The sequence below is a fragment of the Neopelma chrysocephalum genome, unplaced genomic scaffold, assembly GCF_003984885.1.
Source record: "Neopelma chrysocephalum unplaced genomic scaffold, ASM398488v2 Primary Assembly neopelma1_43, whole genome shotgun sequence".
In the NCBI taxonomy this organism is placed as follows: Eukaryota; Metazoa; Chordata; class Aves; order Passeriformes; family Pipridae; genus Neopelma; species Neopelma chrysocephalum.
Genome location: NW_020897702.1, coordinates 4,526,028 through 4,598,116, shown reverse-complemented (window position 1 = coordinate 4,598,116; position 72,089 = coordinate 4,526,028). Strand labels below are relative to the sequence as shown.

Here is a 72,089-nt window from a genome sequence, read left to right as displayed (position 1 = left end):
AGAAAGAAAGTCAACCAAATTTAGCAGATGAGAGTAAGCCCTCTTTGAAACCTATCAGGTAAACATTCTTCCTGCAAGGCTGATCATCTGCTCAATCTCAAACACTACAGAAGCTGCAAAAGAGAGAAGAGAAACGGCCTTCATAGTAGAAAACATTTGTTTTTAATGTTCACTTGCAGGCCAGCAGTACCTTGTATTGCTGAATTTTACTCTGCTCTGAAGGAAGATAACTTCTACCAAGGCTTTTGCTTGAACAATCCACACATTTGACACTAAGATCATCAAATTGTAGGCAGCAAAAGCACCAACTCTCCAATACGCCTCCCTTACCCCTCCCTGGCCAACAAGACTCATTGGAACAACACAGAAAAAGAGCAATAGGAAATACGATGAAAAGGCAAGTAATCAAGGCATTCTGATCCTCGGTCTGCCTTGAGCAGCCCACAACCACGCTGCAAAGAAACATAGATACAGCCCTAAGCACACAGGACTTTTCATAGCTGAGCGCTCAACCAGGCCACTGCCTCTTGTCTGCTCTCTGACTCTTGCATGTCTGGCTTCAAGAGTTAGATGGAGTTACAACTCCTTTCAGTCTGGATATGACTTAGTCAAGTCACTGGGACACATCCTGAGGTTGTGGTTTCTATTCCCCAATGGAAATAGAACCCTTGGAACATCTTGAGGTAGGAATCACATGGACAGTTCCTGTGGACCTGGCAAAAATAAAGAGTCCAGAAAATCCCACTTATACCAGCAGCTGAGACCCTCTCAACCTGACCTGACTCTTTCTAGTCATGGAAAAAAATTTTTATTTGCACCAGTGCTCAAAATAGCTCCTTGTGGCACTGGTTCCAATGTTCAGAGCATTACGCAAAAGGCCACCACCAGCACCTGCAACAGCAGGTGCCTGCCCATGAAAGAATGCATGAGTCAGATTTACAGCTGGGGAACCTCTTGTTATCTGTTGATCCCTGTACTCACAGCAGAGAGGTAGACACCTCACAGGATCAGACTAGACTGTCTTTGAGACAGTCCCAAGCTCTAGATGTCAGGAGAGAAGAAAGGTGTCAAGGCACAGCAGACTGGATCTTCGTCTGCAGATCTACAGAATCTGCACCTGCCAAGTGACTTCATTTAAGACAACTGGGTGCTCCCAGGATCAAAAATGTAATCAAAGCAATATTTCAGTTGATCACCTGAAAACATTACAATATTTGCAGAGCCAGTGGGAAAGGTTCCAATGCTCTCTGTCTACCAGTGGAAGCCTTCTCCATCCCCATGGGCCTTTATCAGTTCCACTGGCACAACTATTTCTGGGACTCAAAACTGTTTCTGGAGCTCAGTGTAAAACAGTTTGGTGAAATAATCCAGGATGTAACTTGCCTGCTTTCTATGGAGAATCACTTATAACCTGTATTTTACTGATACAGCTTACAGCACACCCACACAATGGGAGACCCAGTGAACTGTAAGAACTGGAAGACTATTGGAGCTTTCTATACTGATCTAGCTACTGGGGAGACTGCAACCTGGAGCAAGATGCAAGGTGAGATGGAGTGGGTCTCCTCTACCTAAGGCCTTCCTTCAACTCTCTTTTCCTCTCTTCTCTCAATGAGGTGTTTACAATTGCCATTATTTTGACATCCTCTGGATGGAATAGAGTCTAAAGAGCACACTATCAGATAAATCCCATTTACCTTCATCATTATAAGTCTAAATGCTACCGTTATTTAGATTTGCCCATTACACTGAAAGTCACATGTAAACTGAAGTAAAGTTCCCTGGTTTTCCCTACTTTTCTCCAGGAAGAAAAAGACGATCTTTTCTCTGTACTGCAGTATTTACTACTTATACCTGCCCACCAGGTACATACATAGGTAAATGTATGCAGAGACATAAAATACAGCTGTGATTGTGCTTTCCCCCAGCAAGGCTGAGCTTTACCTTGTATTATGTACACTCTTGACTCTGTACCTGGTCACTGTTTGTGGCAATGACACCCAAAAGCCACTGCAAAGAACTAGGTCTTGGAGGACAACCTCACATCACTGTTGCCCATTCTTCACTGAAGGGTATGACAGCTCAGAGCAGTGCTTGTGTCATCTATCACCCAAATTTCCCACCTGCACCAAACCTAAGTCCATTTCTGAGTGGCAAAGCAGGCAGATGTCTAACCATAGCAAGAAAGTAGAGGCAACAGGAGCACCTAATTTGCCGCTGCTTATTTTTTATTATAAATAGTCAACTGGCATAAGCAGTTAATCAGATTACCTGATATTTTATTGGGAAGTTTGGCAGCTAACGAAGAAGAGCTCTTGCAGTACTTGGGCCTGTAAAGTACCCCCTGCCAGGACTTGCAGTGGCTAGGGAGCTCAGATGGCACAGTACAAGGTCACTGCCTTCACTGGTGGCTGATGTGGACAAAGCTAGGGTAGTCCCTTGGGATCCCTCCTGTCCCTTGGGATCTGCTTTTAAACTGAAGCTGTAACACTGGTCCTTGCTTATGCTACATCACAGTTCACAGCCAGTGTATCTGTGCCCAGTCTTGCACCACCCTTATGGCCTTGCTGGGCGATCGCCAGGTAGTGTCTGACCCCAACTACTGTGTCTGGATCTGATCCTGACCCAAACTTGCTGTTTCACATTCTGGCTCCTTGCTGGTGTGGTAACTGCTCTCACCTGCCTTTTTACTGCCCTTGGCTCACTTGGGAATCAGTTGGCCCTCACTGGTCCCTGGCACATCCAACACAATTTTGGCTCTGCCAACATCTCCTCTTCCTGCCAGGACCATACAGTAGAACACCAATGACTTCATCCCCTTTACTAAGACCAAAATCTATTACAATACACATTTTCTTTCAAAGTACTACACAAGTGGTTTTATATGTGCATTCAGCAATGTTTTACTGAACAGAAAATAAAAAAGAGTGGAACAAGAATTTTCTGTCCCTGAAAAACACAAGTACAATAGAAAAATGCTAGTAAGCATTTCCACTGTGTGCTGGACCCCACTCTCATGCACACACACCTGCATCAATATGGGAATGACCTACTTTAAGCATAGCTGGGTTAGTGTAGTGGTGACATAGCACTCTTGGCTTAATCTCCCAGGCATCTCAAATCCAGTTCCCAACCATTTTTGTTCTCTTTATCTGGGAGGATATATATCTTTGTCTTGGAGGATATACTTTCCTGGAGCTATAAGTACATGAATGTACCAGGATAAGTGTTTAGAAAGAGGCAAGACCACATGAAAGGATAGAATACATCTCCTCCCTGTGGAATTGGGCTGAAGTCACTGCATTTCAGTGGGAAAGACAATCAGAAGGTCAGCAAAAGAACCACAAAACCAAACCAAACCATGTCAAAAAGGGAAAACTACCCAAGAAAATACTGGGCCATGAAAAGAAAACGAGCCTTACAATGAAGAGCTCTTTTCCTCTTATGACCCCAAACACTAGCTCCCTGAGGCTTAGTGTTTCCCTCACCATAACACAAACCAGGCCTCCAGGCTGGGAGCCCACACAGCTGCTGCTCATGGAGGAGCTGGTAACTCAGTGATGTGCACTAATGCCCATGTCCTGATTGTTTTGGAACACATCAGATACAAAATGTGAACAAAAGCAAACACTTATCTGACCACAGAAATGATGTTCACAGGAGTGCCTTGGGAGCTGTACTGGGAAATGTGGGAAACATACTGTGCTGCCAAACACTGCAGCACCAGAGTAATGTGTATGGTTACACCACGTGTGCCCCAAATAGAAGGGTTGGTGTAGTTCCTGCCCCATATGCTGGTTCACTTACACAACTGCAAGTAGAGCCACTTCAGGAGAGGATTCAGGGCACAAGTTTGAAGCTCTGGGTTCAGGGCTAAACGGGGCTAAATCAGTATAAATGCAAGTCTACTTGGCAGGTGGAAAGAAAGAAGGCCCACTGCAACGTTTGCTCAGAACCTCACATAGCTGTCTCCAGCCACAGTGTCCCCAAAACCATGTCAGATCTATCTCCAGCTCCATCTGCAAGTAGCAAGGGTGATGTTGTACAGAGGAAAACTAAGGAGAGCTGCACTGGTCCAGGGGCAATGAAAGAGCTTCCTCCAAAATGCACTAGAATTGTCTTTTCTTTCATTCTCCAGCCATGACTGAGATTTTCAAGACAACAGTTTTAAGATAGTTCTTTTACACAGAACATTTCATTGAAAATAAGCAAAAGTGAACTATGAAAGTGTTAAAAAAAATTAAACTAGCAGACAGGAATAAAGGATTGTTTCGCTTTTAGTTCCATGAGATACTCATGGTGGGCGGTCATTACTTCAGTTGATGCAACAGTGTCATTTCCACGCTGTGAAATGAGTATCTTTGCTTCCTTTGGTGCAAGAAAACCGTAACTGGCAGATCAGCACAACGGGGGAGGCAGAAAAGGGTTGCCTGCTGACTTGGTAAGCCTCAGACTTGCCCATCTGGTGCTTACAAATCCTATCTGGGAATGCTCTCTTGTCACTAGGTCCAGCACACAGAATCCAGCACAGGTCTAGGAGGGAGAATGGTCTGTGCATAAACTAACCTCACAACTACCACGAGCTGCTGATACAGTTCAAGTGTGTCCTTGCCTTGCAAAGCTACCAACTCATCTCCTGAAGCTGATGTTTAGGTTGTTTTTGGCAAAAGGGGAAAGACAAGAAGAGCAGACCAGAAGATTTTAGTGACAGGAGTTCTCTTGAGATCCTCAGAGATTTCTCCTCAGTCCCGGTAATGGGCAGAGTGAAGGTGAAGATGAAGAAGCCAAAACTAGGCTGCGGTCACTGAATCCAAACCTACGTTTGCCTGAACACCACAAGGCAATATAGACCAAAGCATCATTTGATGAACAGTTGTGGAATGTATGTTATACTTTTGACACACGCAGTCTTTTTGCAGTAAAATTTGCCACAAGGGTCTATACAGGGCTGTCTTTTTTAACCCTGTAATCTCTCCTGGAGACAGCTTGATAAGAAAGACATTTTTATATTTTATTAACAAGTGTGTGGCTTTCCTGGGACAACCATCGTACAAGGGCTAACATCCTTAGAGGAAACGGGTTAAAAGTTATTTTGTAGAATTGGACTTCACGGGTAGCATGAGCTGTGAAGGGGCAGAGCTCTCCGTTCGGTTTTTTTAACTTTCACAGCTAGAAACAGGCGTTACCACTCGCAGAACAGGAGACGCTGTGGCTCGCCGCGCCGCCTTCAGCCCTCGGCAGACGGAGGGACAGCGGCACGGTCGGGGCAGTCCCCGCCGCGGCGGGCGGAGCGGGGGCGGTGGGGCGGGGCGCGCTCCCACCGCGGGCAGCGGAGCCGCGCTCGGGTCTCTCCCTGCGCAGGGGAGGATGCGGAGAGGAGGCTGCTGCCGCTTCCCTTCCCGAGAGCCAGCGAGCCGAATTTCCCGGGGTGTGTACTGTCAGCAATAAAAAGAGAAACGCACGGTCCAAGTTAATTTTCCACCCCCGAAAGGAAATGCTGCTTCCTGTATTATGCAAGGCTGGTGCCAACGACACTGACACAGGAGTCTATTGTCCTTTACACAAAGCCGTGGTGGTGAAGGACGCCTGAGTAAATAGTCCTTTTGCAATAGCAAGGAGCTTTTGATCTTGGGGGGGCGGGGGGGAGGGCGGCGGGGGATGCAGAGAAAAGCGGGTGTGGGCTGGGGGCTGGGAGGGATGCGGCGGCAGAGAGGAGTACCGAGGTGTTCCTCGCCGTACTCCAGCCCCGCTCAGGAGGCCAGGATGCGCAGAAGTCTCTGCAAATGTCTTTGTCATGAAAAGAGATCACACAGCTTCGGCCTGTCTTCCAGTGTGTGCAAACTAGAACAAAGACAATAGGGATTAGGAGCGTCGTCCTCCTCCCACCGCCCCCCACTCCTCCCTGAGTCTCTGGTCTACTGTAGATGACTTACAAAGCCTCCATCACCGAGAAAGAGCTATGTCTCCCCCGTCGGTGCTGGAGTTGCCCCGGCTCGCCGCTGCCGGCTGGGCCTCGGGGACACGGCTGCCCGGCGGTCCCGGCCCTCCCAGGTGGGAGCCTCCCGTTACCGGCGCCCGCGGAGCCGAGGACTGGCACCCCGCACGGCTCCAGGGCGCCCAGATGTCCTGAATTCCCTCCGCCGACGGGCGGGGCTGCCCAGGAGCTCCCTCTCTGCACGGGCCAGGTACACGGTGCTCGAGCCAGCTGCAAGTCCCCGGAGTTTCTTAGCGAGAAAAGATAAATAACATCTGAAGAAGACCCGCAGAGTTTCCAAAAGCAGTTTGGGAGACATGCTTTCCTGTCACAGGCTTTAAAAATATCATGCTTTTCTTTCCCTTAAATAGGTAATGAAGGCTGAAAACATTTTATTCCTACTTTAGAAGGATTATGTCAGTCTAAAGAAGGGGTACATAGATACTTTTGGATATACAGATTCATTCAATGTTGCTGATATCTTGTTAAATAATTCTTAAAGAGTTAATCATTCCTTAGGAGAGGTTTTAAAGGAACAATTCTTATTCTTAAAATAGTTCTTATAAACTTTCTTATTAGCTCTTGCTAAAGGCGAGTTCCTGCCTTTTTTAATGGGATACAAAACCCATTTCCAAGGGAAGTCTACGTCCAGCAAGAGCAGCAGGGTCAGGTTCTTGCTTTGACTGTTTTCTGGGATCAGACTACCTGCAGGATGGAATCACTTTGGCCGAATAATGACTGACAGTGGCTCATTACGAGAAAATGCAAATCATTTTCTTTAAATGTGCCTACTTGCAATAAAAAAGAAAACCTAATATTCCTCTTCACACATGTAGATAAGTTGACTTACAGGAATTTTGGGGAAAGAGGATATGAGGAACCTTCAAGAATGATTTAGAATCTTTTCTATATAAAAATAGAATGGGATTTTCCCCCATGTCTAAGAGCATGGTTCTTTTAAAAAATCCTAGATTTGGGACATTTTTTATGTCTTCTTTGTTGTGGAAAAAAAACAAACAACAGAACAAAAATCCCAAGTAAAACAGACCATCTGGGTTTCCAGTTACTTGCAAGGTGCTCTCTGCTGAGTACATCTGGTTGTAAAAGGTGCTGAATGTCACCGGTGGCATTGCAACCATATAGCTGTATCCACACAAGCCCTTGCCTCTCTCCACAGAAACACAGGTTTGGGTGGGCAGTTTGAAGTACCGTGCCCGACACCGGACCGTGGTCTTTAGCTCCCTTCTAATCTCAGATAGAATAATTTTTAACGCTGTCAGCATGCTAGGTCTTCAGGCTCCTTCCAGATTTTCTGTAGAGGCCAGATGTGCTGCAGGCAGCAAAAGCTGCGCTCGTTCTGCCGGTGATACTGCCTGCCCTTCCCCCAGCCCTTAGATGTGGGCAATTCAAGTTTATCTCCCACCGACTCTGCCATAGACTTCTGTTATCTGGAAAAAGCCCCAGAGGCAGAAATCCTTAAAGGCATTGAAGTGCCTAGCTCCCATCAGAATGAGGGATGTAGTTGTCTAAATACCGCTGATAATCTACAAAGTTGCTCACGATTTGTATAGCAGAGATCACGTAAGTACCCACAGTCTGACACAGGCAAAGCGCTAAAGTTTCCTTTATTATTGCTACTGCTGTCATTCTCTCTATATATACATCTGTATACTAAGACGTCCGAGTTGGGAGTTAGGAGTCCACTGGGAGAAGGAGCACAAGGAGAAAAAACTTTCTGCTTATGAGATTTCACAGCCAAGAAACAGCTGAGAAACAGTAAGTACGTCTGTCACCGAAGTGGGAACAATGGGGAGGTTGTCATGAGCACAACAGCGTGTTCACTACAGCAGCTGCCTTCTGCTTTCAAGGGTTTCTCAGGCTTGACAACAGTAGTAAATTTGTAATGTTACAAGTATGTTTCTCTTGCCCCTCTGATGACCGCTAGTCTCTGGTTATCAGACGATCCCCACTGGAACATCTATCACTAAGCCACGGAAAAACAAGGTAGCCCAGCTTCTCGGGCCTCTGTTGGGAACCAGTTGGAAATGAGGGGAATCCCTTCCTTGCACCCACCTATGTCCGTGCGTGCAGGACCTCCTCATGACAAAACACAAAGTATGCTTGTGATTTCAGAAGCTTGGGAAATGCTCCTCATCTACTTCACACTGGATTCAGCCAGCAACGAAGTTAAGATGTCCATCATTTTGGTGAGATGGGTGAGACCTATTAAGAGAGGAAATAGGCACAGCCCTAAGGAATAGGATATACCAAATGAACACCTAAAAATAAACACTTTGTTTTTCCTGTTCCATTAAAGCTATTGTTGAAGTTGCCACAGAAATATTTCATAATTGCAAAACAAAAAACCAACCAAGACGTAAACTCCCTTTTACCTGTAGTTTCTCAGAACAGTAAAAACTTAAAACTTGCAGTGTGTTTGAAATAATCAATGCATCCTGATGGAGGCAAATTTGTAGCTGTTCATCATTAATACGACCCAAAAAAAAAAGTCACAGTTAGTCACAGATCTCACTCAAACATCTTAAAATATGATTCAGCTGAAGGTGTCAGTTTAACTACTTTATGAAGGGCAAATGTAAGGAGTTCATGTAAGAATGAAATGATGTGTCCAATTTCATACAGTATGAGTGGCAGGGCCAGAAACTATGCTCCCTTGGTCAAGTCATGAAAACCAGACCCTCTGCAGACAAACACATTACTCAAACCCTTACACTGTGGAACAGGCTCCAGTGTTAGAAATGCACCACATGTGACCAGAGGAATTATGGAAACCTATTTTCCTATGTAGCATGAAGTTCCTATGTTTGAGAAACCGTGGGCTCTGCTCAACGCCTTTCCCATGGCATTTAAATGGCCAAGGCTGCTCAGGGACACACTGGTGATTAATAAGGCCTTGAATTCACACTAAAGCCTTTCCCTTAGTTGCTTCTCATTTGGGTTCTCTCTCCCTAGCCCCTATTTTCATGATGAAAACTGTAGCAATATTTAAAGCCTATTCCCTTGTATCAGTTTTAATTCATATAGGCCAACAGATTCTAAAGGGAGGAGGAACAACTTTGTTGAGGTAAGAACCATGTAGGTATACACATTGCTCATACAACTCTTACTTCTTTAAAAAAGAATTCTAATAACTTGGATTATTTGCTGTCACAGAACCTTACTCCCCTGCTTCAGAGAATTTCTTCCAATTTCCAGCCTAAGATAATTCCTGTTGAGATTACATTTTCCAGTTTTATGCTTACTTTGTCTTTCAAGCTTAAATACTATCTTAAATACTACCTATTCACTATCAATCTTCCTTAATAAATACTTTCGTCAGACACAGAATCAACTTTATTTTTACTATAATTGCCTCTTCTCACAGAACAAAAATGCCTCAATAGACATTCCCTACACCTATCCCAGTCTTAACTCAGTTTTGTTGAGTGTGCAAAACCACCATGCATTTTCATGGCAGTTTCACATTGATGGGTCATGGCCATTCTGAGATTCTGAATATATCTTCCACTTTTTTCCCACCTTGTCACTGCCAGTGTATGGTTGCCAAACTTATAGTGAATATTTTTGAGGCATTTACTCAGAACACAAGTCAATGAACTGTTTTGCTTCCTGTTTCCATGAAGTTATGAGTTTGACTCACAGGTTTTTGTCAGTTATTTTAAGCATTATGTACAAAAAAATTAAATTTTGAAAGTTGGTTTTATTGGGGATTTTCTGCTCTCTCATACATATATATACATAAATTTGTAATGTGAGACTTGCAATTATGGAAAATGAAAATTAATTCTGGTTCATCTTGCCAAGGAAAGAGATGAGTGCTGTCTGCAGAAAAGAAGAGCAGAATAATGTAAGATAAACTAAAGCAAAACACACTGCTATTCCAGGAGATACAGCTCTAAAAATGAAAGTGAAATAGTTTTCAACCACCAAAATTGCCTACTGTTTCAGAAGACAGCTGAATAACCAAAACAATAAGCAAGGTGCTAGCAAAAATCCAATCTATTAAAAAACAAATAGGAGGATCTGAAAGGGAGTGCTTTGTTTTGTGCTTCACAGGAAATGTACCTGTTTCCATTTCTGTCTGTCCTCCAAGGTAAGGATCCTGAAGCTATTTCAAAAAAGCAACAGATGAACATCTGCAATAATTTGGAAATGAGGAACATCCTTCTTTCTTAACCAGACTACTTGGTGACCACATGTACCAAGGGCATGAAAACTCTTTGCCAACTATGATGTGAAATATTTCTTCCTTTAGCCCTGCTGAGGAGATAAATCTTTTAAGCAGACACTTCTTCATGTTCCTTCAGCAACCCCATCATTTTGACCCCCACATAGGGCTTGATCTTATTGACAAACATACGTGTTTAATCCCACCTGTAATAACCTGGGGCATGTGAGCCATTCATCCAGAGACGGCATGGGTGCAACAAGCCCAGGCCTCTCAGGAGCAATAACTAAAGTCCAGAAGGGAGTACCTGGGTTGTGCACAATGATTAGATGGCAGTGTTTGGACAACTGAATTGTTCCTCAGGCTTCCTTCTTAACATGTCTCAGATATTTCTATCTTCTTTTCTAGCTAAGACAGTGCTGAATGCTTTTGAAATGTGTTGTAACTTAATACCACTTAATACCTGGTATTTTCTAAGGAATGTACTTTCAAAGGCATTTAGGCCTAGATTTAGACTGAGTCCTTGTAATTGATGTTTTCTACTGTCTGCACACCTTTGAAGCCCAGGAGTGAGCCAACAGAAATCACAAGCCACATGGACCAAAGTGGGCACCCAACCACAACAGCACCAGAGGATGCAGACAGACCTCAACCCATCCTAGTAGTATTGTTAACCTTTGAACTGTAAATACTGAGGAGATTAATGAGTTGACTCAACTGAATAAAGCCAGCCTGGGTCTAGAAACAGTACAGTCATGTTTCATTGATTATATTTCTGAGCTAAAACACCCTACTGCAAAGCACTCTGTTGACTTGGCCTGGTTTCCAGAAGGAGGATCACCTTCTGGGCTCTTTTGTTTTGTGGAGACATTTTTTTTTTTTTCTATATGTTCTCCTAAGCAAAGTTGGAATAGCAGTGAAGGTGAAAGGCTTTTAAGCTGCCTATATCAGCAACCAAGTTTTTCTGAACGTGGTGAATGCAGTTGCTCCATTGTCAACTAGAAACATACTTCCCAGAAGGCATAAAACTGAAACGCTTCCTGAACACTTTTTCTTTCTGAGAAAGTGAGTTTAAAAGCTCTGGTATGGGTTCTCATGTCTTTTTTTAATGCTGAAAACCTTCTTCTGCCAGTTTATTATGCTGTGTCACCAGCACAATCAAGCTTTTCTAGAAATATCCATTCTGTACACATCTATGCTTTTTCTCAGCGAAGTCAGCAACAATTCAAACCAGAAGTAGTAAGTGATACTAATTTCTACTCCTGCTGAAATCTAAACTGAACAAAACTTCTACTTCCTTGATGAAGTTCCTTGTTATAAGGGCGTACTATAACACCAAAAATATTTCCAAATGTATTGGGGTGCTGGTTGCAAAATGCTGTCTTTACACCAATAAACTGAATGAGGAACATCTTTTTTTTTTTTTAATTTAGCACTCTGTTTTAGGGTTTGTCAATGTTTTCTAATACAAAGAATACCCAACCTTTTAGCTGAAAAGACAGTCACTAGTGGGGTCTTTACAAAGCTTGTCACTTAATTCCATGAAAAGTTGGCTAAACTGTTTTTATGTTATTTTCCCCTGATTCATTTGATGTGTCTGCTTGGGTGAAGAATGTGTGTATTCTTCTGGCTCAGATAGGGAAATTAAAATTACTCTGTGGTTTACTGTTTCCAGGATCAAAATTAACCCACAGGCAGTAGCTTGAGGAATTGTGGATGAAGAACTGATTTTCCTTTTAGAAATCCATTCTGTGCTTCCCTTATTTGTCAGCAATTGTTTCCTTTATTCTGCTTTGGATAGTACTGTAGAAGGTTTGTCCACCTCTGAACTGCGTATCACACACAGATGCCACAGTCGCTTTGGTTACATTTCTTTGTCATTGTGTTTACAACTTCCTCTTATTTCAGAGAACAGAGACTTGATGATGTTTCCTCATCACAACCATCAGGACCTTTAAGTGTTCCCCCATAAGTTAATCCTCACCTGTACCTTTCTGTTTTTATTTTTTTTTTCTTTGGCATCTTTCACTTCTGTTGTGCTGGGAAATGTGACTGTATCATTTTCAGTTGGCACTCTTTTAAGAGTGTTTTGCCTATAGTTTCACTCTGATGGGCTTTTCTTTTAACCATTTCCAAGGTCTCATCTTGTTTGGGGTGAATTTCCAAGTCAGAAGGCCACTGATCTGAAAGACATTTCACTTTTCTCTCCTTCACAAGTGACCACTTTTTGGTGATATTTTCCATATATTTCTTCTTCTCTGTTCTTGTTAGTGCTTTGGGTTTTTATTTAATAGAGATTTTTAACTGCTTCTTTATCAAGAAGGGCTATAGCTTCCTTTTATTTTTTCTCATTCTTTCACGCTGTCCTTATTTATCTAGACTTAAGTTATTCTTGCTGGGAAACTGATAATTATTATTGAAGCAGCTGAAGGGGATCTGATACCTTCCTATTTTTTTTTTGAAAGAAATAGAAGAAAAAGAAAATGGAAATGTTTTTCTGTACAATTAAAAAAAAGTCTGCCATGGAACAGAAAATAGAGTCCATGCCATCTGGTTTAAGTGTCGTAACCACACATTTCTCTTTTTTTCAATCTCTCTTTCTATTTGCTGCAATCACAGAAGAAAAATGTCGAGGTCATAAATCATTTAACTCATTTAAATGTTAACATTTTCAATATTTAACTCTTTAAAAATGTTTTTAATAGCTTTATAGAGTAGATCCTCAAAGTTATGCCTCAAACACTTCTCCAGAACATAGCAATACATCATTTTGTGCTTTTCTACTAGGTGTTTCCAGCTACTAATTAAAGAAAGAAAACATGAAGTATGTTGACAGATAGCAGTAGCCCTGGGCACAATGACATAAAAACAATAGTGACATGATTACTATGGAAATTGAAGTAGCCATTAACTAATCACAGGGAAAGAAAGATAAGACTAGCACTAGAATCAAGAACATGACAGGACCTAATGCTGTAGGGGCAGGAAAAATTTAAAAAATTGTTCCACAAAAATCAACTGATCTGGTGATTTGATGATTAATTGCAAGCAGATGGACCAATCCTTCATCAATATACTTTTCTAAGAAGAAACAGGGAGGATACCGCAAAATCTTTTTCTTATGCTCAGACAACTGGAAGTTGCTAGAAACAACTAAGAAAGGAGTCATATTTTTCAATTCCAAACCCCAACATTTCATTTAGCCCACTGCAGTTAATAACACACCCCTAAGCACTGTGAACAGAACTTGCAGAACACATTACCAGTAAAGGACAAGAGAAATTTAGAAAAATTATCAAAATGTATACCAATATGGTTTATTTCAGTACTTGCTTACCTACCATCATTTATCTTCTCTTTCTTCTTTTTTTTTTTAAGAAAAAGGTCAAGAACAAAATATGTTTAGCCCTTTCCAGCCAAGAAAGACTGGAGACACCCACAGACCCATGTTGCTGTTGAATCACCTTCCCAAACCTCACCTGACATCCTTATTCAACATAGTTTTATTCAACTAGCCAGAATTACAGCCATTCTTGAAAGACAAAACACAACTCCTGTGTCTTGTAACTAAAACAAGTTATGGCAAGTTCAGACTTCAGTAAAACCAAAAATTGATAACAAATTTATCTCACCCCCCTATTCCAATGACTCAAAGGTTGACTGAAGTGCATCATAAAAGAATGGTGAATATTCCTCTGGGTCCATGGACTTTAGTAGAGGAGCTGGGAGAATCTTCACAGAGCACAGGAAGTGGCTGGATAGAGAAGAAAACAATCATTACATGATGGGCTTCAGTATCCTTGCAGGATCTTGGCAATAGCCAAGCTGTTCTATGTCAAATGCTTATTCAGGAAAGAAACAAGTGCACTAGAGCTTTCTGTCAAATACACATAATTTGCAGCAATGTCTCTGAAAACACTTTCTCATGGAGATCAATGCCATTATTAAGCTTCATGTGTTTCAAGAGTAAAGACAGGAAACACGATGGATTCAAATCATCATGGGCTGTCTCTTGCACAGGAGATAGAAAACATCAGTAATGCAGTGATAGTGATCGGTATCACAATCATACTTGGGTGAAAAGAAAAGTTAGATCCCAAACCCAAGCCTCAGTCTGGACACTGTGAGAATGCAAAGAAAAGTGTCATCTTGATTCCCAGTGTTAATGTGGTGAGGGAATGGATACGCCTGTCACAGCCAGAATTGCCACCAGTGAAGTAGTGTTGGACACTCCTAATTTTAAATGCCCAACTAGAAGTATATCAACTTGATCTGATTTTCAGAAAGCAGGAGGATCTAAAATCCAAGACTTTTGGAGACTGGCCTGTAAGCTGCCGACAAAATCAGGCAACAAAATCTTCTCTGATGATCAGTAAATGTATTAGTTACTTCATCACTTCTTGAGTAACAATGATAGAGGAGCCAGAGATTACAGTAATGTCAGAAGATAGGACTGCAATACTGGGAAAGTCTGGAAATCACAGAGACACTGGTGACAGCGGGGAAACTGTTAAACTAATGAGGAAGAAACTTGAGGAGAAATATAAAAAGTCCTCCATTCCAGCCCACACAGTAACTGTAGAATTGCCCTTCCCATTCCTGCTACTGAATGCAGTAATTTCTTGATCTCAGACTTTCAGATCATTAACAAAACAAATCAAAACAAAATAACACAAGAATGAACATGGAGTGTACATGTTTATCAAGGGAGCTTAGAGGATTTTGTTCCCCTGGTCAGCTCTTGGGTACACCCTATGTAGCCTCACTGCAATCAACCTCTAACCCCGCAGTCTCCAGCCCTGTCCACTGTCAGTATGAGATACGATTCAGTCCCCTGAGTGCAGAAGCTCCTTGCACTAAGTTCCATCTGCAGCCATTGCTCAGAACTGGCGAAATGTGATATTTTCTCCTGTAACATGACTGCAAAAGCACGATGTTTCTCTAACCCTCCCGAAACTCTTTTTTCATTTTGATTTTCTTCCTCCTGATCTAAAGGCAGAGCACATGTTTCCATCAGATGTAAAAAGTATGTTTGTGAGAGGAAATTGAGAAAAGTATTCTTAAAAAGTTGTATTATCTCTGACTGACCATTTTTGCAATTGGATTCACTTTTTTACTTACTATTGCATGTAACTTCACACTCTATACCCTTTCACTCTCGATAATGCAACTTACTGTTCAAGGTCTATCTGCTTATGATCATTTTGTCTTTCTGTATGCTCTGTAATACCTGTAAAACTGTGTGGCATCTCTGTGAACACTTTGAGAAACCTTTAGCAAGTTCATCTTTACGTTCCTTTTCCCATTGAAACTCATCCATCTGAAGTCTTCCAAAGCAGCAGTACAATGAGTAGTAATATACCATTGTTTGAAACACAAATTTACTGTTCAAATGTGGGTTTTTTTCTTCTGAACAGAAAGAAGAGGCACTACCTACTTAGTAGCCTGATTGAGTGATTAACGTGGAGTGTATATATAACTCTTTCTGCTTGTGCATTCAGTAGGTCTTGTGACAAAGACTTATAATAGTGACACAGGATAAGAAGTTTGTACTGATCCTCTTGTCTTAGCATGAAATCACATTTCCTTCATTCCATAGGTGCTAAGAATTGACATTGTTAAATTAAGTTAATGGAACGTCCAAATGGAACAATAGGACACAGTTACCCACGGGGTTGTCTGGTTTTAGATATCTATGGTTGAAACAATTTTAAACAGTATATCTTTTGGGGTCAGAATGTAAAGAAGGTAAGCCAAAAGGAAGTGGCAGCTGAAGTAATAAATATCCCCCAGAATAAAAGGGATCAGCACAGCATATTTTTAGATGCTTGGGAATGGGGCCCAAAAAGAATATAACTGTGCAATCAAGGACACTGCTTCCCCTTCCAATCACATACACACTCTCTATATTGTATGTAATCACTCACAGTTATGGAGTCATTTCCTTAGAAGTTCTAAGGGAATCACGTTTGGATTCCAAAATGTGTAAGCAACACATTAATTTGATACTATAGAAACTTCCATCAGAGGTCCCTGACCAAAATATTCAGCACTATGAATATGGTATCTTTCTTTCAGTCCCTTCACAGTTTTCCACCTGGTATGTTTTTCAAGGATGCATATTAGCTTAGAAAAGAAAGAGAACAGATATTATATTAGCCTTAAACTGATAATGAATCTTGGCATGACTTCATTGTCACATTAAGGAATATATTTCAAGATAAGTAAAAGGAATCTTGACTAATTTTATTGTTTCTGAGAAAAGGCCTGTAGAAGGAAGAGTGGGTAGCTGAATAAGATCTCGCAAAACAGAATTTATGACATGAAGGCAAATGCGTTGACAAATGAAATGAAAACTCAGTGTGTTATCACTGAGTCACACATTGACAAGCATATCTGCTGACACAGAACATAGAAAATACTAAAAGAATCAAGTATAATGACAAGTAAGCCCTTACAGAAGCAGCAAAATGCAAAAGGAGTTAAAATCATTACACATAAAGGGGAAAATCACCCACACAGTCTGGCACTGACGCAGTCATTAGGACAGACAGAAACAAAGAAGCCATTTAAAAGCAACCACTTGTGGACTGAAGCATAACAACCAGATATTTAGCATTAGTATTAATATCTGAAACTCCACCTTGTTTGAAAAATCAGTATAGTTTTGAATGGCTGTCCTCTATATGACTGATAATACCAAATGAACATATGTTACTGCAGTATAGGCAGTACAGTAATACATATATATATGGAGACCTAATGATTGTTATTTCACTTTTAAAAGTCACTATGCCCTAGGGCACAATTACCAGGCAATAAATTCCTACATGCTACTGAAGTTTAGAGATTAGTGTTTGCCAGTCAAAGCATGAAAACACATTTACACCTAATAAAATAAGGCTAATTAGCTTTTTAAATAATAGGAAATGTCAGTTGGGGCCACAAAAGGCTATGAACAATAACTAAACCCGGTCCCCAAAAAATTAACACGAGTGTTTAAAGGCATCTAAAAGAGCCTTAATTGTTTGCCAAGCCATCCAAAAGAGAAGGAACTTCCTCTAAATAGTGAAAACAACAGTTAGTGGTAGAAACTCATTGAAGTACAATAGGGTGTGTCATTCCAATCTGCACACTTCTTCACAGATCGATTTAGAAAAATCCCGTACATACCGGACCGAAATTCAGTGAGGGTTTGGAGCACAGTACAGCTCATTAGGACATGTTTTGGCCTTGTCCAGTTATGGGATTGCAGGTGAGTTGAAGAGTATGTCTGAAACCCAAGGCAGATGTTCTCTGCAGTGTGCTCTGCTCTTCCTATCTCCCAACTCTCAACACCTGTTGGAAGATGCACGTCTCCCCACTGCCCACAGCCCTGTCTGTCTTTCCTAGGGAATCAAGGGCACAGCAGGAGGATTAGATGGCTATGAAGTCTTGGTCAAACATAAAGTCAGGTTGCAGCTACGCATATTCCCAGACCTCTAAACTGGAAAAGCTCAAGCCCTTCATTGAAATACAACAATAATAAAACATCCAAATGCTTTGGATTTAGGACTCATATATGCTCACTTGAAAGTTAGGTAACGCAAGGAAGGAGCTGGACAATAGCACCAGTGTAATACGCCACCTGAACAGACAAGTGACTTCTCTGTATTTGTGACTGCAGCCATTGCTTTTTCATGAGGAGACCAGAATGGTCGCCGAGGCAGGACCTCTATATAGACACACCCAGATATCTGATTAATTTTTAAAAAAACACTATAAATATTTTTTCTGCTAATTTTAACTGCTTCTAGTGTTCTCATTCTGTATTCTTTTATTTTTTTCTAGCTTTGAATTTCAGAGAGGTTGAAGTGATCATTATTGAGTACCTATATAACGAGACTAATAGCAGCATTTCTGATTGATGTCATGGTTTAGTCTTCTACTCAGTGCTTATAATCTGACAAAATTAAGCTGTATCATTCAAAATTGAAACTACATGTGAAGACATGCTTTCTGCTGGTATGAGCTGCTAAATATAAAAGAAGTATAAAAGAAGTACAACAAAAGTTGATTTTTTCTGAGATACTTGATTTTGCCAAAATTCCACTGAGCACATCCCTCACCCAAAGCATTCAGCACATTTCACAAATGTTAATGAGAAAAATTCTTTTGGTCAGCTGGACATTTAGAAGACATATAATAAAATAATATGTTGCATTAAGCAGTGATAAACTAATGAAAAAATTATCAAATGCGGTTTTGAAACCAAAAAGGTATTTGACTAAAAGTTCAAAGGCAGTCAGTGTTTGCTGAACTTATGGATTTTTCCCATTCTGGATTTCTTCTTGTTCATGGTAGGAATCAGCCTTCAGGCAACGAACAGAAATGATCTTGCATGGTTATATATGTAAGCAGGACCTGCTTAGTGCTTGTGATGTGTGTCTGGTCTTTTATATTGCTTGCTCTGCATTAGTATTCCCATACAGCAGTGAATGATAACCATGCACTGTATCAATAGGAGCATAGCCAGCAAACTGAGGAGAGTGGTTTCCCCCCCTGTTCAGCATTTATGAGATAAATCCAAGCTACTGTGTCCAGTTTGGGGATCTTCAGTACAAAGAGACAGATTAGAACAAGACCAGTAGAAAGGCTACCAAAATGTTTAAGAGGGATGAGTACATGATTTAGAAAGTGAGGGTGAGATAACTGGGTTCATTCAGCTTGAAGAACAGAAGACAAAGGAGGGATCTGATTGCTGTCTACAACTAATTAATGGATGGTTATAGAAAACAGATTCTTCTCAGAGAGGCATGTTGCAGCTGGGGAGATGTTATTAGATATAAGGAAAGAACCTTTCCAATGAGGTGCTCAGGTGGGAAAAGAGGCTGCTGCAGAATCTAGATCCTTAGAGATAATCAAAGATCAGAGCAATATGGTGTAATTTCAAAGTTGACCCTATTTGGAGTGGGAGAGTGGGTTTAGGCCAGAGGAAGTCCTACGATCCCTTCAACTTAAATTATCATATGATTGTATGATTTACAGGATCATGACAGGAACACAACGTGGCAAGACACATGATGAAATCCAGTTCAGTCTAAGCAGCATTTAAGCATGCATTTGAATTATTGCTGAAACACAATTAAGAAATAAATATAGCAGTGTTACACAGGGAGATAAAGTGCCTATATACAGCTTCCAAATTGTTTGAAAAGGGGAAGGATGATCTGTCTAGCCTTCCAGGTTAGAAACAAGGAGGTGTTTGTCATTTGTCATTTCCAACATTTTTTATAGGCTCTTTTGTGATTTGGGGCAAATACCTGAATCTTACTATAAGTCAGCTGTTGACTTATTAAGTAACGGGATAAATCCATTATTGCTTAGATATTTGTGAATCCTCCAAATAATACTAAAAGAAAGTTCACAAGTGGATGCCAACAGGGCAAAGAAGAGGACACATCTCCTTAAATTCTGAATCATTTGTCTAATTGTAAGACCAACTGTGCCATAAGAGCATCATTGACAGCAAAGCTAGGAGGTTTAGCTCCAGGGTAGGCATCTATCATGTAGACATCTGCATTTGGTTAGAAGAGTCTCTCCCGGGAAGATATGATGCAAAACTGCTTCCTCAAGCCTTCAGATGCAGCATGAATCAGAACAGAATAAAAAGTAGGACGGATGATTCTTTTCCTCAGTGTCTTAATAATTGCACTTGATGAGGGGTTTTTTTTGGCATTTTTGCCAATAATACATTGACAAAAACACACTGTAATCTCTGTATTAAAAAACCTAGATTACTATAATCATAAAGCTGTCCCAATGACTTCCAAGAAATAAACTTCTGAATGAAAAACAAATGGTTCAAATTAAACTTGGGTTAAATATGAATGATGCTTGGGAAAAAGTATCTTTGAAATTATCCTAGGACAAGTACATTGACTGCTTACAAATACAGAGATCTTCACCAGTTCTTTAAACAGCACAAATCCCTTGTACTCTTCCATTTGCACTGCAGTCTTTGAATGCCAAAATCACCAAAAAAGGGAGACATGACTTCTTCCATACGCCATTTAGTAGGCACTATGCCCTCTGTTTCCAAGTGGTGGTCTGTCTGCCTGAGTTTTACACACATCCCAATGTAATTATACTCCAGGTGAGTCCATAGGTGAAGCAATATATAAGAGAATCAAAAGTGAAACTCTACCCACAACCCTGAGTTTAGTAAAAGAAAAAAATCCATCTTAGAATGAAACTCCTCTCCCAACTACTTTATCATTGATATAAATGTAAGAAGTTGTCTCAAAAGTGAATTGATTTACCAGCTTATCTGCTGCCAAGACTATTTTCCTAACCACATTTCTAGAAAAATCCATATCAGCTCTCTCTTCTGATATCTTCCATTTTGACATTCTTTCTGGTATTACAGTTAGCCTGACTTAATTTAGTTAGCATAAAGACGATCATAGAATCATTTAGGCTGGAAAGTACCTTTAAGATCATTGGATCTGCCAAGTCCATCACTAAATCATCCCCCTAAGTGCCACATTTTTTTAATACTTCCAGAGGTAGTGACTCAACCACTTCCCTGGCCAACCTGTTCCTACGCTTGATAGCCCTTTCAGTGAAGTAATTTTTCCTAATATCCAATTTAAACCTCCCCTGGCTAACTCGAGGCCATTTCCTTGGATCCTATTTCTTGTTACCTGAATGAAGAGACCAGTCCTCCACCTTGCTACAATATCCTTTCAGTAGAGAGTGAAAAGGTTTCCCCTGAGCCTCTTTTTCTCCAGACTAAACAACACAGCTCCGTCAGTTTCCAGACTAAACAACACAGCTCCCTCAGTCACTCCTTGTAAGACTTGTGCTCCAGACCCTTTACCAGCTCCATTACCCTTCTCTGGACATACTCCAGCACCTCAATGTCTTTCTTGTAGTGAGGGGCCCAGAACTGAACACAGGAATTGACATATGGCTTCACCAGTGCCGAGTACTGGGAGGATGATCACTGCCCTCGTCCTGCTGGCAACACTATTGCTGATACAGGCCAGGATGCCATAGGCCTTCTTGGCCACCTGGGCACACTGTTGGCTCATGTTCAGCTACTGTTGACCAGCACCTCCAGGTCCTTTTCTGCTGGGCAGCTTTAAAGCCACCCTTCCCCAGGCCTGCAGTGCTGCATGGGTTTGTTGTGACCCAAGTGCAGGACCTGGCATTTGGCCTTATTGAACCTCATACAACTGGCCTTGGCCCATCAATCCAGCTAGTATGGATCCCTCTGTAGAGACTACCTACCCATGATGTACACATCTTCTACCACTGACTTACATTCTTATAAGCATACGTCTGTATTCTCAAAGGCATTTTAAATCCACATCACTTGGCTAAGACAAAAAATTTAAAGGTTATAGGGCTGGTCTATAGTCTTTATCTCTTGACTTTTCTTAAGCTTGGACTATCAGTAAAAATGATCTTTTCATTCTCTCTATGTATGTCACCTAGCAGAATCTGACCCTCGTCCTATATAGCAATGATTGCATATTTTATGCTAACAGAAATATCTAATATTGATTAGCTTTTTTTTTTAATAACAGAAAACCTGTATGGAAAGAAAATTACTTGTAGTTTAAGAAACCAGTAAAATCTGTGTATTCAAGGAAAAGTAGAATCCAGGACACAAAACGATCACAATCCACTTGTCACTGCTGTCAGGTCTTAATGACCAGATGTAATTCAAAGAGCTTAAACCCCATACTGATCAACTTTCAGGAAAATCATGGGGTAGATCCAAGCAAGTAAGAACAGCAAATATATCATTGTAGCTTTCCACCAGATTCTGGGCTGCTAAAAGTTCTTGGGCAACCCCACTGAATCAGTGTATGTGAAGCATGTGGGCTTCCTTATTCCACCGTCTGGTTTCCTCCTCCTTGAGAACAATGTCATGAATGGGACTGGGAGAGCAGGAGAGTGTCCAGCCCTGCAGGACAGCTATTCACCCTGCTCCAGCCAGAAACCTCTCAGCATTTCCACTCTTTCACACGAGTACCAACTTCAGACAGGGATGACATCATTTTAACCACTTTTCTCACATTTAAAAAAGTCAGAATTAGTCAAAACAAAAACAGCAACCATGTGTGCTCAGGGATGTGAGCGGAGAAATAAAGATAAACAAATCTGCTGTCTTGCATATCCTACCAGCAGTTTGTCTCAGCATGATCCTTAAAAACAGCAGGGTGCCTAGCCTCAGCTTTTATCAAATAACATTTATAGGACACCCAACATTCCCTACCAGTGGACCACAAAGAATCAACAGGGAACTAATAGGCTGTCCTTTATATTTGAAATGTTAGGATCCAGCTTACTCAAAAAAAACTATGATGTATTTTATTTTGTTTTGTTGTGTTTCACAGCATGGGAAAGAATGGATGAGCAGTGACCCATACATGCTTACTTATGAAAAATTGTGGTTCATCTTACATGCATACTTATGAAAACAACTTTGTGTAATGACAAATACCCTTCAAAATCACAGTTCTGTATCTGCACGGACACAAGAAGTTTGCTGTGAAGTCTGTTTTAAGGGAATGTCAGTTTTTCAGCATAGGAAGAGGGAAGGCATGCTCTAGTATGTCTAGACAGATATGTTCAGGGGTGTTGGCCCTAGACAGCAGAGGATATATGGCCTTTAAAGAGGACAAAGATTGGCTTTGCTATAAAAGAACAAGCCACTTCCTGAAGAGGAAGATACACTGATTTTTTAGGAAAATGCAGACACATTGTGAGCTCCAAGGAACACTGATCTAGAGAGGAAGGAAGAGACTACGGTGTGAGGACTAAACATTATCTACCTATAAACTTTGTAATTAAGGCTCATAGCCTGTTATAAATGACTCCTTATACAATCTTCACCTAGATGACAAGAAGCAAATACTTTATTTTATGTCTTTATTGTTTTCCTCTTCTGCTTCTCTCCTGCTTTAGAAGAACAATCAACTTGTAAAGTACACCTGTAATATGGATTTCATTGCTAGTAAAGAGAAAAGCCAAAGTGGAATACGCATTGCAAGAGAAGAAAAAGGCTCTGTGCTCAGGAAAAGGCAAAGAAAGTAAGAGACTACAGAGATAACCTGATAACGTAGAGTGATTTCCCGATGAGGTGCTATGACTCCATGCTTAGACTCTGACACCCTGGACTCTCAAGGCTTCAAGGAAAAGCTGGTACTGTTATGTTCACAGAATTAATACAAAAAATAGGAAATGTTTTCCAAAATTTGATGACATATTTTGTACAGTCAGCAAGTTATATTTCACTACAGGAAAATTCAGAAAAGCAAGAAAAATATGTGAGAGGCAGACAATGGAAAACTGTTTTTTGGCTTTCTTATTTCAGTAAGTAAGCACATAACATCCTTCCTCTGGCTACAAGACAGCTATGTTTTCTCAATATTTTATTGTGAATAAGCACAGATGGCTGTTCAAGGAATTCTCTTCCATATTTCTCACCGTGGCTTTTAACTTCTCAATAAATGCATTGAGTTGAGTTTCTTTCTCCATAATTTTCCAAATGATGGAATTATTTTAGCAGTATTACCAAGACTAATGTATTATCATAACTCAGGAGCTTGTGGTTTTAAAATGCTAGGAAAGGAAGTGGGGGGGTAGGACAGATGTCAAAGCCTTTGAACAGAGAAATAATCCTGAAATCTACCCTTCTCTTTCTAATCGCCTAACATTCACCTCTTATTATGTTCAAATATGCCAGACAGTGGTTAATAATAGATAAGCGTATTTAGAATGAGGGCCAAACACATAATTTCATGCTCCTTATCTCTGTAATCTTGCTTCAGAGGAATTCTCTTCTTCTTCTGGAATCTGGGGCAACTTTTTGGGAAACCACAGTGATGCCACATGCAGTTAGTTATCAGTCCCCACAACATGTGTGAGTTGTTGCTGGAAGCAGAGCAGATGAAGATATCAACTAACAGCAGATTTTTTCCATAATATCTGTCGTTAGACTAAAGAAGGTATGAGCTTACGGTACATTGGGTATGAAATGACGGATGAATAACTTCACAAGGCTCTAAGGAAAAGTGCCAGAAAAACATGGGAAAATGTGGCATTGAAACAGAATACTAGATTAATGCACTAGCCTCTCATTCTCAAACTAGTAAGAAAATAGCCGAGATCATTAATGAATGAATTGGTGGTCTCCAGTTACTAGACCTTCTGGAACATATCTCAAAGAATGAATGTAATTTTAAGTCTGTCTTTGAAAACCTTCCAGGAAAGTGTGGAAGCACATGTTTTCTGCCGGATCTGAGTACTGCCTCAAGGAATAAACAAAATGTGTTGGCAGGCTGAGCTAAATAAGAGTAATGTAAAATTCTAGGTACACCTGATGTCTACAACCTTTTCTTTAATTAAAGAGTGGAAAAATGCTGATCTAGAGAGCTTTGGAAACACACTGGATATATTTTGTTTTAAGAATTTTTGGGACAACACTGGCATAATGTAGTATCGTGTCTGTATGATGAAATCTAGTGCTTTAGTCCTGCATTCATAAAAATGTGTGTAAAATAAGACAGTATAGAAACATATTTTAAAAATATCTTCCATTCTAAGGAGAGAACAGTTGAAACACCTCACCAACCAATCCCAGTGCTACTTCTCAGCATATATAGAAAAGTAGGTTGCTTCTCTTTGACACGGTGCAGATCCACATGTCCCCCCTCAACTATAAAAAGAAAAATCTGGTTGCCTTTAGACAAATCTTGTGCACTGAGAACCTACAATACAGCATATCATTTACAGTATGATCCTTATTTATGCTCTTTAGACAGAAATATCCCAGAGGAGAAGTCTCCAGACACTCTTCCTTCCTCTCTTTTTCAAAGGATTTTTTTTTCATCTTTTCAGGATGGTCAGCGTGCTATTCCCAAACAGAAGAAAAAAGCTTTAGCTTTTACTTCAATCAGATTTAGTAGCAATCTAGAGGGAAAATCAAATTTGAAAAAAAAAAAAATCATAATTTTAATGCAGATATTGCTTGTGTAGATTCAATTTCTAACCAGGACAAACCCCCCAAAATGAGTATTCTTCCTCAGTTTTCAAGCAGAATGAGAAAGAACAATTGAATGGTCATTTTGAAGAAATCTATAGAATTGGAAATGTCTATTTCCAAGGTGGCAGAAAATTTTTAAGAGATGAATAGCCTAAATTTCATAATTTATGTAAATTTCATCCTCCAATTCTCATAGAATCAGTACAGCAATCACAAATCACTAAGGATTTTCAATAAATCTTACAAATATTGATTTTATCTGTTGGCTGGTGGTATACCTAGGAACTATATTTAGGAAAGAGAGGGAAAGAGTATTTTAGATAACAGTAGAGTCAAGAATCTGCTTATAACAATATGCCTAATTTTATAATAAGCTTTGTAGGACAGTGTAGTTAGGCACTGGCTAATTAAAAAATAACATAGACTGGAAAAAAAACCAATTTGCTAAGAGAAGGCTATCAAAGCATTAAAATATCCTTCCTTGACTATAAAAAGGAGATTTTGAAAACAGTAAAGTACAGCTCTTATCTAGCATAATTTTAGTTTAGTATTTGTTACAACATCACAAGGAAAAACACTGTTTAAGATAGGGAAGAAGGGTGTAAACGGTAGAATTGAAATTTGAATAAAGTATTTTTCAGACAGAAGACTACAATGAAGTGCCTCGAAATGGGAAGATTCAGCCTAAATTAGAATTCCTTTGGAACTGCTTTTAGGATCAGTCTTTTTTAATATTTCCATAACTGATGGTCCCTCAAGAAATAGAAATTTGTTAATTAAAGTTAATGGTGGCCCAGAAAGTCATGAGGTCTCAAACTAGAGGAACATCAGATTAATCACACACAAATTACCTGAGAATAATAGAAATGTAACAAAATAAAACAAGGTCTTTGACTAGAGATTACGATTAAGACTTTCCACAGCAAACTAAGTGCTTGCGAGTTAAAGATCTGCAGTGAAGACAAAGCCTGAGAGTATCCTATGAAGCACTAGCGTGAAGCAACTATGAAAAAAAGAAAATGTGATCCTACACTCTATGAGAAAAATTGTATTACTGTAGCTGTGGAGGCACTGATGCAACCTCATCTGAAGCACTCTATAAATTTTTTAAGACTACTCATGTGAAATGTAAAATTGGAGCATGTTCTGGGAAGGCTTGCTGGGATTATCAAAGGAACAGATGACCTGGAATCTTCATGTCCTCTTCATGGAAGAAGAACCACGTGAGCTAAAAGCAACCAGAAAAAAATAAGATTCCTCTGAATTATTTCTGTCCAGACACAAAGTTTTCATGACCAGAACAATGAGGTTCGAGAACAACTTCCCAGAATAAGAACAGTCAGAGAAGAAGGAAGAAGAATGGGATCAAGTTAACTTAATATTCAAGTCTATTAAGACGTTATGAAAATAATTATGTAGCACAGCTTTTTGTAACAGCAGTGGACAGGACACAGTGAGCCAAGAGGAGCCCTCGAATCCAAATGTGATCCTATGTCAACCTCCCTCCCCCTCCATATCTCCCTTGAGCCCGTATGTTACTTTGATCTGCCCACTCTGATCCTTCACCACAAAGGTATCCACACAAATTTACTCTCAGAGGAGGATATGACAGTCTGTCTTGAAATGTCCACTGTATATATTTCCCAAACCCTTTCAGCACTGTTTGCTTCTTTGAATAAATGGCTTGGGGTTTGTTTTTCCGGTAATATTTAACAACTTTAAAAAGTCCTTCAGAAGAAGAAACCACACAAGTTTTCACAGTTAATTTGCATCTTCTTGGTTCCAACCTAAATCAAATTATTTAAATTTTTCTTCTTTTTTTTTTCTTTTTTTTTTCTTTTTCTTTTTTAAACATGGTTTGTCATGCTGAAGCTAATCCACAATCTTCCTTTGCAAAAATAGAGCTAAAAATAGAGAATTTGCCTGGCATAATGATCTTAATTTGTTTCCTTTCTCTTTAGTTTCAGTTCAATACATTAAATACAAAACTTTCTACAATACTGTAATGGTATGTACTTCAGTAACTTTGTGTAAAAAAACTTGCATTGGCTCTCTGCTGCAACATTCTTGACTTAATAAGTATAGAGCTGCCACTCTGAATTCACTGACAGCTTCTGTCACAAGCATGATGCTATATAAACTGTACAGGAAATCTCATTGTAACAAAGTTCCAGCAACAGACATTCATCATCTTTCAGCAATCAACTGGAGCATAGGAACATGATCTAAGCTGTTAGTATGACATACATAGCAAAAAAGTATTTAATGTCATAAAACAGGTAGCGATAAAGACTCAGAATTAAGAGATGCAATACAAAGAGCAAAAGAAGTTAAGCCCGTTGTGTGGAAAACCTGCAGTAAGGAAGTACTAATAAAATCATCCATGGAAAATGTACAACCACAGTTTAAAAAAAAAAAAAAAAGAACAAAAATAAAAATCTCAATACATGATTTTCTCTGTAAAAACAATTAACCGCCAACATCCTTTACAATATAATAACATTGAAAGTAATAAGAACTTTTCCTGAAAAAACACTGTAGCAGTTGTCCAGTACAGAAACAATGTTGCTCTTTCGCTCCAGCCTTGACTCAGTGAGTTCCGCTGTATGGGATCATCCCACCAATGTGGAGCTCCCTGAAAAGTCAGGCAAGCTCCCTACAAGTGTCAGAGCTTGCACACAAGCTTACTGTAAGCTACAACCTCTGTTTACCTACAAGCTAGCAAACTGCAGTTTTCTATCAGAAATGAGTCATCAGATTTAAACCCAAGCCCAAACCTGGCCAACGATAGGGAGGCTCTAGACCTTCTTCTGATTTTTCTGTCTAAATCTAGGCATAACTGGCTCACATCCTGAGGAGTTCAACACATAATTGCCTTCAGAGTTTTGAGTCTTAACTATTTCTAAGCCAGCCTCCATCATGCCCTCTGGATGCCTAATTCTTAATTAGCACATTGTGGTTGGATCAGAAACTTTGTCACAATTTCTTTTTTAAAATCACAGAAAATGCACATGGAAAAATTTTTCTGTTGACAGTGTCTTAAAGGGAAAAGAAAAATTGTTTTTAGTGATGCATATATTTTTGCTGTAAATGCCTATTTTCTGTGCAAAATGCCAACTTTTCAGTTTGGTGATTGTGGGCTCATTTATTGTATTCAGCTGTAAGAAGAAATTAATGTGACTTCTGATTATCTTGCTGCTTAATGGATATGGTTATGAGTCAGAGCAGTCTTGGACTCCCCTTTTGCTGCTAGGCATTTTGGCAAACTCTTGGGTGATTTTTTTTTCCCCTGCACAGTAGCAGGAATGGGAAGTAATGTTCCATTCAACTCTTTCAGCTGTGACTACTATTAATTATATTCAAGGTTTCCCTTAGGAAGACACTCTTACAGGAAATGTGCTCTTAGTCTCACCTATATGTGCAGAGTAGTTATGCCTCTGGGAGGCAAATCGCTTCAGGCTAAGGTGAAAGACAAAAATGTTTTCCTGTGAATTCTCGTGAGGCACCTGGTTTCAGATCTCAACTGTCAGGTCCTGACTACATGAACACTGGCTAGGTTAAACACTGGACTCAGGCTGAAGGATTAGTTTAAGATTAATATTGTCCAAAGGAGGCAATAGAGTTTACTGATTCTTCCATTAATATGGAAATATGCCTACCAGCATTTCACCAAGTACTGCCCAGGTAGCTTCAGCTGTTGTATATACCTTACTTTTTATCTTTCGACCTTGTATTTTTCATAATTCTCAGCATTACGAGTGAAGAGAAAAAGTACTCACAACCAGCCACGAGCATCAGAGCGAGGACGAGCAGAGGCGGCTGGCGAGCGCCGAGGAAGGCAGGCGCGGGGTGTTTGGATACTGAGCACCCCCTAGTGACCGGCTCTCCCAGTGCAGCCTCCTGCTTTTCTGAGTCTGCACAAAGACCGCAGACAAATCCGGATCCGCAGAATATAAACAACGGATTAGTACAAATAAAGTAGTCCTAGACTACTAGCACTGACAAGCTAAAAAATAAGTCATCACTTCAAGATAACAAGGACTCTTTTTTAATCCAACCACTTTATTTGGCTTACCAAAAGAGGAACTGAAGACACTTCTACGGATATACCAGCTTTTTACTTAAAATTTGCTAATGACTTATTAATCAAATAATGGATTGTTAGTATTATTTCCCCACTAGATGCTACAGCACGTTAAAAAAGTTTACATTTCGTAGAGATATACCAATGTACTCTTTTTAGTCATCTGTTGGACTGCTTGCTACTTTTGAATCATGGGGATGGGGAAGTTTTGATCCAAGAAAATCCTGTGAACTGTAGAGTTTGCTGGTAAACAAACAGAAAAAAAAAATCTACTTCGACAATATGTGGGATTCTTTTTTTTTTTTTAATCCCTGCAACAGTGACTTTTTTTCTAAATACTTTCACCAGCTTCAGGAAAGGGTGGGTTAGAGTCAGGGGTTTCCTGAGGCTTTTCAGAACATGGTTTTAATGTAGCCCTGTGTTCAGAAGAGCCCCTAGAGAGTCTTGTTTTGGAACACTCTGACGCCTACACGTTATTATCTTTGCTACATTTTGCAGTTTTGTGTGAAATTTATTTTTAATCTTTAACAAAACATGTCCCTGTTTATCTTAAATTCAGAAAAGGTTTAATAATGTAAAACAAAATAACTTTTTAAATAATTAAATTTACAATGAATGCCAAAACATAAAAGTATAAAGCAAGTTAACAAGAAAGGACTTCTTAAAGATCAAAGGAAATGTGTTTATTTGATTTGATTAAAAACAAATAAAAAGTACTTTCACTTTAACAAGTTATAACTGGCTGTTGACAGAAACCAGTGAAAGAGTTTCCCAGTCCCACAAGATAAAGGTTTTTTTCTGATAAAGGTTCACGTACTCAGAACAGATTGCCCACCGATATGTTAAAGGAATTGGATTTTGAAAAGTGACAAGGCTGCATCAATATTAAAAAACATGGATACAAAGGCAAGTTTCCTTCGAGAACATACTCCTTTTGCTACTATTAAATAGGACTGGTGGTGTAAATCAATAGGTATTTCTATATTTCATTCCTCTATACACAACAGAGCTCTGGGGATGGTAGAGGTAAAATGTACCACTTAATTTAGTAGAAAGGCAGGATATATTAGCTCAAAACCTATTTTATCATAGCAGTAGAGTTCCCAGAAGAAAGCTGGCTTCTGTAAATCTCCTCTTCCATAGGCAGAAGAGGCAGGTATGGGGCGGCCTTTGCCCCACTTGCCTCTGTCAGGACAAGTTTTGAATCCATTGAGTAAGTCACTTCCAGACGCTTCAATGGTAAATGTACAGACCTCATATGAAATAATGCCATGCTGGGATCCAGGCAAGAGAGAGCTAAGTAACTGGATCAGGAATATACTTTAAGTCAGGCTGTCTAAAACTTTGTCTAATGAGGTTTTTTGTTCGTTAATACCAATGAAACTACTGAAAGAGCACTTGAAAGAGTATGTTTTTTAAAAAAAGAGTAAACACTTTCCTCATTGCTATAAGATAAAAGAATCCATAGTCTAAGGATTGTTTGAAACCTCAGTAAAGTCTCCCCAACTAAACCAAAACAACCAGATCTGACATTCCAAAATGCTGTAGTAAAAAAAATCCAGAAAATATTTGAAACTGTCATATATTTCAGATCTTCTCTACATAAAATGATGAAAAGAAATTCTTAAAAAAATAATAATTTGGAGGTTGTCTTTCAAGGCAACACATGACATTCTTCATCCTAAATGTACAGAAGTAACCATTTTAGAGGAGCTAAGTAGTTATTTTCACACTAAAATCAGAGTGTCCACATACTCTTTTAAGAATGTTCACAGAAAAGAATGGCCTCTTTAGCAATTGCAGTCACTACATCTCACTTTCTACCCTGTTACCATCGGCCTGGAAGATGCCTTCAGGCAGACTATCCAGACCTCCAGCCAGCAGCAGTCCTGGTGGGGTGCTGTGTGCTGGGGCCGCTGTGCCTGGTGCAATGCCTGCAGGCTCCTGTTTGCACTCCGGTCAGCCCGGTGCTGGTAGCAGCCTTGAAATCACCTTGCACCACTGAGGGCAGCCATGCCCTCTGCTTTGGAGCAGTTGAAGAGCTCATCGCTCACCATGGGCTCTCATTTCTGATTAAAGGTTTGGTCATCCCAACAATTGCTCATATAACTCATATTAACTTGCAGTGGGGCTGCAGAGAGGAATCCAATCACTCACTGCTGAGATGTTCATTGTAAGGTCATTAAAACAAAGTTGCTTGTGAAAGAAATCAAGCCTTGCTCCAATTCAAAATACTCGGTAATCTGATGAGAAAAATATGTGTGTGATTTGTGTTTATGTCTGGAAGTTTTCCCTAGTGTGAAAGCCTTTAAAGGAAAACCCGTTCTTTCTTGCAATGTATGTTCTTTTATGTTATGCAGCCTAGACTGTGGATTGCAGTGATGTCAAAAATGTACATGGACTGATTGCATCCTGTCTGTGTCCTGCAAGAATGACTTTGAAAGTTAAATGTTTCATCTCTACAGTCATATCCTGATCAACAAACTCAGTCAATAAATAAATACATTTAGTGACAAACCTAGCTTTTTCTGTAAGCTGCAGTTAAACAGGAACTTGATTTGTTTTTTGTATTCACATCTATTCTATAATAATGAATCCAGCATCACAATAACCAAATACCCATTATAATTACAAGATCAGAGAAACCTTTGTGGTACTCATTTTCTTAAAAATGATTTAAAAAGACCCAGTCCTCCATTCTCATTCTTTTGAAGTCTTTGCTTTAAATCTAAGACCTAAATACAAAGGGCCAGAACTGTGGTTGAGAATGTGGGGTTTTTTTAAGAGGTGGATGGATTTTGCCCAAGAAAGAGGAAAACAAAGTCTAAAGTGTATACATTTTTCAGCTGTTTTTTTTTCCAAATCTGAGTGACATATACAAAATTCATATTTAGATATTGTGTTTCTGTGCAAGATGTGGTGCTTAAATGCCTCATACAAAATTTGTAGCACCAGGGTAATTTGGTGCAAAGTCTTAAAGGGTTTTATGAACTACAGGTCTCAGAGGAAATATGTAAAATAGATATCCCAGACACGCATCTGGAGCTATGCATTGAAATATGTGGAAAACTCTCTCTTGATTGTCAGAAAATCTTTCAAAGTTCTTCAAGTGCAAGCTAATACTAATTCTGTTACCGTACAGTCACTGTGGATATTAATACTTGCCTACTAACACAGCAGCATATATGCATCATTCTCAAAACTCATTTCCAGAGATTAACCTGCTTCAGGCCCATTCCTGTTGGCCACTGACAGAAGACCAGGGTCCCAAGGGCTGCCTCAGGTCTCTGCCAGAGCAGTGCACCCCGACACCTCATATTCACCCAGCGCTGCCCGGGAAGGCTGCATGGCTGGTCAAGCAACTAGGCTGTGTTTACCTCTGGAAGCATCACCGCCTGGTTTTACTGCCTCAGGCTGTCAGCACTGTGATGCTGTTGGTGTCAGCTAAGCAGCTTCTGCTGCCTGTGGTCTAGCGGGAGGGGATGGGTTTGACCAAGAAAAGCTCTCCACACCAGACACAACACCACGGCCACCCTGGTCTACCATGGGAAGGTGTTAGTCAGCTCCAGCTCCTGCCTGGGGCCAGGGCAGTACCGAGACAGTTGAGTTTTGCTGGCATGTGGGAACAGCCTGGAGTTTTAGCCTGGAGACGAGGAAACTCAGAGATGACCTTATCACTCTCTACAACTACCTTAAAGGAGACTGTAGTGAGGTGGGGGTTGGTCTCTTCTCTCAGGCAACTAGGACAAGAGGAAATTGCCTCAAGTTGTGCCGGGGGAGGTTGAGGTTGGACGTTAGGAGGAATCTTTTCACAGAAAGAGTGATTAAACATTGGAATGGTCTGCCCAGGGAGGTAGTGGAGTCACCGTCCCTGGAGGTGTTAAAGGAAAGACTGGACGTGGCATGTAGTGCCATGGTCTAGTTGACAGGGTGGTGTTCGGTCATAGGTTGGAGTCGATGACCTCGGAGGTCTTTTCCAACCTAAACTGATTCTGTGATTCTGTGAACAATGCGCTCGGTCGACGACCAACAGCCCCGGGAGAAGGAAGGCCATTGCCAAGGAGGACACGGGACCGGGAACGCGCCCCCGCGAGCAGCGCAGGGCGGGCGGGCACCCGCTCTCAGCCCCGCCCCTCGGCCGCGCTCGGCCCCGCCCGCCCCGCGCCGTGACGCCGCGCCGTGGGCGGGGCGGAAGTGAGCGGGCGGCGGCGGCGGAAGTGGTGGCGCGCGTTCGGGGCTCAAGATGGTGAGTGCGAGCAGGGGCCGCGGGGCTGGGCGCGCGAACGGGGGGCCTGCGCTGGAGCGGAGTGGACCGGACCGCCCTGCCCTGCCCTGCCCTGCCCTGCCTTGCCTTGCCTTGCCCTGCCCTGCCCTGCCCTGCCCTGCCCTGCCCTGCACCCCCCCCTCCTCCTTCCTCTCCCCTTTCGGTGTCCTCGGTGGCGGCGGGGCCGTGCTGAGTCACGGGGGTCCGGCGCGGCCATGGCCGGCTCCCTCATGGGCGTGAAGGGCGCTTGGCAGCTGTGGATAAAGCCCTTCTTCTGGGAGCGGGGCGAGATGAGGAGCCCCAGTAGTCCCCGGCCTCCCGCAGTCTGGGGGAGGGATGTCACGGCTCGGCTCTCCGCGGTGGGCAGCGGTGGTGGGACCACTTAAGACAGGCTGGGCACTGGTGGGACTCTACAGTATTGCTTTTGAGGAGTATTTAGTGATTTTTTTTTCCTTGCCTTTAACTTTGGTTTTTCCCTCGTCACGTCCCTTAGGTACTGTATCTCTTTAACGCTTTCACTTAATAGCAGTCTCAGAAAGGTCTGGTCAGTGTTGAGTGTGCCAGTTGCAGATGCTTTATATACACGTAAAACAGATATTTTAGGACTGTCTTATAGCTCCGATGTCAATGGAAGCTCATGCGTTAGTACAAAAGACCTTAACTGTAAGCATGATTTTTCTGTTGGATCTGACAGTGCTGCCGGAGGAAACTCCTGCACTGAAGAGCTCATTACTGTCACCTTCCACAATTTAATCTGCATTGACACATTGGTGCAGCAATTTGTGTGAACAATCCTAAAATCACTTCAGTAAAATCGTGTAGGTTAGCTTGAAATTAGTGGTCTGGGTTAATATGGCTTTACTTAGTAAGTGTGTGGACTTCTGGTGTTCTGCTACAAATTGCTATTTTTCCTTTTTTCTTTCAGCTAACTGGCATATTGGATTGCTTAAGTACACCTTGTTCTCTTTATGACAGCCTCAAACCATGGCTAAAATCAATTTGATCTTACTTGACTACATCAGTATTGCAGTACATGAAGGAATGCTCAGACATGTTCCTTTCTGTCCTGTCAGCTCTCAGGACCTGCCATCTTCCTTTCCATCCCTGCAGCCCGGGGTGGGAACGAACAAGGGGTAATTGCAGTTTCAACTGTTTCAACCGGATCCAAAGAATATGTTATTGGGATCTTTAACTCTTACCAGACTCTCTGAAAGAATTCTAATTTAGTGTAGGGTTTGTGTTATGGGTTGGTTTGTTCTTTTTTTGCCTTTTTTTTTTTTTTTTTTAAGAGACTCAAAAGTCTGAGGCTTCCAGGACTACTTTAAGAAGTCTTTGAGCACTTTATTTCATTTGCCTGGCCTAATGACCCATACAAAAGGGGTCTGGTTTTGTTAAAGTAATCCTCACTTTTTTCTTGTTCCAGAATTCCAGAGGCACTGCTTCTCTGTTGAAGGATAGTATCCCACTTACTGAGTTTTCAGCTTCAGGGCCATTTGAAGGTCCTGATCTTCTGCGCAGAGGGTACGCTCTACTTTTACTTGTTGAATTGTGTCACAGACAATGGTGAACTTCAGATATAGGAAGAAAGTATGTGTTAATGTTGGCTTTTTAAAGAAGTTTCTTGGAACGTGTGTCACAAAAGCTATAGCCTAAAGTCCACATATTTAATCAAATTCTCTTTCAAGCATGGATTTTCTGTGAAATCTCATTTCAAGAAGTAGGTAACATTAACAGACTTTTACCTTTGTGATGCTGTTCTTTACAAAAGAGACAAATTATTAATAATTGTGAAATATCTGCTAGTTTTAGTATACGTGGATGTAAGTCTGCCTTAGCACTGTGGGAAATGGTTTAGTTTCAGCATTGGTACAAAAAGTAGAAGTAATATAGTCAAAAGAGTGGGTTTGGGGTTTGCCATTTTACGTAAGTGCAAAACTATTTAGATTGGTTATTTGTGTCTTGGATAATGAATCTGAAATAAGCTCATGGAGTTTAAAATGCCGGTAATACAGCTGAGTGGTGGGGGAGGTATGTACAATATTGCATTGCAAAAGCTTGGAAAGTTTAAAATAAGATACAATGTAGCTTGGACATAAGTAGATCCATTATGTTTTAATTTTTTAATATTTTTTCTATTTCTTAATGGAATCAAGGAAGAAATACTATCATTGTGTTTTGTCAAGCATAAAGGAACAAGAGTGCCTGAAATCAAAATTCTTTTTCTTCAGATAGTGCTCTAGTTACAGGTCTTATTTGCTGCTTCACTATTAAGCTTTTTTTTTTTTTTGTAGTTCAAACTGTGCTAATTGCTAATTGTGTATCTCTGTGGGGTGGTGTTTGTATCTGAGATTAGTTTGGGAATGCAATTTAAAAAAATATCCCAATTAATTTGCAGTTAATTTTTTTACTTTTTTTTTTAGTTTTACAAGTGTGAAAAGTGAATTGTTGCCCAGTCACCCACTGGAGCTGACAGAAAAGAATGTAAGTATGACATCAAATGTAGCCATCTTTGCTGTTGGCTAATTATGAAGTTTAAATTAAAAATGTGGTAACCTGGACTGCTAGTGCAGTAACAAGTAATGAATAGTCTTGTCTTTTAACAGAATAAAGATATTCAAAACAGTAACATATTTTTTATACAAATAATGTTTTGGGCAAATTTATTTAATGTTAACCTCGTACTTATGACTCTCTCCAAGTATATAAACAGGCTTCCAAGTAGGGATTTGTGTGCTAAGATTTAGTCATCTAAAAGTTATTGAGTTAGTAGTGTATGCAGTTTCTGTAGGTAGGTGAGAGACCCACCTGACACCTCTGGAAGGCTGATCCTCCCGTTTTATCTGTAGGTTTACCATGTATCTTTATTTTCAGACTTTCAATCTCTGAACACATATGTATTTTTCAATAAATTACTTGGTCCCAATCTAGACATTTTACACATACAGTCTGTCATAAGTGTGCGTGGTCTTGTCTGGCTTAGTCATCACTTGTGGACCATTAGGAGTGGTCTGTAGAAGGTAAAACCAGATAACTTGACAGCCTTGACAGCTGATTGAGCTGAATGTCCTCTCTAGTGCCTCTTTTGTCAGCAGAGAAGATACGATGTATCCAATCTATCAAAATATCCTGAAGACGGATCTATTGTTCCAAACTGCTAAGTTAAGCAGCGTGACAAGGTCTGACTGTAATGTCTAATATATTCTAATTTTAACCAGTGTTAGTGTTGCCTTGTGTTACAAGGATGATGTTATTGTGACTCCAATTTTATGAGCTTATTTATAAATACTATAAATGTTTCAGAGCTATTTGTCAGTTGATTTTTTTTTTTAAACTTCTATAACCTAGTTTTTAACTCTGTTCTTGCTATATAAAACCTGCATAATTAAAAGATGGCAGGCTAGAGAGACAAAAATGCATAGAAATAATTAAAACAGGCAGTGTGATCCCCTAAGAAGTATGCAAATTTTCTAAATTATTTCTCCCACATTTTCTTTGGTTAGTTTTTCTGTAAGCTTATGGCCAATTTATCTAAGAATTATTTTCATGAATGGGAAAAGACTTACCTTAGCCTGAGATAGCCATGGTTGTTTTTACTGCCATAAATGTTACAAAGGTTATTCAGGTAGCACTAGTAGAAACCCATAGTTCCTGCTATCCAGAGATCCTTACCCTTATAAAATAGAAGAAATGGAAAAATAATGTGACCAGAATTATAAGTTTGGGCTGAGGAATATAATCAGTATTTTCTGCTGACTTTTGAAAAGCACTCAATATATGCTGTTATGAAGAAAATGCTTGTTGCACCTTTGGCTTGCATTTTCCTGTTGGTTTTTGACATCTCATATATTGCTCGATGTTCTCTACTAGTAGGCTTTTGTCATGGTAATTGAGTACAGGTTTCAGAATAAGAGATTTGTATTTTTTGGGTTATTCAAGCTTAAGCTTAACATTAAGTATAACTTACTTTTGTGAACTTCAGTATTCATGAGCCAGCACTTTTTCTTTAAAAGACCCTCTACTAAATAGATTTTCTTTGTCTTACTGATCAGTCTTAGAGCAGTTGGTAAAATTATGAGCTTTCATTTGCTTTTCAGGGTCATACAGAGTATAAGTGGTGCTCTGTCTTCCTACTTGATCAGAAAAGAAGTATATCAAGTATTTTCAAGTAGTCTTTGATGGCTGACAATGACATCAATTGTGGATTTTAAGTTTGTGATCTTTAAACCAGACTTAGCTTCCTATTCATGCGGATAATATGGTAGTAAAGTAGTGCAAAACTATACCACTTGGTGGTGTTACATGTCCTGATTATCAAAAATAACATAATAAGATTGGTAGTATTAATTTGGAATAAAATCCAGCAAAAAGCAATTTTAGTTTCATAAAACAAATCTTACTTCATCACTGTCTTTCCCATACATTTGAGATATGATGGTATCACTGAATTTTTACGTAGAAATTTAGTAAGCAGGTCACAAATCTCTTCTATGGCTGTACTTGAAAATAACTTTCTAAAATAAAAATCAATGTTGTTTGTGACAGTTCCAGTTAAATCAAGATAAAACAAACTTTGCCACGCTGAGAAATATTCAAGGAATCCATGCACCTTTAAAGCTGCAGATGGAATTCAGAGCAGTGAAACAGGTAAGCATTTTTATCCAACAGGTATAACTTAAACCTCTTGAAAAATGTTTCTTTCGGAATATGCTTTCATAGAGACATCTTTCTTTGAGATACGTTATGTTTCCAAAAGAAATTAATTCACTGGACTGCTTTTATTAAAACCAACTAACCAAACACTGCAATTAAGAGTTTTCAGAAGAGTCAATATGCTAAAGCCTTTCAGCTGCTCTTCTTTTATTGGTTATTTGGTGAAGTGGTAACTTTTCTAGCTTTTCAGTGGACTAGCTTCCTGTCAGCCTTCAGAGGAAAGCAGGAGGAATTGAGTAATAATTTCTAAAATTAATACTCTCTTCTGTGGAAATGTATGGCCTTTATGGGAAGGAATCTCTGCAGCTATAAGGAAAAGAGACTTGGAGGTCTGAAGTGGATAGTGATTTGGGAGGGGATATAGAGGTAATGTGAAACCTGAAACAGAGAATTTGCTATGTGCTTATTGTTCCGCAGCCTTTGTTGTAAGATCAAGGGAGGTCTACAGGGAGTTAAGTTCAAAGGTTTTAATTCTGAATTGAGAAGCTCAGTCTGTCTCCTTTTCCTTCTTTTCTCCTAGGATGGAGAGTAGCTGGAGAGAGGCTGACTTTGTCCCTTAGGAAACACAGAAAGCTCATTGGTCTTAGTAAACTTTTTTGGCTTGTTGAAGGTTGTCAAGCTATTAAGAGTTGGTTTTCCAAGTGTATTAGAGCAATTTTGTACTCCCAGTGATCAGGTGCTACTGAACCACAGTGAGCTGATTAAACTTGGCAGAAGTTACTAGTCCCAAAGATCTGAAAGTCAGATGGGACATAGGAAAACATCTCTGAATCTCAGCTGTGCTGTCTTGTGAGGAAAAGTCTTTTCCCTAACTTAGGTTAGCACATTGTAGAGAATGAGGGAGGTGAGGATATCTTGCTAGTGTGTCTCCACAGATATTTTGGGGGATGGGTGGGGGAAATATGGTGATTAGAAGGCTTTCCACTTCCAGATTCATGTTGGGTATACAAGTACTCTTGTGGTTTAATTTCACTTCAAGATATTTACTGGAATAGTGTATTTGTACTTCTGACGGTCGTGATTATGGAAATCTTGGACTTATTTTGTGTGTAGAGATACGATAATTTTATGGTTGAAAAGTATGTTCATGGTATAACTGAAGTATCTCTAGTAGCATTGAATGCAATTTTAAGTACAGATACGCCCTTCTCAGAATATTTAGGTTCTAAATGCTGTGTGTGCCACTTGAAAATTTTTTTGGTAATTCTGTGCATGGAGGGTACAGAAGACCGTTGAAAGTAACTGGGAGTGGACTTGAAGCTTAAGAATTGGTGGGGATCAGAGAAATAATTATGATTTAGATTAATTGCAAAGAGGATTATGTTTAAATGTGAAAATCAGTATAGCTCTTTCACTTGCATTCCTGACTTGTGTCAGAGATGTAGTTTCCAAATTCTGCAGCTGTAAAACTCCAGCCCCAGGAGCTGCCAGCTCATGGGATTGGCTATGAGTTTTACTTTAATATATAGATACAGAGTTCTTTAATACCTCGAGATAGTGTCAAGATAATAAGCCACGGGCTTGTTCCCAAGGAATTTCTTTATTAATTTAGGGGAGTAAATAAGGGGACTTGGTCAAAGTTCAAAAGGACACCACACAAGCTAGACAAAATGTTTTACACAATACTGACTCAGCATATACTATTAATCCACAACACTTAAATCAAAATGCAGTAAATCAAGATCCAATCCCTCTATTTTCCTAAGCATCAAGAAAGAAGCAAAGAAAGAGAAGCAGAGGGATCAAGAAGAGAGAAGGAGAAAGAGGGAGAGACAGATTATATAGCTACCTCCGAAGCCTCGTAGAAGACCAGTTCTCGCATGTCCAATGGCAGGGCCACGACACAAGGCAAACACATGCCCTTGGTTTTATCTGCTCTGGTCCCTATGGCCAGTACCTCCAGCTGGGATCTCTGACCCACCAGCCACTCTGGGGGTTTCAGGTCAGGGTGAGGGATGGTGTCCTCACTGTCCTTGCCAATCTGAGCTGGCCTAGGGGCTCCAGGATGTGTGGTGTTAGAGTTTTCCCAGGCTGTTTGTGACTGGCAGCTACTCCGAGGCTTCCCCATGTAGGCTCCAGGGGCTGCCATGAGGGATATGACACGACGCCACCCTTCCTCCCAAGAGGTTTGACCCATGACATCCCCCTCCACGCACACGCACACACACACACTCCACAAGTTAGTTCTGACCTAATAACTGATCTGGTGTCCAACAGCAGTATACATCAATTGCCCAATACTGACCGCAGGGTGTGAATGTGTTTGTTGCAGTGAGCCTCCCCAGTTTAATGTGACAGGAGTTTTACAGAAGAGAAAGAAAGTACATCTTTTTTTTTAAAGCACAGTATTTGCTCTAGTAGCTTTTTTTTCACTGCAGTGAAAGCTAAAAATCTTCTGAAAGGCAGCTCTTTTCCAACAGAGAGAGAAACAACAGAAGATGGTGGTGTTTAGATAGGTTTTGCTGTCTACGTGTGCCAGTAGTTCTCTTATTTCAGCATTGTTTTTAAAGAAAGTTACTGCCTCTTGATTTTCCTCAGTTGCTTCAGACTGAGAAGTCCAAATATGAACCCTTTCTATTTCAGACTTGCAGAAACTTGAACTTTTGCTTGAACTCTTCTTACAGGTCCAGCGTCTCCCATTTCTTCACAGTTCAAACGTGGCATTGGATACTCTGAGGGGAAATGATGAATGCATTGGTTTTGAGGATATCCTTAATGGTAAATACATTCTGGTTTTAGTGTTATGGAAACATTTAAAGTATGGGAGCTGTGAAGTTCTTTGCCTCTATGGAACAAGAGAATTAAACTTATAAAATACAAAGAACAGAATTAATTCCTAAAAGCAAAGAAGCACTGGGGAAGGAGAAATAAATGTGCTTCAGCTGCTAATTGTGTTACTTCAAACTACTGTGTAAGCCAGTATTTGCTTGTAGGCTGGGTTTCTAAAGGAGTAGAAGATTATGCACTTACGTTGTATGCCTGTTTCCTCAGAAACTTTCAACTACTTGTGCAGATTTCGAGGAGCAGAGGTTACAAATATACAAAGTTCTTGTAAATTTTGTAATTAAAAAGAAAGAAAGGCCAGAGGGGAGATATGGAACTAATGAACCAGAGACTTCCACAAATTAACTCAATCGGTTGCAGTTGTGTGGTGATCTGCTGTCAGTATGTGTGGAAGAGAATAAACCTGGAAAAATGGGTTTTAAACAAATTATTTTTTTCTAGCTGGTACTTAAGGACACGGAAGAAGGGAGAGAGTATTTTGACATGCGATTGGAGAATGAAAATAGTTGGGGACATATGAAACTGGAAATAATAAAGAATAAATAGGAATCTAGAGGCATGAAGTAAAATTCTGAGATGGATATACAGGGATCGAGGGAAGGAATCTCAGGCTACTGTGGTTCAGCAGGGGAAGAGCAATGTTGAACATAATTTATAGGAAGTTGGTTATTTACCATTGCTCACAACAAGCTGTTAGATGCTTATAGAATGCTGACAAGTGGGTTACGAGTGTTTTTGGCAAGACTCTACTTATTAGCTGAGACTGGATTAGGTATTTTTGTCTCTGGAGGAATTAGAGGCATTAATATGTCTTATTTATGGAAGGAAAACACTCTGATACACCTATAAAGAAAGTGGTATTTCTTCCGAAGTGCAGTCATAACCTGTCTTCTGGTCTTGATTTTTTTTTTTTTTTAATAGGGAAATGAAGTTCATACTATCAGTATTGGTCTCTCTTGTGTTCTCTGTACAGTCCTTGATAACCTTTGAGTACAGTGGCTAATGTCAACCATACTCTACAGAATGGAGGGAATATTTAAGGTTATAGAATTTCTGTGAAACTAAGCAGTTGGGTGGAGAAAAGAAACCATGAGTATATCCCAGTTAACAGAAGGGAGGACTGTGAGCTATTGCACAGAGAAGTTGTATTGGAAACAGGTATAGGGCAACTATGGAGAAAAGCTTCAATCAGACTTGTTTTCTTAAACACAAAACTTGATCAGCCTTGAGATTCAGGCTACAGGAGTCTGTGCTTATGTAGAAATGGTTGGTTTTGCTTGAAGAATATATGTGTCTTTATGACGATATATATATTTGTTATCTGATCAAGGTTTTGGACAGACTTATGAGTTACAGAGCTACATTGCGCAACACTGTCAAAAATCAGTCAAGCAACTGTTGCACTAAACGTTATAATGAAAAAATGGTTTTTTTCATAGTTATTGATGGTCTTTGTACCTTAGTAAAAGCCTCATGCTGTCAACTTTTCTTTTTCCAGATCCTTCACAGAGTGAGGTTATGGGAGAACCACACATGATGATGGAGTACAAGCTTGGTTTATTGTAACAAAATATACTCCACAAAAATGTTTTGTGTGTGTCTTTCTACTGCAGATCTAAATACATGATACTAAATTAACACTAACAGTGTTAAACAGTCCTACAGTTATCATTTGCCTTCCTTGATGAAAAGGCATATTAAATGTTTAAAGTCTATAAATTGTTCTGTGCTTGTCAATCAGGTAAATGTCCTGTAACTAGGTAGTTTAAATGTCTTTTCATACACTGCTCAGGACAATAGCTTCTTAAATATGGAAATGCTATATATGTACACAAGAAATCCAAAAATACCCATGCATTTGAAAACTGACTGCTGTAGGTTAATGCATTTAAAGGCTGTTCTCGTGGAAGAACTTAAGAGGGAAAGGAAGGTATTTTCCATTGAGTAACTCTTTGTTCATGAAAATGTCCATACACCTTTTAAACTATTGAATAAAAGTTTGCTATAAATGCTCTTGTGTTACAAAATACATTTAATCATAAATCAAGCATCTCTTAGCCATGACACAAACAATGTTGTTCCTTTTTATTGCAATATCTTTAAAGACCTTTAAAATCTGCACTGCCAATATAATCCTGCTACATACGTTTTATCCCACTCGTGACAGTTGTTTATGAGGGAGCTATTAAGCCTTTGTATAGAATTGGAAGTATTGCTGTAAGAACAGAGTTAAAAGTATAGATTTTTTTAATGTGTGTCCCTAGGAGGATATTCTGGTTTCTGAAAGTAGAAGCAAATTCCACTTGGAGTTTAAAGAGATATTTTAAAATCTTATTTGTGAACATAGTCCAAAAGAGCACTCCTAGGTCTAGGTATTTTAGTAATAAGAAAGAATGCAGTGCCTAATTATGAAAGTACCTAATAAAGCTGCTGCAGTAAGAACATGAAGATATGGTGGTACAAAAAAATAATTTTTTGTATGTTTACAAAAATCAAGTCTTAATTAAGGGAGAATGAGAGATCTATACTTAAATACACCTTTTAAAGGAGCAGACCACTGAAAGGGTTTTTGTGTGCTGAAGTTTTCTTTATTTATTAAATTCAGGTTGTAACAATTATTTCTAATGTCATACACGTGCATATGTCATATATAAATCCTGCAAGGCAGCTAGTATGGGGCATATTAGAAAAAAAGTCTGCAGTTCAAAAAATGTTATCTTTTGGCATATGTGGGGAGCTTGAAACAATATTTCCAAGACAGGAACTCTTTATTCAGCAAGCTTTATTGACTTAGTTAAATTTCTAAGTGCACTTGGTGTTCTGTTTTAGATTATTTTAGCAGAAATGTTGCTATAAACCTCTTTTTCACAATTGCAAATATCTCTTGTGCTTTTCAGTGGGCTTATAGCTGCGACAATTTCCCTATCTATGTGGGCCAAAGCTTCTAGCTTTTGTCCTGTAAAGTTTATAGTGCTTTTATGTGCAAAACATTGCAGCAAATTAGAAACGTTAAGATGACAGTAGGAGACACTTCACTGGTGGTTTTATTTGGTTTTGTATTTAAACTTGTTTCATTGAAGAAGTGAAGCTTCTAAAATTGTCTTTCACTTGAGTCTTGCAGAGATTAGAGGCTTCTGCTATGCAGTACAAGCAATTTCGTTTGGAGTTTATTTTGCCTTAGGGAGGTTAAATGTAGGACCAATGAATTGAACGTGCAAGCGTAGATCTACTCCCATTTTTGTTGTCCATAGCTGTCCTGGTCCCTTGTGGGCTGATAAAACTGTATTGTTCAAGGTTTAGGCCAGAAAGTCTGAGGGATTACCTTGCCAGGTCTGTGACAATTCAAGGTGTGGGCATGGATTTTCAGGAGGATTTTAAGGTCTGCCCTCCTACCAGCACTGTCCCAGAAAACAGCGAGCCATCCAATAGTTGTACAGTTACTGGTACCTTATAGCTCCCTACTTCAGTGTATTGAGCTGATTGGCCTTTCCTAGTGTTGGTTGGAAGATGGATGCTATTGCATCTGAGCAAAACCTACATTAAGACGAGTAATTCAGTAGAGTTTCTCATTAGTGCAGTGAAGAACCAGATGCAATTTCTAGGTGGTTTTGTTCAACAATTAGTATACTTTGTAATAATCCTGGGTGAGATCAAGCCACGTTCAGAGGCAGGAAGGTGCATGGTGCATTGTTAATTATGTCTGTAAGGAAGCTAATCTTAGGGGTTTAGCCAGGCTGGAAAGCAAATAGGACATGTAAGAGGCCTGTGCAAGAATTTATGCTGTTAATAAAAGTACTGGGAGTCAAACAGGACTGAGGCAAAGAGCTTTTAAGATAAATAGGAAGGGTTATGCTCAGACAGTGCTGCAGGGGGTTGGGCTGGGGACTGGATTTTCTGCCCCAGTCCATTCTCCCCCATTTCATATAAACCTCATTCTGTAAAGCGGGTACTGCATGTAGCAACCCACAGAGGCATGCCACGCCTGGGCAGTGGAGCTGGGACAGACCCTGACAGAGCACGGGGAGGAAAACACTTCCAGATCCACTGCTCTGGCAGGTACAACAGAAGCCCCCACCCCGACTTCTTCCACATGGCATGCTGTCCCTGCTCTGCAGTTCCTTGCCTTCTCTTGGTACTGATGTTCTCGGCAGCATTTTTTCCTCTCCCCGGCACAAGAGGGAGGCAAAAGCCCATCTTCCTGCTCTGCTGTTTGTTTGTTATGATCACAAAAAATAGATGATACCATAGTGCTGCTGCTTCTGTTTACACAAACATTCTTCTACCAGTCATGCCATTGGCCATTTGTCAAAATTTTAAAAAGTGCAAGAACTACAAATGCAACAGAGTTAAAAAAACCAAACTTCATTATTAATTTATATCAAAATCATTTGCATTATACACAAAACAATTATTATAAACTGATATTTTGATTTATTAATCTGAAGCATATTAGTACTGGGTCCTCAGCTTGCACCATGCTGGGCATTTTAACACAGTTCATATCCTTGGTGTTTTGACCCAAATTTACAGCCAGTTCTAAATGCTGCATCTCCAAGAAATACTTTGCAAACAGCACATACTTTGTACAGTAAAAGCAAACCATAACAAAGCCGTTCCTGAAGCGTACGTGCTTGTTCTCAGTTGGACTAATGCACCCCACCATGAACTGGCTTGCTTTGTTGCTACTGTCTCAGTGCTACCAGAGGTGTGAAGAGGAAGTGAAGGCACACGCCCCTTCTTCATTTGCCTTTTTTTTCCCTGGCAGTTTTCTGTGAAATAGTTAATTTCATAAAGCCTTACATAACTGCATAATGAAGAGGCAAGGAAGACAATGTAATCTTTGTGCTGAAATCCTTTACATCAGTGTTTTCTTAATCTCTCTACAAGTACTCATTATGTTCTGGACCCACTTGTAGAACTCTGCCCACAAGTTGGCAGCAACTTGGGCACCTCAAAGGAGGAGAGTTAAGCAGTTTTATTTTCTGGCTAGTGTCTAAACTACCAAGGAAAAGCTAATGATCTTTACTTGCTAACATGAGCCTCCATAGTTCAGGACAGAAGTGTAAGAGCTGGCTATAGCTGTTAGCTGTGTAAATGTTCCCCCTGCCCTGGATAAATGGTACTGTTTTCACCTGTGATGAGCAGGCAGTGGTCTCCTGCATAGTGTAAGCTCTCCTTTACCTTATTTGAACCCTCTTTCAAACCTCAGTGAGCACAATATATACCTTGTGATGCAATTGTTCAATTGTGAAGGATCTACAATAGTATCATAATGATGCAGTACTACTATTTCTTGGTGGAGTACCACTGAAAAGTTCTGCAGGAGTTCTCTGTTCATGTGATGGGTATCAATGGCTGTAAGCAGGTCATCAGTTATACAGCACATGCTATGTCTGTGCATTTTTATCCTATGCTGTGTGCAAGTCAGTTCCCACATCATAGTTGCTTTCCTAGAGGTCTCCTTCTCTAAATGTCAGCCACTTTCCATGATTTTGACTTCTCTGTCTAATCTGTTTGGGGGGACAAGTCACACACAACTTTCAGAGATCAGAACAGTATTGGCTGTCAAACTCTTAAAAAAATCAACATATGGGAGTGGTCTGTAACATGGTGTTATGTTTTCACTTCCACTGTGCACTCCAGAAGCTAGTACTCAGAATAATTTCTACTTAAAGATCTCAAGGGAAAAGGTGAGGAGTCAAAGCTGAAACTGATTCCTAGGTTTGGCAGTCTCACCAGTTTGCACTGTGGCCTTGGGCATGTCACTTGTCCTCTCCGTTAATTTCTCTCTCTATGCAAGAGGGAAGAGAGCATCTATTATGGAAGAATGTTCTTAATAGCATTTGTAAAGTGCTTTGAAGATGAGAAATGCTCTTCAAGTGCTCATATAATTATGCTGCATTTGTTACAAGACAATTAGATTCATGATTCAGATTTGGTCACCTCATTTCAGGGTTGTGAAAAAAATAAAGATCCACTGATAAGAAATGCTATTACAGCCTTTCACTAAAAGAAACATTTAAACCAAGTACCAACTTAACTAGAAAATAAGAAATATCTCTGGGACAAAAAATAGAGATGTCTGTATGCGGTCCCTAATATACGGAAAATTATAAATGTGCAATATTGCCTCTGCAAAATGTAGGCACAGGCTGAACTTCACACTCTGCAAGCTGGAAATTTCCTGAAAGTTCTGTGTAAAAATCCGTTTTAAGAACTAAATCACAGGCAAGGTCCACACATCATACATTATACTTACACAAACACACTCTGCTAGCTGCAGAGCAGTAAGTCTGCTTACAGCAGATGTTAAGTACTGCCTCCAGTACCTTTTTAGTAATTTTAGAAAGGTTTGGGGGCTTCATCATTAAGATAGGACTTTAAAGATGTACACAGTGGACCACATCCTCATCTGGCATAAGCTCCAATGGCTTCAGCAGAATTGCCAGCACCCTCTGAGTTGATAACTTATCTCTGTCACCCCATTTAGAATGATACAAGATGTATCACAATCTATACCTGACACTCTCAAACTTGAGAAAGGGTAAGTGGAAGGAGTATCACCCTACCTAATTTTTTTCCTCATGCTGAAAGCAGCATTATAATCTCAATTGCCTGCCTATTTGCATAGTTAAGAGCTAGCTTTAGTCAAGTGCTGAAAGACTGAGTATAGAGTGCTACCAATTTAGTGCTTATTGCTGCAGGGCCACTTGGAGATTGTGTTGTGTTATCTCTATGGTCTCTGTATGACAGAATGGTCTGTGCCACTGCATGTGAGATTAGAAATGCCAGGTATGTGGATCCTTTGTTCAACTATCAGCACTCTCTATGCTGGATACTTCTTCAGGTACCAGCAGAGCCAAGTCCTCCCCATTCCAGCTTGTGCACAGAAGCCAGCTGTAAGACAAAGATAAGACAGATATCTTTGGTTGAGATAGTAACAGCATTCTGATTCAGCACCAACAAACACACTGGATAGCTCTGTACAGCCATCTTCTGTGGCACAAAGCTCTTGATGTATCTTAGTAAACAAAAGCAATGACACTACTTGTACTCATTACAGAAGACAGACAATATCATTACTCTGTCTTTGATCAAAGTACTCAACTACCATGTCCATTACAGACTGGAACAACTACCCTTTTCGCTCTCAAACAGCAACATTTCATGACACTCTCAAAAGAAAGGTTCAGAGAAAGGTTATTCAAAGGGTCTGATACCTGAAACACTAATGATAGAAGATAAAGAAAAATAACTTCAAAAATCTATGGTGATGATGGACTACAGTCCTGATGGCGGGATGGACTGATTGATGGTAAATATCTGTAGTGAAGCAGGTACAGACTTGAAATTATGTGAAATGTTCTAAAGCTACAGCATTATCACTGCCTATTTAAATCTTAAAGTGTAGCTGATATAGAGATAAAAGGTGACTGAGGTGAAGTCTAAGTATTAGGAAAAACTATACAAGTTTCTAGCAAGCGTGCCACCCTCTTAAGGAATACATCTTTCCCCCCCTCCCACTGAATATAAATCTATCTAATGAAAAATGACCCTTCTGTCACTTAAAGTTTTGTTTCAGCATCCTAAAAAGAAGTAATTTATATTGGAAATAACATAAAGTGACCTTTGCTTTTATGAGTACTCAAGAATAATGGTATTTCACTGTCAGTATTACTAGGTGGTCACCAGATACAATTAGACACAACTGCTATAGAGGTCTATTTTTTAAACACATCTACAGGTTTATTCTTTTGGGCCTTAAAGTCTTTTACAGATTTTACTGGCACTGGGTCACAAGGTATGACCAAAGACCAGGACAGAGAGCTTTCCATTAAATTCACAGCGTGATTGGTCATGTTTGTAACCCTAATTAACATCTAGAAAAGCTCAGATTGCAAAATTAAGCTCATGCATTTCAAGAGATCTGTTACTTTTGTTCTTTGTGAAAGGCTTTCCTTTAAAAAAGACCATGTAAAGGTCTCAAACCAAGGGAAGGCACACACATGTGGGCAAGGCTATGGTGTGTCCCACAAGCGGTACATTCATGGTAGACTTCGCTTTGGGGGAAGTTCACAGCATAAGGCTGAGGGAATGTAGCTGGATCAGAGAAAAAGTGTGAAACTGGAGCTTCTACAACACACTAGAAAATAGGGAAGTCTGAGAATTACCACACTAAACCATTCAGCTTCAACTCATGTCAGAACAGAAATTACTGGCAAAAGTAGTCAGAAGCACCCTCCTGATCTGTACTTACCACAGGACAGTCAGTGGAATTAGACAAAGACCTGCCGATAGGAGGAAGCTAAAGCCTGAAAACCATGCAACAGTAGTTGCATACAGAATATTAAAAACTGAAACTGAAACACTGCCGGTCACAACTTCTAAACAGGCAACACAAGCAAACACAGCACCTGCCAAAAATAAATGGGTGAATTACAAACAAAACAAAATAAAACCTTTTCAAAATACTGACATTTTTAAACATGTTTTGAAAGATCTATCGACAGTATTTTTGCAAGTATACAAGTAAAAAGCATCAGAGTATCATACTTTGCTATGGAAATGTCTTCTGTGGAAACTCCTACAAAATACTTTTTCTTTTTAATGAATAAAAGCAAAATAAAACATTTTGCTGATGGAAACTTTTTCTTTGCTACTATTCTGTCACTATTCCTACTTTCTTGAATCTGCTTATCATATGAAATTCAACCTGTTCATCCTCATTAGTCATGTTCTACACATTTCCATCCTTTATCCCTTCCAATTTTCTTTATTCTCACTCTTCCCTTTATTGTTTCTTCCTTCTCTAATCTTCACTCCTGTATGCCGAAAAGACTGATCCAATGAAGACTGCTGGTTCAGCATCTAACCACATCCCCCTCATTTTTGAAAAGAAAGAAAGAACATTTTTTGGACTGAACCACCCTTTGGAGTGGCAGTCTATCCCATCAGTGTCTTGTTGAACACATTTTCCCAAGCTGTATTCAAAATCACAGGACCACAAACATGATCACTGTACGTAAGCAGAAAAGGATGACGAGGCAACCTGATTCCTGCATCAAACTACTCAAGTACCCAAAGCTCTGAAAAATGCCAAGAAACTGCAAAACCAGAGGTCTATGTTAGCACAGCTAGTACAAAGAGATCTTTGATTTAGTATACAAAGATTAGTCTTCTAGAAAATAAAACCAAACAACTTGGGAGAATGTTTCTAGAAAGCATATGTTTCCCAAAATCTAGAAGATATATGCTCCCCAAAAGCAAAATATGGGATACTAGAACCACATTTTGAGGCCTGATACGCGTTTTTTCCTGTGTTCCATAAGGACAGGACTTTGAGAAGTAATGTGTTACATTTTTTGGGATATGTTTAAGAAGCCACAGGCACCCATGAAGATGGGTTCCTCCACAGCTGAAGATCCAAGTCTAATTGTTTTCAAGTGCTTTGAAGGTTGACCACCTACTGCTTACCTTTCTAAATTTGTAAGTGTGACATTGACTAAATAACAAAATCTATCTTTCTCTGCATGTCAAAATCTTGTGAATGTAGAAGCCCTTGTGAAATCACATTTGTATAAATCTTGAGCATTCTTCTGCTTCAAGTTCCCCATGGTCTTTATTTTAAGAACAGTATCTCCTTTGAGGGTGGAAACTTACAGTGGTTTTTAACACAATGTTGTTTATATTAAATTCAGAATCAAAAGCCATTAATATCAAGACAAAGGGTCATATTATATGGAACTTGAAAGAAATGCAGTCTTAAAATACCAATACAGATCTGTTAGTTTAAAGGTAATCTTGGTGCATCTCTGTTCTGAAACACCATATTATTTCACTGTTTAAAACCAAATGCTACTCACCCTGTTCACCAGTGAGAACCACTTTTGACAGCATGGATCGGAGAACAGGAATAGGCATAAAGGAGAACAAAGATGGCACTCTCACTGTAAAGCAGTCATGAGATATTGAAGTAATTAAAATCCAGGATTTTACAAATACATTGCAAATGAATTAGTCATGCACTTTTGAGTGCTTAGTTCCTCAGATAATAAAAGGCAACAGGAAAGAACTAGAAGTGCACTGAGACACAATTATCCATGCACAGAGATATTAATAAATCAAATATATTTGTATGGCGCTGAAACCAAATCATAAGCAATTCATTCTGTTCTCTCCACACACTTCATCTTTTAATCAAATCAGTCTGATCAGTCTGACCAACCATGTATATTTTACCTGTCTATGACCCTTTCAAGACAGTACGTCCAATATTCAACAACTGTATTCATTACAGATAACACAGCAGTATTGTCATATATATTGTTGACCATGGAAAAACTGATTCTAAACTTACCTAAAAACATGAGTAGGGTAGTTTTGGCAAAGGCAGCCATGATCATTCCTCCAATGTAAGAAAATATCCCAATAAAGACAATATAAATGTCTTTGAGACATTTAGAAAATAAGTAAACTCCTAAAAAACTGGTCAGAGAGACAGAAGTGAATGCAGCTGCTCCATATCCAATGTATACTTCATTCCAGCAGAGTGGCTCATCCAGTTCATACAGTGTAAAAAGCGAACTTCCACCAATCATAGTAAACATATAAGTCATAAATGCAAAAAGTAACACAATTATTAAAATTCTCTTTTTATAAGGGGCAGTTTTAAAAAGCATGTACACCCCAGAAAATGTCTCCCTAAGAAGTTCTTTATAGGATACTGGTACCTCATGCTGGAATTCAGATACACCTATGGTATCTTCCAGAAAAAATATAATATAGATGATATTAATGACATGAAGCAGAGATGCTGTCACAAATGTCCATGTAAAGCCTATTCCTCTTAGAAAATAGCCAGATGAGAGTCCTGCCAATCCAGATACAACTCCAAAAATCAAATCCACTACAGCTATTCGTGTTGTTTTCTGGTTCTCATCATGACAACCATCTGCTATAAAAGCAAAGCCTCCTCCAAGGAAAGTTGCTATACTCCCAAACAGTCCAGTAACAAATGCAACTGCAAATAGGACAGAGAGTGACAAGGAAAAATATGATATTGCAGTGAGGCTAATACCAGCAATCAAAGCTCCCATTGATGGTAAAACTAAAGACCTTTTGTGTCCCTGGCGATCCCCATTAGCTACAATGACAAAGGCAACTAGAAGGCTGGGAATGGCCCCAGTTAAGTCCAACTGCATATTAAAAACAGAGGCTTTTTCTTGAACTTCCTGCAAAGAGAAAATAAAAATAATTGTAAATACTGTAATACATTGGGGGGGGGCAATCCATAACAATATTATTTACATAATTATTAGTGTGCAATATGATGAATAGCACAGTATGTGTTTATAGATTATAAATTATACTATTATTAAACCAAATACAATGTAATTTTATAAGATTATATGACATATTATGGTATAATAAAATACAGCGCATTACTATATAAGAAGCATTATATTACAGTAATCACTAATACAAAGGAATTGCATATTCATACTCCTGCTTTTGTAATTTGATCTTCAATATTCCTCAAATATTCCTTGTTACATTTTAAACCAGAAATTAGTTCTTCAGACACAGTCTTACTAGTACTGTTAACAGAGAAGTTTCAATGGAGATGAGAGAATAATTCTTTTAAATATGCATTTACAAGAGCTGGTACTCCTTCAATACAGGGTATGGCAAAAGGACACTGGGCTATTTTAATACTACTCAGAAACAAGTAGTAAACCAGTCTTTGATTGAGGAACACACATGCTCCCTATTCACATTTTTCTTCACAAATAATTCTACTGAGGGGGTTACAAGAAACTAGTCACGGAGTAGAGCAAATAATGCAAATAAACAGATCAGGATTTGCTCCGACATCCCAATGTACCATGTTACTACTACTACTACTAACAGTAATAACAACTACAAATGTGAAATACAGCATTAAATATTATACTGACTCATAGATATGTGAATTAACTAATTTTGCAAACACTGTAAAGCTCTGGGTTCAGAAACTGTCCAAGACAGTGATGTCTCTATACATATGCTACAGCAGGTGTCACATAAGGAACAGCAGCTAACACTGTAACAATAAACTTTAAACACCCATTATGGGGAAAATTTCATAATTCTTTTTAACAGAAGTATAAAAATCAAATGTAGCTGAAAACCAACCATTTAACAGAACATGAATGGCTGCAGAAAATAAAAAAACTAAAGGAAGGTTAATAAAAAAAAGAGATCTTGTTATGAATGCAGCTGCTAAAAGATACTCAGCAAGCTAATTGAGATCTTGCTTTTAACGCATAGATGCAGACTTGACAGACAGCAGCCACAACAGCCCTTTCAAAGAAAACCATCTCATCAGACAGAAGAGCAGCGGGAGAAAAGGAAGTAACTTTATTTGCACAAAACCTTTATACTCTCTAAGATAAACTTTAAGGTGTAGAGAATAAAGTCACACTGAAAGTTTTCATGAAGTTTTCTGAGGCATAACACTGACTTGGGCAGGGGCTGCACTCTTAAATCAGTAGCAGGTACACCTGTGTAAGTTGGCCCACACCATTCTCAGCCTATATTGATCTATATTCCACGTATTCGTCCGTAGCTAACATAATCCTGACTGAGTAGCATCCATAACATTGAAAAAACCCTAGAACTTACAGGAATGTATTCTGGGCAATTTTAAAAGCTGCTGAATGCTTTATAAATTCATGTTTATATTTACAGGCAAAGACAATGACTTTCTAGTTCAATCTCTTCCTTTGTTTACAAGATATCAGGTTTTACTGCAAGAGGAAAATTCAACTGATCCTGAGGTCCTCAAGGAAAGCCTTCAAGATTCCCAGCACTACAAAGTCTTTTACTCTCTTCCCTTATGGTGTCTGACTGCCATAGGATTCACGGTGTCCTACTGTCCAGCACTGTTATCATTCTAGAAGGATCAAAACCACGAAGACCGAACAAACTGAGACAGAAAATGTTATTCTGATCTTTAACTCCTCCACTGCTGACAAAGAGAACTCTATGTAGTTGCAGACATCATTTCTTTACTAGAACCATCATGTTCAAAGACATGAGCATCAAACAAATGATACTGCCTTAAAAATAAAATTAAATATTATTATATATCATCTCAACCCACATTAAGCATATAATACGAATATTATTGCCAAACCATACTGAAGGAATAAACCAGCAAATATTAGCGAGTCTTTCTTTTGGAAGAAGTTGTGCAACATAAAGAACATGGCTACACATCCAGATACCACAAATGACCATAAACTTGCTGACATAAAAGACTTGATGTCTTCTAACAAGACGACTAAAAGACAGAAGTACAGGAAAACTCCATGTAGAGTGAAAGGCATGCAACTATCTACTTTATGGTTTTATAAAGCCAATAAAAACAAATACAGAAAACGACAGGTCAAACCCTCAGCTGCTTTAAAATCATGTAACTCCAATAATCAATACAACTACATACATTTGAAGAGAAAGGTCTAGTTTTTTAATCTGCAAATTCACTCTACTCTGAAAAATTACTCACAATGGACAGAAATAGATCTTAAAATCACTGATTTCAAAATTAAAAGAATGAAAATGAAGAAGCAATAATTTACATAAAGATTAAATTAAGAGAGAAGCGCAGTGCCTGAGATTGAACAATGTACAGGACATGATAAACTGACAGACTCATAATATAAAAAATATTACTTAGTAACAAAGGAATGGATTGGATAATAAGTAAATGGGATGATAAATCACGTTTAATGATTAATAATATAGCTCTTTCTGAGATAATAAAAAAGTATTATCCAAGCCAGTGATCAGATTGCTTCAGCTTGTATTCAAATTACCTTTGAAGTCACTTTATTATAAAATGACTAATTTTCTTCAAATTGTAAGAAATAATTAATCTAGCTGCTGCAAAGACTATACATTTTGAATTATATTCTACCTTTTTGCAGGCTACAAGTGATTTTTGTCTTCAATTTTTCTTTACATTTTTCTTTGAAATAGGTGAGATTAGTATAAAGTTTCTTCATTCTCAGAATATAAGGACTTGCACTAAATTAACTATTAAGGGAGATGTGCTTCTAAAAGTTAATCTCAAACTGGGCCTCTTTGGAACACTCCTAAGAGCAACATCTATAAACATATGTCAATTAGGATGGTCTTGCAAAATCCAGAACACCTACTTCACACTTCCTTGGGAAAGGGCTTGGATTTAAGTTTCTTGATGGGCTCTGCAATTAGAACTGTATGCACAACTTATGGTTTCCTTAGAGCTGCTTGTTCTGTATGAGAAAACGCCCAGACATAGCACCAAACGGGGAGCTAATACTAAATAAAATACAAGAATTACTCAGATAATAACTGGTTATTATCTCTGGCCCATACACAGGATTATTACTCAGCACAGAAACCAGTTTCCACTTAAATTAATGGGTGTTTTGAGCATTTAAACTCTTACGCTATGGTAACAAGTGTGGTATAAAAATATAGGCAAGATACCCAGACAAGAACGTAATTGTTCAAAAGCTCATGCCCTACTGGCAATCACTGAAATGGAGCAAATGGAAATTTTGCAGGAAACGGAAACAAAGAAGTTCTGTTGGCCATTACTCAACTGCTGTCTCAAATATCAAGTTAATTATACTTTGTAACCAAAAGACCTGTAATGTGTGTCAATTCACCATCACCTCAATCAGAGATGCTATCTAAACTTCAGCTGAAAATAAGACTCTGCTTTAGTGTTTTGCAAAAAGAAATATGAAGTCTTATATCCAGAACCATAGGTGATGGCAATTTGAAAGTCAGGTTGAATTTGGGGGGGTTGCAAAATGCAAAAATGTTTGTGAAATGTAAGTTTCTTGATGGGCTCTGCAATTAGAACTGTATGCACAACTTATGGTTTCCTTAGAGCTGCTTGTTCTGTATGAGAAAACGCCCAGACATAGCACCAAACGGGGAGCTAATACTAAATAAAATACAAGAATTACTCAGATAATAACTGGTTATTATCTCCATGGGTCAGCCAAGAAGTCATGCTGGACTACAATTCTATTGACCCTTTTACTTTCACATTCTTTCTACTAAGACCAGCTTCTGTCACATGACAAAGAACCTACACCACACTAAACATCCTGAATTATTTCTTTGATCACCTTCAGTGAAAACACGTACCATTACAAATCTTCTTTTATATATGACAAATGAGGCAGATAAGCTCAGGTGCTCAGCCTTGCATATACGCAGCACATCAGAAATTCAAATATGGGATGTGAGCAAAAACTTTCAAGTGCCACCTTTACAGCAGCATAAGGGAATGCCAGCTGACTGTTTCCATAACTCCACCTTCTGTGTAATTAATACTCCAAGTCATCTACTTTTCTGACCTTACAGTGGTTTAATCTTCCACTTAATACAACCCAACTGCCAGTTGTTGTTGACAAGGATGGTTCTGCTGTATTTCTTCCAGAAATATGTTCCCTCTGCTATTCCCGTGCTAGGCACAGCAATCATGTGGCCACAGTGTGTCAGAGCAATGTACTGCTTAACAGTCAAAAAGCAACCACTTCAAACCAAGAGATGAGCTTTCTGTTGAATCAGTGCCCCACTCAAATCCAAACCATAACCTGTAACTGCAGAATTGCAAGATACAATACATGGTGGGAGAAGGGAATGGAAAATGGAGTATGACCATCTCTCCTGCTGGCAGCTCAGCTCATAGTTAGCAGAACAGAAGCATTAAAACTGCATTAGAAGTGCAATGGAAGAGGTACTAACCAACAATTCACTATCTAGCATGCTGAATTATGAAAATATGCTACAAATGTAATTGACTGTGAGATGCTGCTATTTTGATGTCTTTGTATTTCAACAAGGCAGACTAGTACTCTGAATGGTAAATCATCAATTATATTTGATTGTCCAAAGATTAGCTAATTTTTTTTTCACATTTTAAAAATACAACCCTTTTTATTTTCACCTCCCCTGTTCCTCATTCTTGTAATTCCTCTGAAATAAATGTTTTCTAAACTAGATCCTATTCCTCAAAATTACAGGACATTTTTTAAACTTCACATGGTTGCAAAGAACACTAGGAGCCCCAAAGGCAACTGGTGGCTCACAAACACATGCATGAGTTGCTGCAAGGAGCCTCCAGTTGTACCCGCCCTAATGTCAGCCCAATGCCAATTCGGGCCAAATCCTCTCAGATGATTTTCAACTCCTGCAACAATACGAATTTATCTCAGCATCTTCTTGGAGACAAATCTTTGTCTTTTAAAGCACTACCACTACCTACAGTGAAAAACACGAGCAATGAGACAGTAAAGTGAGAGCAGGTTGCAAAGCTACAGCTTTTCTGTCTATAAAAGGTTAAGTAAGGTTATAAAACAGGAGATTACGCGGAGGCAGCACCTCCTGGCTGCAAGTTTATTTACAATTGTTACTTCTTCCCCCGTCTTACCTTCTGTTTAATATAAGTCGGGCTGCTCTTATTCTGCTCGCAGTGACTGACATTGCTATCGCTCACGAAAGTGGAGTTGTACTCCTGCTCCCACAGCCGCCGGTAGATAAACTGCTGCACCAGCGGGGTGGTCAGGGAAGTCGCAAAAAGGTATATGAAAATGACGGGCTCCACGCACAAAACCTTCCTCATTTCTGGGTGTGGGGTTCAAACCCTGTGTCAGAAAAGAAACCGCAAATCCTCACGAGGTGAAAGGGAAACACACGTCCGAGCAGCCGCCGGCACGCTGGCAGCGCCTACCTTACACGGGACGCTCCCTCCAGCAGCCCCCGTCCCCCAGCGCACCGCTGTGCCCCCGCACGGCGTCCCCGCCGGCCGCCTGCCCTCCCCCGCCCCGCAGCGCCGGCGGTGCGTGACAGCGGGAGGCGGGACGCGGAGGGCGGCCGCGTCCCTCAGCGGGGGAGTGTCCCCCGCCGGCCGGTGGCCGCCCCCCGGCCGAGGCCGCCGAGAGAACGACGCCAGCACCGCCATCTCAGCCCGCTGTGGCTCCGCCGGCGGGCGGGGTGTCGCGGCAGGCGGGGCGTCGCGGCAGGCGGGGCCGCGGCCGAGCGGAGCAGCAGCGTCCGTGTGCTGAGCGTGTCACTCCTCGCGCTGTTTGTCCCCCTGCCGGGGACGTGCGGGGTTGTTGCGGCAGATCGGGACACATCAGCAGTTTGGCGATTTCAGCATCGTGCCAAACGCCGCCGCTCAGTGCGCTCTGGGCCAGCTGGCTTGTTTGGGCTGGTTACACAACGAGAATCTGCCTTGTCAGCGGCGCCTTTGGCCTCGTTTTAACACTGTGACCCCGGCCTGGAGCTCAGCCTGGCCCAGGGCATCAACGCGCCCAGGGCCAAAGTGGCCGAGCACCGGCTAAGGAAGAACCTGCGTTCTCCTCCGTGCTGCCGCATGTGCTCCACTCTCAGCTGACTTGGTTTAGAGGTTTTATTGTAGCTGCTTCCATTCCAAACGCTCTTGGGTTGTCAGGATGTGTAAAAGCAACATGTGTTAGCCACCAGCTGGTCTCCAGTTAATAGAATCATATAATCTTTTAGGTTGGAAAAGAAGTGTAAATGCCATCAAGCCTAACCATTAACTCCTCACTGCCAGGAAGACATACATCCCATTCTCTTTGAGTCTGACATAGCTGATGCCATGTGTCAGGGGAAAGGCGTTGTGGTGTATGTCCCTTTTGGAACAGCTGCTGTGGCACATGCTGCAGCTCTACATGAAAGGTTGTGCAGGTGTGCATCTGCAGTTGTGCGGTTTAGATATGGCCTCTAACTCACCCTGATGTACACAAAAGAGGGAGCGCACCCTGTCATCTGATACACTATCCTCCTCAGACCTTGGTACACCAAGGAGAGGTGAGTCCCACCCGAGGAGTCCCAAAGGACCTCCTTTCAGTCTTAAATACTGTTTTTAAATTACAAATGTTGCAAAAAGTCCTATTTGCTAAAAGCAAGAGCAGTTTAGGAACTTCATGAAAATTCAGTTCCTTGATAAAGTGAAGACAGATAATCTGTAACATGGGTCATATGATCTTGAATAATGCTTTAACTTGTTCACTGCCACGTGACATGTCATTCAGTCCCAATATTGGGGACAACCCTGGCTTGTCACATGTCTCTCAGTATAGGATGAACCCAATGTACAAGCTCAGTGGCCTTGATCGTTTACTTGTGCTTTTTTGGTCTGGCATATAGGCTTGCTCACAGAGACACACAGACAGACTGACTGAAAAAAAGTGCTACTCTGGCCTGAGATCAACTTGTAGATAGTATTGTCCTTCTCATCGACCTGTCCAGGTCCAAAGTCTGAGTCATCCTGTGACAGTATTTTGTGTATCACAAGGTAAAGCAAAACCAATCATGTGAGGGTTACATGCGAATGGGCTGCTAGGTGAGAGGGGCTGTTCAGGTCACTCATCCAGCTGCTAACATTTATTCGAGCATAGTGAAGAAGGGATTTTTAAACCTGTGGGAACTTTCTGTTGTTCCACAGAGAGATATTGGCCAGACCCCCATTAAGTTTCTTGCCAGATCCAGCTGTTCTGAAGAGCATGTCACTTACAATCACGAGTGTCTTACGGCCCAGGTTGCTGGCCAAACTTGTTTTAGCTCACAGTTCCTTCAGGACAGCCTTCCCACTGCCGAAGAATGGCGCTCTGGATCTGTGTTCTGTAGACGTCCTCTGCTTCTGTCCTTCCTACTGCCAATAACTGTGTCTTAATTTGGCTTGGGTTTGCAGAGCCAAGTGGCCCCAGCAAAGTTGTGGCCTCACCAGTGCTGAAGGCAAGGCTGCAGTGTAAGCTGGTCACCTTAAAGCACTTGATTATCTTTGTGCAACAGCAACTGCTCATGAGTATCTTCTAGCGCTGACAGGTAACATATGCCCCTCAAGCAGGTGCACTGGAACAGACTTGGCTCTCTTTGATTCCCAGTCCCCCCCTGCAAGGGGAACTAAAAACAATAGATATGATTGGATTTTTTAGGTCAGACTTGATTGTGTGATGCTTATCCTTTGAAGCTGAGCATTTCCAAATAACACAATACATGGCAAGCTAGCTTCTTCTCTCCCCTGTCACCAATATTCACATTGGCCCAAATTTGAGTGAGATGCCCATGAACAGACTTTGCAAAGGTCACAGGCATGTGGCTGCAGCTCTGCACTGGTTTGTATTTTGTTTACTGACATCCTCAATGTGTGAAGAATCGAAGGAGCACATGTATTTATTGTAGAGGTCATGCTTTTGGGGAGCATTTGCTAAGTTTCTAATAAAAAAAAATTTAAAACCCAAACAAATTACTGATCTTTGGAGGTGTGTGTGTTGCTTGTGTGTCAGGGCATGGAAAAAGGGCAACATGCAATGAAGTTTCTAAAGGACTTTTGAGAGATCCCACCAGCACTAGTCAAAGACATCACCTTCAGTGATATAAATGTTCAAATAAAGCCTCCTGCACTTCAAGGACTTATGTTCACACAAATCACTGCTACTATAAAAATTTTTTTTTCTAGCAAATTCTTTTGATGCAGATAAAGTTGAAGACATTTTGGAGAAATGCTTTGTTGAAATCTTTTGCTCAAAAAATTAGTAGGGTTTTAATAAATAGTATTGCCATGTAAAACGTGATTTTAATTGCCTTCTAACAAGTTCAGTATTTTTAAAATTGAGGTGACTTTAATTTTCCACATTAACAATCTACTGCAAACCTTAGCCCACATATCATTTGTGGATTACAGAGTGACATTAAGAAGTACTGTCTCTACTTACATTCAACTCATGTTTTCAAGGCTATCTTGATAACAATGGTTAACACAAATTTAAAAAAACCCAAAAACTAAAAAGGGAAGAGAGAAGGACACTTTTGGCAGAGAGTCAGTTTTATACAAAATGCAGTTCTGCAGAAACCCTTCTCATCCTGTATCATGCCCATGAGCAGGGTAAACAAAGATACATAAAGGAAGTTCTCCAAATATTGCCACTGGGAGAAAGGAGAAGAGAATAATTCTGCGGAGGCATACCTAGGTTTAGATGTAACTGTTTGTTTTGTTTTCATTGTAACTGTGTTGATTTCTGAAGCTTGAATGTAAGCCTTGACAATAGAGAGTAGTAATGAAGATTTAAATATGAGGCTGAAAGAAAACATGACAAGGGAAATTTGTTCAACAAATCCAACCACATGGTTTTGAAGCAACTCTGTTTTTACCAAAGAGACAGATCATCACTGATTTTCAAGGCTTAAAATGGCATCTCTGATCTTTGACTGCTTAGCTAAAAGCATCTACCCCAGCAAGAGGCCTCTGAGCTAAAGCCCAAGTAGCACAAGAGAGGCTCACACCTTCACCACTCTCTCCTCTGACTGACCCTATCCACACTGAGTAGCATTTGGTCTGAGTCTCCTCTGGCCCCACGGGGTAGCAGAACATCACAGATAATCAAAAATAATCACATTTTTGTCTTTTTGCATTCCAGAATATTTGAAATCATATGACTGAGTTCATCTGGTGTGGAAGAAGGTGCTTGAAAGGTATGGGCAAAGACATCCCACTGACTTGGCATTGCTGAAAATGGGGTGATGTTCTCAACACCTCTGTCACAGCATGAGTGCTAACATTGACTTTAGTCTCTGTGCCATATGGCACTTATTACTCTTCTTAAGTGTTGTGTAGAAAATTTGTGCTTGTTTGAATCCTCAGAAGTGTAAGGCATCAGGATATATTTATTTTCTCTGAATAAGATAATCTTAACAGAACTGACGTTCTTACTGGCCTCTCATCACACACACCACATAACAGCAGCCATTTCCAAATGGTGTGGTTTATTCAGTATTTTTGCTTTTCAGTTATTTACCTCTCATGTATTTGCAAGTCTTCTGTGCTCATCTCTGGCTATTTCATATGTCAGGTTTGGATATCTCCATTGAAAGCCCTTACCCTTGTGGCTTTTCTGTTCTAAACAGCTCCCTTCATCTTGGGTTCAGGTGCAGCTTGCAGACAGCGTCTTGTGGTTTCATCTAGTAAAAAACAAAGCTACAGGAAACTATTAGATCTGCCATGACTGACTTTCAGGCTACTTGAGGATTTTAAATTTATTTTATGCAGCTGCTTGGTTCTGTTTGAGGTGGATTTTTTGTTTCCTTCCTGTTTTGCTTTCAATCACATTTGTGTACTAGACATATGATAGCCCTTCACTGTAGATAGGTGATGTAAGTTGTGTTTGTCTGACTATATTGCTTAATACAGAATTTCTGATGAGCTGTTTTACAACTCCAGTTTAGCAACTCAGTCTTACGTTGCAAATCTGCTTTTAAAAATAAGTAGTGGTATTGGTAATGCTCTCCTGCCTGCTACTCTCTGTCCCCTCCCTTCGGAGCTGTGTGTTGGGTGGGATAATCATCAGCAGCACGCTGGAGATATTCCTGGTTATCATGAATCAGCAAAGTGCTTGTCTTTTTGGTCTGTATTTCACTTCAACCATTTGCAGAAGTGGACAAAGGCATCCTTCTGCCTAGAAGAATCTTTTAATTTGAAACAGAAGGTTTCTTTCTTTTTTTTTTTCATTTTTATTTATTTAATGTAAACAATTCCTTAGAATGAGGAACTGAAAGTAAGCAGCTGAGGCAGGGCTGGAGTTGCTGCAGCTGAGGCAGAGCTAGCGTGGCTGCATCTGAGTCATGGGCTTTTCTATTGCAGGAGGCTGTTACATTTTAGCTGTTCTTAATTTAATGGCCAGTCTTCGTGAACGAAGATTTGGGGAAAGGTCTTTTTACCTTTCCAGCCTGCGCAATGGATTTTTTAGGTGAGACACAGCCTGCGCTGAACTGAGCCCACCCTTTAATCCTAAGGTTCATCTGCCGGGGCCAAGCAAGCTTGGACAATGGCAGTGAAGTCCTCAGGACGTAGGTTTGTTTAGAGTGACCTTCTCATAGATGGATGGCCTTACAGGGCTAACGGGCTCCATCTGCCCGGGGGACTGGCTGGGATTCGAACCTGGGTCGCAGAGGTGAGAGTCCTGCATGCTAACCACTAGGCCACCAGGGGTCCCCAATTAGCTGTTCTTAAAAGTTTGCTAAAGCAACATGTTTTTCCAGTTTGATAAATAAAAGTGCTTTTCATTCCTAGTAAGTTGTTGAGACTGGCCAGCTGCATCCCCTTTTACAGAGATAAAGGCTTATCATCTACCCTAACCCTCAAGAGAAGCAGTAGTGTTTTTGGGGAGCTTACCCCAGACCAGTAAGCAGAATGCATTGAGTTTAGGATACAAAGCAGAATGCAGTGTGTTTAGGATACAAGTATTTAAGCTGAGTACCATCAGAAAGGTGGTGACAGATGACAAGCTGTTCTCAACTTTCAATGCCAGTAAGAGATTTGCTGCTATTCTGCCAGGGGATTGTGTGTCAGGCTTGAGCCTGAGCAGCCCATCACAAACTCTGAGATCAAAGACAAAGACTTTGTCACTTGAAGGAGTTTGAACTGCGGTGAGTGAGACTGTGCCTGTACCCCAGACAGGGGTTTTGTGTGCTCTTTCCTGTTTTAGATTCTCAGGGGTAAAAATCCCTGTTCTCACAGGGGGAACCTGTGAAAGGCTTCAGAGGAAGCAGGACTCCACTCTGCCTTGCTGTGGTTTAGGTGGTAATGTCATTTTTCCTTCACCAGTTGATCACTGAAATGGTTCTTGACATTCAAAGCAGCAGGGGACATAATTATTAGTCCTTATTCCTATCCATCAGAAAATACCCAAATACACCATTTCCCTAATTTTCCAAACGTCTGCCCAGGTCTGTTCAGAAAGATCTGCAAAGTGATGTTCAATGTGTCCTGTTACTTTAACTGAAATAATTCCTTCCCTGGAACAATTCTGCTGTGAATTTATGTACAAAGACATCACTGGGTATCTATCCCCATTACACTCTTTTTGTTGTAAAATAGTTGTGGGGACAGTAGGTTTCCTGATGCCCTCTAGGTATCATAGAACAGCAGCAGGAAATTCCCTGGGTTCTTTAAGATTATCACAATGCTTGAAGCAGATATGTCATGTACTGTTTTCAGACAAGTTCCTTGCAAGACTTCTTATACAGGAAGATGGAGTAATATTGCTGAAGATAATATGGCACTTGAATCCAGCTTTAGGCATCATAATAAGTGAATTTCTTCTAGAATAGTACTGAATGCTATTTACTGCTCCCACAGGGAAAATAAATAATAAAGCAGCTCCACTCCTTTGGAAATTGGGTCACTCATGAAGGGGAGGTATTCAGTTTAGCCAAATGAATAATAAGTGTGAAGACTCAGTTTAAGCACCTTAAACAGGTCCTTCATGAACCTATTAAACCCAGTAACCTAACCATAACTGATGAATTTCCTGGTTCAAGAAGTTGCTGAACTCATGATTCCTGGAAGCAGGGAAGGTATCCTGAGAACAGTCAACATAATGTGCTTGTTCTTTAATCAGTTTCCTGACCATCTGTTATTTATCACTGTCAGAGAAGGGAATTGAACTAGGTGGATTTTTGTCTACTTGATATGGTCATACTTATTTTAGGAGAACTTCAGTGCTGATAGAAGAATACAAAACCTGGATCATAACATGGTATGTGCAAGACAAAGGCTGTATGAATTAATGACAAGGAGGAGCTGCTCAAATAAGGTTGCATGAAGATGCGCACTTTGGGCCATAACACGTAGAGTTACTAACAGGCTGTCTTGGCCTGAATTGTTCAGCTGTATAAATGCATGATTTTGCATAAAACCCTGCAGAAACTTTGATTTTTCTGCATGGGCCTGGGGGTGTTTGTTTTTTTTCTATAAGAAGGTACAGGTATTTTTCAGATAGCTTTACAAGTGACTTTCTGAACCTGATCAAAACTTGCTGAGCCTCACTGCCACTGTGGGCAGCAAGTTTTGCCTTCTGTCTACTTCAGAAATGAGGTTTGTGGTGGGGAAACTGAAAACCAGCTATCTAGTGTTTTTGCATAACAGAGTTGATGGTAACAGTGTGCCTTACAGGCAGTGAACCTGTTGTTCATGACTATGCTGTCTACTCTCCCTGCCTGTATTTGTATGGCATGCCCATGGCTGCTAAAACTGCTTAATGTGAAAAAGAACTATTAATAAAGCACTTAGGGACTTAATGCAAAATTAATTTGGCAAACAGAAAAAGTACTGTCTGACTCCTCTAGGTCTTTTTTCTTTCCTTCAGAGTTGGCGGTTCTCATTGATAATGTGATGGTTTTTCTCTTTGCCACTCTGAGCTCCCTGCTACTCCATGCACTACTTTGATGCATCTTCTGCCCAACTTTCTACATCCAATCTACTTTGACCGCTTCTTTTTGGCTGAGGCCATGTGATGGCCTTGGAAGCTCTTGTCTCCCTGGCATGCCTGAGGCCTGGGAATACCTGGTGTTTTTCCCATGTCTTATTCCCCAGCAGTGACACCTCAGAGAAGCAGCTGGAATCCCTTTCATAATTGTTTCCACCTGTTTGCAGATGGGTCAGGTGAATGAAGCTTGAAAGTATGAAAAAGAGCTGGAAACCCAAAAAGCCATGCTGTCAACCAGCAGATCTAGCTGCTCTCTATGAAACCAGGCAGTGTCCATAGCTTAACTATTGTTTTTCACTGGTTTCACTTTCCGCACGTCCTGCTCCATCCACACACATTTCAACATTGGCAATCCAGTCTGTTGAAATGGTTATACCTTCTTACATCTTTTCTTTTTAAACTTGAATAAACTCTGTTTTTCCTGTCTTGAGAAGAAAACCCTTTACAAGAATGGCATTTTGAGCTTGAACTTGTGTGCATTCTCCAGAAAAACAGAGGAAAAGTTCCTCTTTCAAAACTGAACATTTCTGTTATTTTTAAAACAGAAAGACATTAGTGAAGACATCACTAAATGTCTTCAATGATTCAAATAGATTCATGAAATAGATTTATAATGTCACATAGTGTATTCAAGTGTAAATAATGTTTATCTCAGGAAAAGCCAGCCATGTGAAACCGTGAGTACTTGAAATACCCTCTTTTTCCCCCTCTTCTTTTGTTTTGAACTTCCTAAGACTGGACTGTCACATCCCTAGATACAGTACTTTTGTTTTATGAAAAAAACCTGAAAATGTTTTAAGAGATAAATGGATACACACTCATTCAGAAATATCACAACTTGAAGTTTGACCGTTGTATTTTGTACTTCCTGACTGTGGCTTTTGTTTAGTCTTTAAAATATTGAACTGCCAGAGAGCCCCCTACTGGTTTATAATGGTTACAATCAAGGCCCAACCTGAAATTTTGGAAATATTTTTATTTACTGTGAGAAATAGAGTATTCTGTTGCAATATCAGAATGTCACAAAGCTCATGGGGACACAAAGGCTGGCCAGAAGAGACTGCTGACAAATATTAGGTGTCCCATAGCAGGCAGTTAAATGCACTGTAAGGGAAATCGAGCATTTGGACCTTGTAGGTATAAATCACATTTGTTCATGCATGCCTGTTAGGCTGACACTATTAATTGCAGCTGTAATCAGCACATCAGTATTCTGCATTTTCTGAAGAAAATTTGGTACCAGCATTTTGACTAATTTGCACTACATTTGGTTCTTCTTTCTTAGTGAGATTGGTATTATTTACCTGTCTTTGAAAAGCTGCTGAAATGAATGTAGCCTTAAGCCTGCTTTAACTGAGAGTAGCAAAATACATTTTTTAAATAAGTAAGCATCCTGAAATAACTCATTAAAGACTGATTTAATTTTTCTCGTAATGTAATTTTTCAGCCTAAGTCCAATACAATTTCACAGTTCATTCATGCCGAACTCAGCATAAAATATTTTATACTTTTTTGTGAAATCACCTCAGAACTCTTACAAACCCATTATACTAATTACCATTTTAATGAGCACAACTGAAGAAATGGATGTACTTACAGAGTCCAGAGAATGCTGTATGAGAGAGAGAATGATACGATTCTCAGAATTTCAAGAGTGGATTTTGTTTCTAAGCTAGTAGAAAATTCAGCCCATTTCAGAATCAAGTACTGTGAAATCCCAGAGTAACAGGTGGAAATTTATGACAAATTTTAAAGAGTCACTCTTTCTGCCATACAGGAAAGCAAAGTTCCAAAAAGTCTTGTTTGATTACACCCATTTCAGTAACAAGGTTTGTTGAAAGAAACGGGAGCAGGTTTTAAGAGGATGCAGGGCGGGTCAAAACACTGAAGATAACTCCAGCAAAGTTAAGGGGAAGCCTTGGAGATAGAGGTTCCTCTGGTGCTGTTTTTTTCAAGCTCTACTCTTTAAGCTATTGGTAGGGTATTCCAGGGACCACAAACCAAAGGCCATGTGCCTTGATTATTGTTTGGCTGAAAGCCTACAATGGGCTCTAACCACAGTGAAAAGCTATTCTTCCTTGGGGAGAACAGAAGGAATGTACAGTCAGAGTGTCCCCATGTTGTCATCCTCAGGGGATGGACTAGTGAAACCCCATGCAGATGGGCAAAATCCCACAGTCCCATGGAAACCTGGCCCCTCCTCTCCCCTCTCCTCCTTTCCTCTCCCTTCATTTACCTAAATATTATAGGAAGACTTATTTAGACATATCCTGCCAGAAATTTGAGTTCCACTTCATATCTGCAATTAGGAGTCTAAAGCACATTTATGCCACTTACTAACAGTTTAGGGGAGCAAGAGGGAGATAAAGAGTCACTTGCTGTGGAAGTCAAATTTTTCTCTCCCCACTTAAAACAGATATAAGAACAGTAAAGCAAAAAAAGATGTGTAGAAATTAGAGCATTTCACATGATGGCCCCACTCACCTTGCTAATGCAATCATAGTGTGTCTGGTACTGACCTGGGGTTGGTGGTCCTGCCTCTGCAGCAGCTACACTCCATCTATCCTCTGCCATCTCCAGACAGCAACACAAAGCCCCACACAAAACTCCACAGCAATCTTCTGATGAAAAATCACCAGGCTGCTGAATAACAATGCTATTTTTAAGTAGCATAAGAGAAAAAATTATTAAAATGCAATGAAAATTCTCTTCATCTCTAAGTCTGAACTTACAATGGAAAAAAATGTGAGCAGGGTGGGATTTTTAGATTTATTGGTCCTATGCAAAAAAAATAAAAAGAGACTTTGTGATATTGTGATATTTCATGGATGTTAGCAATAACTCCTGTGCAACAACCATATCATCACTCCAGAGAATGGAAGGAATGCAATCGATGCAGATTAGGACACAAGTATAGCTATTATGATACATTAATGTGCCCTGTAGTGATAAAGGAATTTAGAAAGACAAAGCAAGGGGCTGTTACTTGTTGATGATATATTATGCATTCCCCTTCAGTAATAGATATGGTGTAGAAATATCTCAGCAGGATGATGAGGTTGCAGGTAGAAAACAATTGCAATTACTTCAGAAAGGTGAAAAGCAACGGATGCTTTAACATCCCTGGGGAACACATCTGATGGAGGCAGCTGCAGCTTCAGTTTCCTCATTGCTGACTTTTGTGAGATGGCATCAGTTAGACAATCCTCTGTATGTTAAGAAGTAATGAGAAAACTAGGCTGTCATCCTCAGTGTTGTGACCCTACAAGCATTATCAGAGCAAGCCTGTCTCAGTTGCTGAGTCCCATCAGCTAGACAACAAAACTGAAATCAAGGTAATAATTATTCCCCAAAGTAATTTTTTTTTTCCTGAACATCAACAATTCCTTCAATAAGCAAAAGCTGACAGTCTTTATTTTCTGGTTGTACTTTGAAGGTCTCAATTTCCAAAATACTGTCTATAGAATTTTTTCTCTGCTGATGAAAACATGTACAATGTTGAATGTGATCAAATTTGCTCCAATTTGCGAGGGAGCAATAACAACTCATAGCTTTCAGCCATGACTGAGCTGTACATTTCTGCACAATAAATCTTCCTCCCTCCCACATTTTTTTCATGCTGATGAACTTGCCTGAATGCTATGCAATGTCACACAGTCTGTAAAATTGCTATTAGGGAGCCCTGGTTATCATTTCAGCCATGTCCTATGTGGGACTGGATGGTGGTATCTGGCAATATTTGATTTTGCAGCTATCATAATATCCTATCTTGCCTATCCTTTTGAGGCTGTTGTTATTGTCTGGAGTCATCTGCAGGCAGCCTGATACTGCTTGCAAGTAGACAGCTCCGGGAATTTTTTGCCCTTCTATGCTTTGAAGCTTTTGTTGAGAAAGATCTGCTTTTATCCATTTTTTCCCCCTTAAAGCTGTTGTCATCTATTATTTGCAGTTCTTTGGTTTGATGGGAAAGCACAAAGGAATGCTCCATCCTTATCTTCCCTTGGCTCAACTGCAGCCCTAACAAGCTGGAAGTGATATATTCCCATTAGCATCTCCTTGTATTCTCTTCCTTCTGGATTTCTTGAAGCTTAGTCACCAAGGTAGTGGTACTGTGTGGGATTCCTCACTGGATTCTGCCTGTCTTTGTGCCCTGACTTTGAGCACTTCTTCTGTGAAAATGTTATGAAGCGATGCCCAGCTGCTGAGCACCTTAGACAGGGCAAGGTGGATTGTGCCAAAATGTCTGTGTGTAGGAAGAAGAGTTTCTTCACCTTATGATCCACATATCTTTTGTGCCCTCTGTACATCTTCTGGGTCCAGCTGCAGCCTCTGCACTGGAGATGAATGACACAAAGGTAAGGAAACTCCAAACTAGGTCATGCAGAACACTTGTGCAAAACAAGGCACAAAACCAGCATCATGGATACTTTGATAATCATGCTACTATCTGCACCTAGTCATTGTGTATTTGTTGGCCATCGGTGCCCTACATCTCCCTGTGATTTAGAGGAGCCTGTGTTCTTCTGTTGTAGGTGTAGCAGGGAATGCAATAACAGATGTCTGGATGCAGCAATATGAACTGCTCATTAATGCCCCCGTTTTCTTCCCAAAATATCCCTGCCTGCTTTCAGAAGGAAAGATCTAGGTACAATTAAGGGCTGGACATTGCTGAATGATTTGAGATCTGCTGTCATCTTTGGCAAACTTTTGCTGTTTAATAGTGGGGAAAACAGGTAGGTTAATACTTTGTATTTTAATTTTAATTTTAAATTATATTTGTATTCACTGTTTTCAGTTGTGGATGTCTGAAGTCAGATACATCTGAAAGTGACTGGTATTTATAGATCCCTTTGATTTGATAGTTGGTGTCCATCAATGCTGGGAATCTAGAGGATCTTACACTTTTTAGTGTTGACATCAGAAGTTGCTTTAGATCACATCCTTTCTATTTCAGAATTTTCCCATGAATAATATGAATGTGGTGATATTCTTCTGGTAAAAGGAATACAATGCAAGTTCAATGTGGCCAAATGTTGTTCTAGGTTAAGTATATAAAACGGACACCAAAACTGATGGAGAATTATGCAAGAGGAGAATGCCTTTAATGATAAGAGTCAATTGACAGGACATTTTTAGCTGTCAAGTCATAAAGAGCAAAGTATAGTCTCATTTCCTCTATAATTGACAGTACAATTTTCCCTGCTTTATTATAGCTGGTTTATGAGTAATTGTTTTATTTCTGCATACCAAGTCAGTTATTGTGTGTTTTATCATCTAGTATGGTGTGGATTGCAGATGCAGTCTAAAAGTTTCCTTTTAAAGGAAACTATAATGTCCTAATCTGTTATTTTGGCTTTATAACATTTATAGACAAAATGAACAGGATCAAACTACAGCTTGAAGAATCATGGCATTTTTAGCTAAGGAAATGTTCTTGATGGAAACTCAGATTTTATTAGTGATACTACAATTAAATAAGCCATTATCAACTTCCTACAGATCTCCTAAGAGCAGCTCTTTTTCGTTCTGGAGCCCAAATTACGGAAGCAATCTTCATAAAGGCCACTTCCCTAGCTATAGCGCCTGCTGTGATATGATTCATGCCTTTTGTCTTCTGCTGGAATTTGGGGATGTTTATGAAGGAACGTTATAAATACTGCATTTAATTCCTCTTTTCACAAGATGCTTTATTCACAAGGAAAAAAAAAAGAAAATCGCATCACATGTGTACGTCATATAATTTCCATTCCCATTGCCATCTGGCACTATTCTTGTTGCCTCCTTCATATACGTATTTAAAGGATGTGAAGCCAGTGCCAGGCAGACTCTCTGAAGCACACATTTCAGTACTACAGCTGGGAGTGTAATGGGGCACAGACGCATTTGGGACAAAGAATCTGTGTAAATGTGCATTTGAAGGCTGAAGCTGGAATACTACATGCTTGGGAGCAAAAGAAGTAATGCTTTAAAATCCCATTTTTCATGCTGTGCATTACTAATGATCTTACACAAAAAGTATGAAGGTGAACAGTATAAATGTCTTTTTATACTGTTAAGACTTTCATTTTCACTAGGGAAACAGCGGTATCCTGTGCATCTGGAAAGTACCTGGCTGTTGATTTACCCTGAAGTGTTGTCTAAAAATACGTGTCAGATCTTTTTGTCATGGCAACTTCTTTGAGACAGTAACTGCCATGTGTCAGCATACTGCTAATTACAGCAGGATCCTTTCTCAAAGTAAGGAGAGTTTTCCAAGGCTGAAAGATGACCTAAGGATGGTCACTGCAGATCTGCTGCATTCATCCTGCCTGCTTAAGGTAAAGGGCAATGACAATGGTTGCATTCATATTCAAACAGTCTATTTATGTGAACCATTATGCTAATAAATGACAAAATTATTGGTTATGAAATTCAGATGGGCTTCCACATACAGAGCTACTGTGGTCATGTGACAGGAGAAAGGGAGGAATTTAGGAGTCAGGGATTTCTTATCTGTGCAAAATAAAAAAAAAGCTAGATGAATAATCTGGCTGCAGATTCAAATGGAGATATGATCCTTTTATAAGGTATGCCTAGTTACAGGTTACGCTGCTATCATCTCTTCTTTGTGTCCATCCTAGGTCAATGTGACTCCAGCTTCTAGCAGCTGTGACAAAGCTGGACATGCAAAAATAGTTGTCAGCAGACACATCCAGTTGTTCATGGTCTG

The 72,089-nt window shown here is 39.9% G+C and overlaps 2 protein-coding genes across 4 annotated transcripts; one reads left to right on the top strand and one right to left on the bottom strand.

The window, feature by feature from the left end:
• Positions 1 to 33,488: 33,488 nt before the first annotated feature.
• POMP (proteasome maturation protein) lies at positions 33,489 to 43,493 on the top strand. Its single transcript, XM_027677810.1, has 6 exons — positions 33,489 to 33,533; positions 34,975 to 35,072; positions 35,972 to 36,032; positions 38,094 to 38,195; positions 40,886 to 40,979; positions 42,544 to 43,493. Exons 1-6 carry the CDS (start codon positions 33,531 to 33,533, stop codon positions 42,609 to 42,611), a joined length of 426 nt encoding a protein of 141 aa, XP_027533611.1. The 5' UTR covers positions 33,489 to 33,530; the 3' UTR covers positions 42,612 to 43,493.
• A 3,011-nt stretch (positions 43,494 to 46,504) lies between these two features.
• SLC46A3 (solute carrier family 46 member 3) lies at positions 46,505 to 57,906 on the bottom strand. Of its 3 annotated transcripts, none has more exons than XM_027677807.1 (6): positions 57,823 to 57,906; positions 57,523 to 57,736; positions 51,403 to 52,276; positions 50,909 to 50,992; positions 49,303 to 49,459; positions 46,505 to 47,942 (listed from the first exon to the last, which is right to left on the bottom strand). In XM_027677807.1, the coding sequence occupies exons 2-6, from the start codon at positions 57,712 to 57,714 to the stop codon at positions 47,855 to 47,857; spliced, it is 1,395 nt and encodes a 464-aa protein (XP_027533608.1). In that variant the 5' UTR covers positions 57,715 to 57,736; positions 57,823 to 57,906; the 3' UTR covers positions 46,505 to 47,854. The 3 variants fall into 3 exon arrangements, with proteins under 3 accessions (XP_027533608.1, XP_027533609.1, XP_027533610.1); XM_027677808.1 differs by having other exon boundaries at positions 57,828 to 57,905; XM_027677809.1 differs by lacking the exon at positions 49,303 to 49,459.
• Between the last annotated feature and the right edge of the window lie 14,183 nt (positions 57,907 to 72,089).

Bases quoted from the DNA above. Each gene is read 5' to 3' on its own strand.
- POMP (XM_027677810.1), top strand. The intron at 36,033-38,093 runs GTAAGTATGACA...TGTTTGTGACAG, and splicing joins TGGAGCTGACAGAAAAGAAT to TTCCAGTTAAATCAAGATAA. The intron at 40,980-42,543 runs GTAAATACATTC...TTCTTTTTCCAG, and splicing joins TTTTGAGGATATCCTTAATG to ATCCTTCACAGAGTGAGGTT.
- SLC46A3 (XM_027677807.1), bottom strand. From the start codon at position 57,714: ATGAGGAAGGTTTTGTGCGTGGAGCCCGTCATTTTCATATACCTTTTT. The intron at 52,277-57,522 runs GTAAGACGGGGG...TTCTCTTTGCAG, and splicing joins CGACTTATATTAAACAGAAG to GAAGTTCAAGAAAAAGCCTC. The intron at 49,460-50,908 runs GTGAGTAGCATT...TATTTTTGGCAG, and splicing joins GGTTCTCACTGGTGAACAGG to GTGCTGTGTTTGCTTGTGTT.